This window comes from Oncorhynchus nerka, linkage group LG20 (genome assembly GCF_034236695.1).
Source record: "Oncorhynchus nerka isolate Pitt River linkage group LG20, Oner_Uvic_2.0, whole genome shotgun sequence".
Taxonomy (NCBI): domain Eukaryota; kingdom Metazoa; phylum Chordata; class Actinopteri; order Salmoniformes; family Salmonidae; genus Oncorhynchus; species Oncorhynchus nerka.
This window is the reverse complement of record NC_088415.1, coordinates 21466608-21538696: the sequence shown is the minus strand read 5'-3', so window position 1 is coordinate 21538696 and position 72089 is coordinate 21466608. Positions and strand designations below refer to the sequence as shown.

The 72089-nt window shown below is 42.0% G+C and overlaps 3 protein-coding genes and 1 pseudogene across 5 annotated transcripts; 2 read left to right on the top strand and 2 right to left on the bottom strand.

The window, feature by feature from the left end:
* Positions 1-12904: 12904 nt before the first annotated feature.
* csf1b (colony stimulating factor 1b (macrophage)) lies at positions 12905-20200 on the top strand. Its single transcript, XM_029621571.2, has 9 exons — positions 12905-13198; positions 14467-14577; positions 15047-15109; positions 15653-15823; positions 16003-16198; positions 16431-16585; positions 16729-16778; positions 16876-16919; positions 17005-20200. Exons 1-8 carry the CDS (start codon positions 13157-13159, stop codon positions 16916-16918), a joined length of 831 nt encoding a protein of 276 aa, XP_029477431.1. The 5' UTR covers positions 12905-13156; the 3' UTR covers position 16919; positions 17005-20200.
* A 4272-nt stretch (positions 20201-24472) lies between these two features.
* LOC115101859 (fibromodulin-like) lies at positions 24473-25424 on the bottom strand (annotated as a pseudogene).
* A 4844-nt stretch (positions 25425-30268) lies between these two features.
* On the bottom strand, positions 30269-53738 carry LOC115102048 (MAP kinase-activated protein kinase 2-like). 2 transcript variants are annotated; one of them, XM_029621570.2, is made up of 10 exons: positions 52845-53738; positions 34650-34789; positions 34504-34568; positions 34299-34378; positions 34068-34194; positions 33802-33877; positions 33567-33691; positions 33293-33378; positions 32020-32097; positions 30269-31797 (listed from the first exon to the last, which is right to left on the bottom strand). In XM_029621570.2, the coding sequence occupies exons 1-10, from the start codon at positions 53085-53087 to the stop codon at positions 31654-31656; spliced, it is 1164 nt and encodes a 387-aa protein (XP_029477430.1). In that variant the 5' UTR covers positions 53088-53738; the 3' UTR covers positions 30269-31653. The 2 variants fall into 2 exon arrangements, with proteins under 2 accessions (XP_029477430.1, XP_029477429.1); XM_029621569.2 differs by having other exon boundaries at positions 32020-32100; positions 52845-53737.
* A 2883-nt stretch (positions 53739-56621) lies between these two features.
* Positions 56622-63349, top strand: LOC115101623 (eukaryotic translation initiation factor 2D-like). Of its 2 annotated transcripts, XM_029621081.2 has the most exons (3): positions 56622-57101; positions 61975-62095; positions 62194-63349. In XM_029621081.2, the coding sequence occupies exons 2-3, from the start codon at positions 61988-61990 to the stop codon at positions 62371-62373; spliced, it is 288 nt and encodes a 95-aa protein (XP_029476941.1). In that variant the 5' UTR covers positions 56622-57101; positions 61975-61987; the 3' UTR covers positions 62374-63349. The 2 variants fall into 2 exon arrangements, 1 of the variants encoding a protein (XP_029476941.1); XR_010460138.1 differs by lacking the exons at positions 61975-62095; positions 62194-63349 and adding an exon at positions 61185-61952.
* The last annotated feature ends 8740 nt before the right edge of the window (positions 63350-72089 follow it).

Genomic DNA, 72089 nt, shown 5'->3' with positions numbered 1-72089 from the left:
GTGAAGTAGAGGCGGACCAAAATGCAGCGTGGTTGTTATTCATTGTACTTTAATAACGAAACTGTACACGAATAAACTAACAAAACAACAAACGTGCGAAAACCTAAAACAGTCCTATCTGGTGCAAAACACAGAGACAGGAACAATCACCCACAAACACACAGTGAAACCCAGGCTACCTAAGTATGATTCTCAATCAGAGACAACTAATGACACCTGCCTCTGATTGAGAACAATACTAGGCCGAAACATAGAAATACCCCAAAACATAGAAAAACAAACATAGACTGCCCACCCAACTCACGCCCTGACCATACTAAATAAATACAAAACAAAGGACATAAAGGTCAGAACGTGACAGTGCCCCCCCCCCAAAGGTGCGGACTCCGGCCGCAAAACCTTAAAACTTGTTAGGGCCGTGGTTCCGTGGTGGGAACATAAATCAGCGGAAATGTTCAAGAGCGCCACCTATAGTGGTTGATAAAACTTTCATTCAAATGGACATACAATGTACTGAATTAAAGCTACACTCGTTGTGAATCTATCCACCAAGTCAGATTTGTAAAATGCTTTTCGGCAAAAGCATGAGAAGCTATAGCATGTATCCCCCAAAATACAGCAAAGTCACCTAACGACAGATTTTGCGATAGCCGGGGGCTATTCAAAACGCAGAAATAAAATATAAAACATTCATTACCTTTGACGAGCTTCTTTCTTGGCACTCCTAGATGTCCCATAAACATCATTTTGGGTCTTTTTTCGATTAAATCGGTCCATATATAGCCTAGATATCGATCTATGAATACTGTGTGAACAACGGAAAAAAAATAGCGTTTTCTAACGTAACGTCATTTTTTTAAATTAAAAAAGTCGACGATAAACTTTCACAAAACACTTCGAAATACTTTTGTAATGCAACTTTAGGTATTAGTACACGTTAATAAGCGATAAAATTGATCAGGAGGCGATGTAAATTCTATAGGTGTCCGTCTGGAAATAATGTCCGGAGAAATCTCAACCAAAACATCCTGTCGGAGACCGGAGGAAATCGGCTCCCTTGTTCCGGTTTGACCAAGAAACAAAGCCGAAGCAAATGACAAGACTCTAGACATCGTGTGGAAGCTGTAGGTACTGCAACCTCGACCTCATTTAATCCGGTTCACCTTTAACAATTCCTGGAAGTGGCGCATGGATATTTATTTCCATTTTCAGTGATCAGATTTTCCTGCACTTTTCGATGAAACGCACGTTCTGTTATAGTCACAGCCGTGATTTAACCATTTTTAGAAACGTCTGAGTGTTTTCTATCCACACATACTAATCATATGCATATACTATATTCCTGGCATGAATAGCAGGGCGCTGAAATGTTACGCGATTTTTAACAAAAAGCTGCGAAAATTTGCAGCTTCCCTAAGATTAACCTATAGGGGAGGGTCTGGGTGGGCGTCTGTCCGCGGTGGCGGCTCTGGCGCGGGACGCGGACCCCACTTCACCATTGTCTCAGTCCTCCTTATTGTCTGCTTCCGTGGCCTCCTAACCACGGCGACCCCTCTAAATGACCCCACTGGACTGAGGGGCAGCTCGGGACAGAGGGGCGGAAGCTCTGGACAGAGGGGTGGAAGCTCTGGACAGAGGGGCGGAAGCTCTGGACAGATGGGCGGAAGCTCTGGACAGAGGGGCGGAAGCTCTTGGCTGAGGGGCTCTGGCGGCTCTGGGTTGAGGGGCTCTGGCGGCTCTGGGCTGAGGGGCTCTGGCAGCCCCTGGCTGACTGGCGGCACTGGCGGCCCCTGGCTGACTGGCGGCACTGGCGGCCCCTGGCTGACTGGCGGCACTGGAGGCCCCTGGCTGACTGGCGGCACTGAACGGCCCCTGGCTGACTGGCGGCACTGGCGGCCCCTTGCAGACTGGCGGCACAGGCGGCCCCTTGCAGACTGGCGGCGCTGGCGGCGCTGGGCAGACTGGCGGCGCTGGGCAGATGGGTGGCTCAGGCGGCGCTGGGCAGACGGGTAGCTTAGATGGAGCTGGGCAGACGGGAAGCTCCGGCAACGCTGGGCAGACGGGAAGCTCCGGCAACGCTGGAGAGGAAGGCTCTGACAGCGCTGGACTGAGTAGCTCTGGCGCCTTTGGACTGAGGGGCGGGAGCTCTGGTAGCGCCGAACAGGCGGGAGACTCCGGCTGTGCTGGAGAGGAGGAAGGCTCTGGCAGCGCTGGAGAGGCGGGAGACTCCGACAGCGCTGGAGAGGAGGAAGGCTCCGGCAGCGCTGGACAGGCGGGAGCCCCTGTAAGGATGAGCTGGCGAGACAGCCTGGCGCGGGGGGCTGCCACCGGAGGGCTGGTGCGTGAAGGTGGTGACGGATAGACCGGACCGTGCAGGCGCACTGGAGCTCTTGAGCACCAAGGTGGCCCAACCTTACCCGGTTGAATGGTCCCGGTCGCCCTGCCAGTGCGGCGAGGTGGAATAGCCCGCACTGGGCTATGCAGGCGAACCGGGGACACCGTGCGCAAGGCTGGTGCCATGTAAGCCGGCCCAAGGAGACGCACTGGAGACGAGATGCGTAGAGCCGGCTTCATGGCACTTGGCTCGCGGAGCTGGAATGTACCGCACCGGGCTATGCACCCGCACTGGGGACACCGTGCGCTTCACAGCATAACACGGTGCCTGCCCGGTCTCTCCAGCCCCCCGGTAAGCACAGGAAGTTGGCGCAGGTCTCCTACCTGGCTTCACCACACTTCCTGTGAGCCCCCCCCCTCCCCCCCAAGACATTTTTGGGTCTGACTCTCGGGCTTCCATCCACGCCGCCGTGCTGCCTCCTCATACCAGCGCCTCTCCGCTTTCACCGCCTCCAGTTCTTCTTTGGGGCGGCGATATTCTCCAGGCTGAGCCCAGGGTCCTTCTCCGTCCAATTTGTCCTCCCATGTCCATTCCTCTCGCTGCTCCTGCTGCCGTTTCTCCTGCTGCACCTTGGGGCAGCGACACTCCCCTGGCTTTGCCCAGGGTCCTCTCCCGTCGAGGATTTCTTCCCAAGTCCAGAAGTCCTTATTAAGCTGCTCCTGCTGCTGCCCGTTACCACGCCGCTTGGTCCTGTTGTGGTGGGTGATTCTGTAACGGCTTTCTTTAGGTGAAGTAGAGGCGGACCAAAATGCAGCCAAAAATCACCCACAAACACACAGTGAAACCCAGGCTACCTAAGTATGATTCTCAATCAGAGACAACTAATGACACCTGCCTCTGAGAACCATACTAGGCCGAAACATAGAAATACCCCAAAACATAGAAAAACAAACATAGACTGCCCACCCAACTCACGCCCTGACCATACTAAATAAATACAAAACAAAGGACATAAAGGTCAGAACGTGACAATATTAGCATCTGGGACAGAGTAGGAGGCAGTTCAGTCTGGACACGCTATTCATCCAAACGTGAAAATGCTGCACCCTATCCCAAAAAGGTTAAAGGTCATACTCACATTGGCTACGGTGTGTGTGATCACACAGTCATCTGGAACAGCTGGTGCTCTCATGCATGCTTCAGTTTTGCTTGCCTCGAAGCGCTCAGAGAAGTCGTTTAGCTCGTCTGGTAGGCTTGTGTCACTGGGCAGCTCGCGGCTGGGCTTCCCTTTGTATTCCGTAATAGTTTGCAAGCCTTGACACATCCAACTAGCGTCGGAGCTGGTGTATTAGGATTCAATCTTAGTCTTGTATTTACGCTTTGCCTGTTTGATGGTTCGTCTGAGGGCATATCGGGATTTCTTATAAGCGTCCGGGTTAGAGTCCCGCTTGGAAGCTCTACCCTTTAGCTCAGTGTGGATGTTGCCTGTAATCCATGGCTTCTGGTTGGGGTATGTACGTACGGTCACTGTGGGGACAACGTCATTGATGCACTTATTGATGAAGCCGGTGACTGATGTACTCCTCAATACCATCAGATGAGTCCTGGAAGGTATTCCAGTCTGTGCTAGCAAAACAGCCCTGTAGCTTAGCATCTGCATCGTCTGACCACTTCCGTATTAAGCGAGTCACTGGTACTTCCTGCTTAAGTTTTTGCTTGTAAGCGGGAATCAGGAGGATAGAATTATGGTCAGATTTGTCAAATGGAGTGCGAGGTAGAGCTTTGTACGTGTCTCTGTGTGTGGAGTAAAGGTGGTCTAGAGTTGTTTTCCTCTTGTTGCACATGTAACATGTTGGTATAAATGAGGTAAATCGGATTTAAGTTTCCCTGCATTAAAGTCCCTGGCCACTAAGAGCGCCACCTCTGGGTGAGCATTTTCTTGTTTGCTTATGGCTTTATACAGCTCATTGAGTGCGGTCTAAGTGCCAGCATCGGTTTGTGGTGGTAGATAAACTGTTCTTAAGGGCTGTTCTTATCCACGCAACGCAGAGTGCCTGGACAAAGCCCGTAGCCATATATTGGCCATATATCACAAATCCCAGAGGAGCCTAATTGCTATTATAAACTGGTTACCAATTAAATTAGAGCAGTAAAACTAAACGTTTTGTCATACCCGTGGTATACGGTCTGATATACCATGGCTTTCAGCCAATCAGAATTCAGGGCTCAATCCACACAGCTTATAATGACAAATAGACACACCTTGTCTTACCGGATGCAGCTGTTCTGTATATTATCCATGTCGTCATTCAGCCACAACTCAGTGAAACATAAGATATAACCATTTTTAATGTCCCGTTGGTAGGATAGTCTTGAACGGAGCTCATCCAGTTTATTATTCAATGATTACACGTTGCCTAATAGGACGGATGGTAGAGGCAGGTTACCCACTTTCCGACAAGGAACCTGGACCTGCATCCCTTTTTTCTGTGTTTTCTCTTCATGCGAATGACAGGGATTTGGACCTGGTCGGGTATCTGGAGTAAATCCTTTGCGTCTGACTAGTTAATTACATTTACATTTACATTTAAGTCATTTAGCAGACGCTCTTATCCAGAGCGACTTACAAATTGGTGCATTCACCTTATGACATCCAGTGGAACAGTAGTGCATCTAAATATTTTAAGGGGGGGGGATTACTTTATCCTATCCTAGGTATTCCTTAAAGAGGTGGGGTTTCAGGTGTCTCCGGAAGGTGGTGATTGACTCCGCTGTCCTGGCGTCGTGAGGGAGTTTGTTCCACCATTGGGGGGCCAGAGCAGCGAACAGTTTTGACTGGGCTGAGCGGGAACTGTACTTCCTCAGTGGTAGGGAGGCGAGCAGGCCAGAGGTGGATGAACGCAGTGCCCTTGTTTGGGTGTAGGGCCTGATCAGAGCCTGGAGGTACTGAGGTGCCGTTCCCCTCACAGCTCCGTAGGCAAGCACCATGGTCTTGTAGCAGATGCGAGCTTCAACTGGAAGCCAGTGGAGAGAGCGGAGGAGCGGGGTGACGTGAGAGAACTTGGGAAGGTTGAACACCAGACGGGCTGCGGCATTCTGGATGAGTTGTAGGGGTTTAATGGCACAGGCAGGGAGCCCAGCCAACAGCGAGTTGCAGTAATCCAGACGGGAGATGACAAGTGCCTGGATTAGGACCTGCGCCGCTTCCTGTGTGAGGCAGGGTCGTACTCTGCGGATGTTGTAGAGCATGAACCTACAGGAACGGGCCACCGCCTTGATGTTAGTTGAGAACGACAGGGTGTTGTCCAGGATCACGCCAAGGTTCTTAGCGCTCTGGGAGGAGGACACAATGGAGTTGTCAACCGTGATGGCGAGATCATGGAACGGGCAGTCCTTCCCGGGAGGAAGAGCAGCTCCGTCTTGCCGAGGTTCAGCTTGAGGTGGTGATCCGTCATCCACACTGATATGTCTGCCAGACATGCAGAGATGCGATTCGCCACCTGGTCATCAGAAGGGGGAAAGGAGAAGATTAATTGTGTGTCGTCTGCATAGCAATGATAGGAGAGACCATGTGAGGTTATGACAGAGCCAAGTGACTTGGTGTATAGCGAGAATAGGAGAGGGCCTAGAACAGAGCCCTGGGGGACACCAGTGGTGAGAGCACGTGGTGTGGAGACGGATTCTCGCCACGCCACCTGGTAGGAGCGACCTGTCAGGTAGGACGCAATCCAAGCGTGGGCCGCGCCGGAGATGCCCAACTCTGAGAGGGTGGAGAGGAGGATCTGATGGTTCACAGTATCGAAAGGCAGCCGATAGGTCTAGAAGGATGAGAGCAGAGGAGAGAGAGTTAGCTTTAGCAGTGCGGAGCGCCTCCATGATACAGAGAAGAGCAGTCTCAGTTGAATGACTAGTCTTGAAACCTGACTGATTTGGATCAAGAAGGTCATTCTGAGAGAGATAGCGGGAGAGCTGGCCAAGGACGGCACGTTCAAGAGTTTTGGAGAGAAAAGAAAGAAGGGATACTGGTCTGTAGTTGTTGACATCGGAGGGATCGAGTGTAGGTTTTTTCAGAAGGGGTGCAACTCTCGCTCTCTTGAAGACGGAAGGGACGTAGCCAGCGGTCAGGGATGAGTTGATGAGCGAGGTGAGGTAAGGGAGAAGGTCTCCGGAAATGGTCTGGAGAAGAGAGGAGGGGATAGGGTCAAGCGGGCAGGTTGTTGGGCGGCCGGCCGTCACAAGACGCGAGATTTCATCTGGAGAGAGAGGGGAGAAAGAGGTCAGAGCACAGGGTAGGGCAGTGTGAGCAGAACCAGCGGTGTCGTTTGACTTAGCAAACGAGGATCGGATGTCGTCGACCTTCTTTTCAAAATGGTTGACGAAGTCATCTGCAGAGAGGGAGGAGGGGGGGAGGGGGAGGAGGATTCAGGAGGGAGGAGAAGGTTGCAAAGAGCTTCCTAGGGTTAGAGGCAGATGCTTGGAGAGTGGTAGAAAGTGGCTTTAGCAGCAGAGAGAGAAGAGGAAAATGTAGAGAGGAGGGAGTGAAAGGATGTCAGGTCCGCAGGGAGGCGAGTTTTCCTCCATTTCCGCTTGGCTGCCCGGAGCCCTGTTCTGTGAGCTCGCAATGAGTCGTCGAGCCACGGAGCGGGAGGGGAGGACCGAGCCGGCCTGGAGGATAGGGGACATAGAGAGTCAAAGGATGCAGAAAGGGAGGAGAGGAGGGTTGAGGAGGCAGAATCAGGAGATAGGTTGGAGAAGGTTTGAGCAGAGGGAAGAGATGATAGGATGGAAGAGGAGAGAGTAACGGGGGAGAGAGAGCGAAGGTTGGGACGGCGCGATACCATCCGAGTAGGGGCAGTGTGGGAAGTGTTGGATGAGAGCGAGAGGGAAAAGGATACAAGGTAGTGGTCGGAGACTTGGAGGGGAGTTGCAATGAGGTTAGTGGAAGAACAGCATCTAGTAAAGATGAGGTCGAGCGTATTTCCTGCCTTGTGAGTAGGGGGGAAGGTGAGAGGGTGAGGTCAAAAGAGGAGAGGAGTGGAAAGAAGGAGGCAGAGAGGAATGAGTCAAAGGTAGACGTGGGGAGGTTAAAGTCGCCCAGAACTGTGAGAGGTGAGCCGTCCTCAGGAAAGGAGCTTATCAAGGCATCAAGCTCATTGATGAACTCTCCGAGGGAACCTGGAGGGCGATAAATGATAAGGATGTTAAGCTTGAAAGGGCTGGTAACTGTGACAGCATGGAATTCAAAGGAGGCGATAGACAGATGGGTAAGGGGAGAAAGAGAGAATGACCACTTGGGAGAGATGAGGATCCCGGTGCCACCACCCCGCTGACCAGAAGCTCTCGGGGTGTGCGAGAACACGTAGGCAGACGAAGAGAGAGCAGTAGGAGTAGCAGTGTTGTCTGTGGTGATCCATGTTTCCGTCAGTGCCAAGAAGTCGAGGGACTGGAGGGAGGCATAGGCTGAGATGAACTCTGCCTTGTTGGCCGCAGATCGGCAGTTCCAGAGGCCACCGGAGACCTGGAACTCCACGTGGGTCGTGCGCGCTGGGACCACCAGATTAGGGTGGCCGCGGCCACGCGGTGTGGAGCGTTTGTATGGTCTGTGCAGAGAGGAGAGAACAGGGATAGACAGACACATAGTTGACAGGCTACACAAGAGGCTACGCTAATGCAAAGGAGATTGGAATGACAAGTGGACTACACGTCTCGAGTGTTCAGAAAGTTAACCTTACGTAGCAAGAATCTTATTGACTAAAATGATTAAAATGATACAGTACTGCTGAAGTAGGCTAGCTGGCAGAGGCTGCGTTGTTGACTATGTAGGCTAGCTGGCAGTGTCTGCATTGTTGACACTACACTAATCAAGTCGTTGATACTTCCGGGTTGGAGCGAGCGGTCATTTGTCCAGTTTGAGGTGAGTAATCGCTGTTCTGATATCCAGAAGCTATTTTCGGTCATAAGAGACTGTCGCAGAAACATTATGTACAAAATAAGTTACAAATAACGTGAAAAAAACCACAAAGTAGCATAATTGTTAGGAGCTTGTAAAACGGCAGCCATCTCCTCCAGCGCCATACTGTGAGAATTTAATGGAACTGACAACAGGTTTGTTGTTAGTCCCCACCCCCATATCTCTAGTCCCCCCCCCCCCCACACACACTTTTGTATGCATGTCTTGGGCTTTATAGATTGTTTATTTGTATGTGTTGGGGTTTATTCTTTACGGAATCAAGTATATTTGTCCAGGACTCAATTGTTCCTTGACTAGCACCATTCATTCTCGATGACGATAATTCTAATGTTATAACTTCTAATAGTAGCTGTGTCCACTGGTGAATTGGGAGAGATAATATTTTTGTTTGCGGCAGGGCTGTCCGCCAGTAGTAATCGTCTCTGATTGATTGAGACATTCAAGAAGCTATCATTGTTAAGTAACATAGTAGACGCAACGCATTGAATATTTACATTCATGCACTTCAACATTATTTTTGTAACTTTGTCCCAGAAGAATTTAACTGCAGGGCACTCCGACATCATGTGAAGGAATGTGCCTACCTGATTTATGGGGCACATTGAACAGTTGGGAGTTGGAGCCATTTCCATTTACAGTCTGCGAACAAACATCAAATAAATTGATGGTTCAGATTACGGGATGCCAAGGTCTTATTTTTCCATATTCTATTCCAGTTAAAGGGTTGTTCAGATTCACTTAGATCTGTGGACTATAGTTTTTTAATGGCCAACAGAATATGAATTGTTTATATACTATAGAGATCAGTCCTTTCGGTAGCCCAGATAATTCATTTCTAAATCCCATCACTGGATGGTTAGGTAGTTGGGTTTCCTAAGGGACTCCAAAGGCCAGCATAACCGACCTAAGTTGTAATGTCTTTCAAATCTTGGAATGTTGTCAAACCATTACTGTCCATGATATCAGCAAATGTCCGGATTCCACATTTGGACCACTGGGGGAATGCTGCCCTCCAGATTGCAAGGCAATAGAAATTGTGTGAGGGATAATAGAACCAAAGTGTAGTGTACATTGTTTATGGGATATACTGTATCAGTGAAGACCACCGCTTCCAGGGTTATAGGACACAGCATATTTCTCTCTATACTCAGCCAGGGGGAAGAATAATCATGTCTAAACCAAATTAAGAGGGGACGAAATGCTAGTGCCTGGAAATTATATTTAGTTTGGTATAGATAGTCCTCCCACGTTTTTCCTTCTTTGAAAGTTTGTCTGGGCAAACTTTTAATTTTATCTGGGCTCTCTTACCTTGCCATATAAATGTTGAAACTGCACTATGGATTGTATCCCAGTAGCTAGGAGGAGGAGACGAGGGAAGAGTACCAGAAATTCAGCCGTGGCAATATATTAATTTTGACAATAGATATCCTGCTGGTTAAAGCAACTGGGATATTAGTCCATCTACTGAAGTCGGATTGAATTGATTTGAGCGTTCTGGTAAAGTTTCTGACAAAGGAAGGAAATATATATCTATTCCCAAATATTTAAAATGGGAAACGATTGGAGATGGAGTCCTCCATCGGGGTCTTGAGATGGACAGACTTGGTTTTATTTTATTCCTTGAGATGGAGCTGAATTTGTCTATGATCTTCAAAGCTTTAGGGAGGGATTAACATACATTGTCTAGATAAAGTAAGATATCGTCGGCGTATAATGAGATGACGTGATTCGTAGAATTGATAGATATTAGTGTAATTTCTTTCAATTGTCAAATTGCCTTTTCCATTTAATTAATCTAGCAGACACTCTTACCCAGAGTGATTTACAGGAGCAATTAGGGTTAAGTGCCTTATTCAAGAACACATTGACATATTGTTCACCTGGTCGGTTCGGGAATTTGAACTAGCGACCTTTCAGTTGCTGGCCCAACGACCGACACTCTTAACCGCTAGGTTACCTGATGATTATATTGAAATTAGATTAAAGTAACAACCTGAGAGTTAGATTAAGTCAATGTATTTAAATTGAAGTTTTACACTCATTTCAATGTTTACAATGCTAGTTAAAATTAGATGAAAGAGTACTGGTTGATTACTTTTTTCAAGCCCAATGTATTTTTTATGCTGATTACACGTCACAATACATTGATAAATTAGTTGAAACAACATTGATTAACTCAGTGTGTACCAATGTGGCCTCGGGGGTAGACGTAACATAGTAAAGGTAAATCCAGGACACTCCAAATTGTATGATATGTTACGTTTCGTATGGTATGTATTAATTTGTGGATGTCCATCATCCATTTCATATGACATGTTACGAATTACAATTTGTATGATATGTCCCGATTTGTAATTTGCACAATATGTTACAAATATGTAAAACAAATCATGTGTTACAAATTCAAATTTGTTGTGGCTAACGTTAGCTAGCTGGCTAACATTAGCTGGGCCAGGGTTGGGGTTAAGGTTAAGAATAGGGTTAAGGTAAGAGTTAGGAGTTAAATTAATGGATTAAGGTTAGGGGAAGGGTTAGCTAACATGCTAAGTAGTTGCAAAGTAGCTAAAAAGTAATAAATAGTTGCAAAGTTGCTAAAATTATCTATGATGAGATTCGAACATGGAACCCTTGGGTTGCTAGACGTTTGTGCTATATGCCTACTCATCCACCCGACCAACCAACCAACTTGACATTTTGCCTTAAGTAACCTTCTGTCTTATGTAACCATACCAAATGTAAGATAACATACTAATTTGAGTGTCCCGGATTTATGTTTACTATGTTACATCTTGTCTATGAGACCAGGCTGTGTGTGCCCAGTGGGGTGCAACATCTGTAAGAGCTTATTACCATAAAACATTGCATCGGTGTGTAGAAAAGGTTTTAAAAGGTTATTCTGTGCAGGAAACAAAAACAACATAAAACCTTTGTAGTTATGAACAAAACATACTAGACTGATATTTACAGTGCCTTGGAAAAGTATTTGCGCTCTTATAAATTTTCTCTACTTTTATGTATTTTTGATACTGAATTTGATCAGATCTTCAACCAAAACCTAATATTAGATCAATTGAACCTGAGTCAACAAATAACACAACAATTACATACTTATTTAATTTATTTCCTAAACAAAGTTATGCAACACCCAATGCCCCTGTGTGAAATAAATAAAAAATATAAATGTAACCTTTATTTAACTAGGCAAGTCAGTTAAGAACAAATTCTTATTTAACAATGATTGCCGACCCTGACCAAACCCTCCCCTAACCCCGACGACGCTGGGCCAATTGTGCACCGCCCTATGAGACTCCTGATCACAGCTGGTTGCACTGAGATGCACTGCCTTAGACCGCTGAGCCAACCGGGAGCCCGAAAGGTGTCTGTGAAATGAATAAAAATGTATTGCCCCTTTACACTCAATAACTGGTTGTGCCACCTTCAGCTGCAATGACTGCAACAAAATGCTTCCTGTAGTTGTTGATCAGTCTCTCATGTTGCTGTGGAGGAAATGTGGCCCACTATTGCATGCAGAACTGATTTAACTCAGCGACATTTGTGGGTTTGGTGGTTGGTTTTCACCAGGCATAATGGGAACCATGTCATCCAAAAAGTTATACTTTTGAATAATCTGTCCACAGAACATTCTTCCAAGAGTCTTGATGATCATCTAGGTGCTTCCATGTGCTTTTTGGCAATCTTGAGTCAACTTTTTGGACGACATGGGTCCCATTTTGCCTGGAGAAAACCAAACCCTGCATTCCACAGTAAGAACCTTATACCAACAGTCAAGCATGGTAGTGGGATGGTTTGGGAATACTTTTCTGCTTCAGGACCTGGACGACTTGCTTTAATAGAAGGAACCATGAATTCTGCTCTGTATCAGAGAATTCTACAGGAGACTGTCAGGCCATCCGTCTGTGAGCTGAAGCGCAGCTGGATTATGCAGCAAGACAATGCTCCCCCGAAACACACAATCAAATCTACATGAAAATAACTAAGAAAGCAACACATTTGAAGATTTGGAATGGCCTAGACAAAGTCCAGACCTAATCCCAATTGAGATGTTGTGGCAGGACTTTAAACGAGCAGTTCATGCTTGAAAATCCATAAATGTCGCTGAGTTACAGCAGTTCCGCATTGAAGAGTGGGCCAAAATTCCTCCACAGTGATGTGAGAGACCGATCAACAACTACAGGAAGCGTTTGGTTGCAGTCATTGCAGCTAAAGGTGGCACAATAAGTTATTGAGTGTAAGGGGTAATTACTTTTTCACACAGGGGAATTGGGTGTTGCATAACTTTGTTAATTAAATAAATAAAATAAGTATAATTTTTTTATGTTATTTGTAAACTTAGGTACCCTTTAGCAAATACTAGGTTTAGGTTGAAGATCTGATAACATTCACTATCAAAAATATGCAACAATAGAGGAAATCGGAAAGGGGGCAAATACTAAGATTTTCAAGGCTCTGTATGTCTCAAGTCGAGACCCTCCAGTTGTTATTGGGAATCATGAAAGCTGGGATACGGGGCATTGTTTCCTGTGGACCATATGAGAGAGAGAGCAGGAAGAGGGAGGTCTTAAAATAGTCTCTGAGTTACAGCTCAGGCAGGCAGTCACACTGTGAGCTCCAGACCTTTCGGAGGGAAGTAGAACCACATCAGTCCATGCTGGGGAAACCTGGGCTCCATCCACGCCAGAGGACTGTCAGCTTCTCTTTAATGCATGTCTTGTCTCCAGAGGTTTACTAGAGGGATTGATCAGGGCTAAAAGAGAAGACACACATCATCTATCTTCTCCAATGCTTCTGACAGAGGAGTCTGGTCTTCTCTATTTTCATAGGTGAGCCAGATGACCCTCCTCGTGTCAACCCACATTCAGTGCAAAACCAAGGTAAGAGAAACAGTTACTTCTGCATGACTTTCATTCATTTTGCTATGCTCTTGTGAAGGAAATCTCTTGACCAAACTGCCTTTGACATTACTGTATTCTGTTTGATTAATCTACAGTTGCTGCATTTTTCCCCGCGGTATGACTGATTTGACATTAGAGCGGAACACGTTAAATTACTTATGTCCCTCTTTTGGAAATGTGAATGTCGTATTTTCTTGCAGTAGTTTGGTGTTTCAGACTTCATACTTTCAGGTTTGTCTCTAACAAAGTTTGAAATGAATATATGTAACTACTGTAGGAAAAATGTAAACATTGCATGGACAGTTAATTCACATCATGTGATTATAATGTACTGTACTGTATGAATGTGGGTTATCTTTATGAAAGCTAATTTATGGTTATATTAGATTATTTCTAATGTGTGATAATCATTATTAATGTTATTGACCTAAGCCAGAGGTTAACAATTGAGTGTTCAGAGAATGCTCCAAAACATGTTTATTTTCAGTAGTTTTCTAACATTAGAAATGTAGGTTTCTTTTTAATATAGATAACCAATAGAACAAGTAAAAAAGGAAATGGATGTTATATGTCGTACAGCTCCACCCCATGGGGCTCCGCTCTACTCATATAACTGGAGTTAGAATTCCCAGTATCTATCGTCCCCTCTGCTTGACTCATTCTATTTATCTGGATTTCTGTTTGTAATAAATATTATTCTAATGTAGTGGATTTGTGGCATCAACAATAAATATTACAAATGAAATAGAAAAATCAATAAGACCTGACAGTGTTTGAATGAGGAGAAAGGAGTTACAGAAAGAAAAGAAAAGCAGGAGATGAGAAGATGCAGAAACAAAGAGAAAATGATCTGTGGGGATTCTAAGAACAGTGCAGCAAGAATCCAATGTGCAACAAACCACAAAATATGGTTTCAAAATTGAAGATACATAGGGACAAAGATACATAGGGACAAAGATACATAGGGACAAAGATACATAGGGACAAAGATACATAGGGACAAAGATACATAGGGACACAGATACATCGGGACAAAGATACATAGGGACAAAGTCCATAGAGAAATAGGAAATATTCTGTTTTATATATTCTATGGAACGCTATATTTTATAAATAGTATATATCAAATAAATATATCACCAAATTTCGTACAACTTTATTTTTCTGTTCATGAAGCTGATACGTTTCAACATTGGTTTCAGATCTTCATCAGAGCAACAATAAACCACGATATCCTTCCCTTTCAGGTAAAGTGTCTGTGTGTGATGGTGTTCTTGAGTCTCCCTTTGACCATGGGAGACCCTGGTCCGTGCAGACACTCCATCACCAGAGATCACCTGCTGACCATAAGACACCTGGTGAGTAGTACAGCTTTACTGAACAATGGGAAATATATATATATATATATATATATATATATATTTATTTATTTATTTTACATAAAAAAATGTAAGCGGTATAAAGCTCTTATAATATGACAAAAAAGTATACATAACCAAGAGTGGTTTATGAAATACGTGTTTAATCACAGTGGTTCACAGAGGAGAGCAGGGCCATGCACAAACCTTTGGAGGGGCAGGTGTTCAAAGTGAAGAAAAAAACACCAAGCTGAAAGGGCACTTTTCTCAGGGCAGGTATTCAGGAACTCTTAGACCTCTATCTGTGCACGTGCCTGGTAGAGAGCATATTTTCACAGTTAGACTAGACCATTACACACTGATGATTGGGGTCGTTGAATCCTCTCATGAACACAAGATATGAGAAGTTAATATCTATGTTGTTAACTTAATGACTCCTGATTTTTGCATTTTTTTCTGTTTTACATAGATAGATAACCAGTTGCAGAGTGGATGCTCAATAACCTACACATTTATTGAGCAGAGAAGTTTGGTAAGGTCATTTCTATGCATAAAATGCATGTGCAGTTAAAACTTGGGCGATCACAGGGAAATTCACAAAGAACATTAGGTTAACTATTTTTTATTTTTTACTGTAAGAAATTATACTTTTTTTGATTTTGGTACCATTTATTTGAATTGTTTTTACAAATGATTTGTTATATTTTTAGGAGAGTGGCAGAAAGTATCCACTGCGCACCACATTTATTTCAGCTAAAAAAAGGACTGTAATTTTTTTAATTTTACCTTTATTTAACTAGGCAAGTCAGTTAAGAACAAATTCTTATTTTCAATGACGGCCTAGGAACAATGGGTTAACTGCCTGTTCAGGGGCAGAACGACAGATTTGTACCTTGTCAGCTCGGGGGTTTGAACTTGTAACCTTCCGGTTACTAGTCCAAAGCTCTAACCACTAGGCTACCCTGCATTAACTATAATCATTATGGCTAATCAAGAACAAGGTTGATATCAACCTTGTATACCTTGTATCATAACTGTTATGAATTTGGACTGTTCTTCTTCCATTCCATGGCAGAATAAATGCTGCTATGTAAAAGCTGCCATGCCCTGGATCTTGGAACTCCTGACCGGACACTTCAGATACACTCGGGGATCAGACAATCACAGCTACGTGTTGTCGCTGACCGGTCTCATCCACAACATTTACTCCCAGAGATGTGTACCACAGATCAATGAGGAGCTGGAGGTGAGGGAGGTTTGATGCTCAAGAGCTCTCTCATTAATACATAACAGCATTACTTGGGTGTTTTAAAGAAGATTCAAGGAAGTCAATACTGAGCTCATAAAACTATTGTATAATTGTATAGATAGGACATGCATCCCATATACATTTTACAAACATTATTTTCTGACCCTATTGACTAGGACGACCCAGTGAGTTTTGGAATGTCATTCAGCAGTTCTCCAACTGAGGCCCTGGGGAGGGTCCAGGATGTCCTGTCTGTGTACTGGGAGCTGGTGACCACCATGGACTCACCAGTAGACTGGAGCTGTGAGAGGGAGTACACAGACACTGCAGAGCCTCCCACAGCCCTCCCTACAGCACTCTCTCTGACTACAGGTGGGCAACTTCCTCAAGGTCCAGAGAGGTTCCCTGGCAAAGACATAAAACAGAGAATTACATAATTATCGAATATAATAATCCAGTCCAGGCAATTTAGCAAAGTAGTTTAGAGAATCAGACCCACTGTCCTCTGGTGTTGCATGTATCAACTTGCTGAGCTATCTGGTTATCTTAACCTCACTTGTACATAATATAACCTGGCTGTTTTGACCTGTCTTGTTGTCCCCAGTCAGCACCCTTTGGGACTCAGAGAAAGCCCCTCAGACTAGTCTAGATGGAGACCAAGATAGAGACCTGTACAAGTTTGGTTTCATGGTCATAGCTCCATCAGTCTGTGGAGGACTGCTGTTCATATTCACTCTCTATTGCCTCATCACACACAAGGTAATAATGCATACTAAGAAGTTTGAGTTACTAAACAGCACTAAATACCCCTGATGCCTTTAAATTCAGTATCATAGTAAAATAAAAATGAAGAGAAAATATATATAAAACGCAATTTACAAGTTCCTTTTGTTCCACCACAGATGTCCTACAGTACTGACCATCACACATCACTAGGGTACCAAAATTCAAGGTAAAGTATCACACAGTATCTAGAATAATTGAACCAAACGCAACATGATGACAACCCAAACATATATGTAGGTTCTAATTCAAAGTGTTACTTGTAGTTTGCATACAGATATTCAGGACATAGAGATGCAGGTGGAATAAAGTGAGTATTATTTATCTATCTTCTGTCAGTCTCTCTATGCATTTGCTGTAGCTACATACTGAATACTTCTCCTTTTGCCACAAAGGCCGTAAAAGATTGCTGCAGATGGAGGAGCATATCCAAAGAGGAAGATATACCATCAAGCTCTAATCTCTAATAAACAATGTACAATGGTGGGTTACATATTATATATTTGATTGATATAACATCCCATGGACATTTCCAGTCTTTTTCTGGCCTACAGGCACTATCAATGGATTTGAATGGACCTTATCTTTATGAGAATGCTATTCAAAGATGGGATATTTTGATAATCTGTTGTATATTGTGTGTATGTATGTATATATATAATGTATGTATACATATATATTTATAACTTGACTTAAAATCTATATTTTCTTATACTGTTTATGATGATTGATCTGGTGAATAATGTGCCTTTGTCCACTGTAAAAAACAAGAATTGTTTAGTTTTTTCAAATTGACTGGTAAAAAAGTTTAATTAGAAGAATTCCTATACAATCATCGCCAACATTACTGATAATCATACTTAACTATCCTTACAGAAAAAATACATGATTTCCCATGTGAAATCATGTGAAAATATGTGTTTTTGGAAGACTTCACATGTGATCACATTTTCACATGTGTAGTTTCATGTTATCACATGTTGCTTTACATGTTGTCACATGTTATCACATTCACTTCACATAAGATCACGTGTTTTTGGAACACTTCAAGTGTCCACATGAAAACATGTGTTTTTGGAATGCTTCACGTGTCCATATTAAAACGTCACGTGTCCCAAGAAAACATGTGTTTTTGGAAGACTTTCTCCAATAAGGGCTAATAGGGTTTGAATTGTAGTTTGTACCATTGATGTCTTCCAGTTCTTTGCTTGTGGGGGATTAATGTACATTTATCCAGAATGTTGCAAACTTCCTTCAAAACAGCCAATCAACAAGCTCATTAAAACTTTAAAAGCCATTTCATAGCCAGTATATACAGTTTTTCTCACCACTTCATACATAAACTCAGCAAAAAAAGAAACGTCCTCTCACTGTCAACTGCGTTTACTTTCAGCAAACTTAACATATGTAAATATTTGTATGAACATGACAAGATTCAACAATTGAGACAAACTGAGTTCCACAGACATGTGACTAACATAAATTTAATAATGTGTCCCTGATCAAAGGGGGGTCAAAATCAAAAGTAACAGTTAGTATCTGGTGTGGCCACCAGCTGCATTAAGTACTGCAGTGCATCTCCTCCTCATGGACTACACCACATTTGCCAGTTCTTGCTCTTCCACCAAGGCACCTGCAAGTTCCCGGACATTTCTGGGGGGAATGGCCCTAGCCCTCACCCTCCGATCCAACAGGTCCCAGACGTGCTCAATGGGATTGAGATCCGGGATCTTCGCTGGCCATGGCAGAACACTGACATTCCTGTCTTGCAGGAAATCACGTGCAGGACGAGCAGTATGGCTGGTGGCATTGTCATGCTGGAGGGTCATGTCAGGATGAGCCTGCAGGAAGGATACCACATGAGGGAGGACGATGTCTTCCCTGAAACGCACATCGTTGAGATTGCCTGCAATGACAACAAGCTCATTCCGATGATGCTGTGACACACCGCCCCAGACCATGACAGACGTAACTCGGGCAGTTGTTGTTGCCATCCTGAACCTGTCCCGTAAGTATGATGTTCGGATGCACCGATCCTGTGCAGGTGTTGTTACACGTGGTCTGCCACTGCGAGGACAATCAGCTGTCCGTCCTGTCTCCCTGTAGCGCTGTCTTAGGCGTCTCACAGTACGGACATTGCAATTTATTGCCCTGGCCACATCTGCAGTCCTCAAGCCTCCTTGCAAGCACGCCTAAGGCACGTTCACGCATATGAGCAGGGACGCTGATCATCATTCTTTTGGTGTTTTTCAGAGTCAGTAGAAAGGCCTCTTTAGTGTCCTATGTTTTCATAACTGTGACCTTAATTGCCTACCGCCTGTAAGCTGTTAGTTATTTAACAACCGTTCCACAGGTGCATGTTCATTAATTGATTATGGTTCATTGAACAAGCATGGGGAAACAGTGTTTAAACCCTTTACAAATGAAGATCTGTGAAGCAATTTGGATTTTACAAATTATCTTTGAAAGACAAGGTCCTGAAAAAGGGAGGTTTCTCTTTTTGCTGAGTTTATTTTAAAATGTTTAAGTCTACTTGTAGGCCTACCTACTAATACAGCTATTTACTACACCCTGGGCCTAGAAAATGTATTATGTTGTTACTATACAGTTATCCTAGAATAAATACTGAGTTATTAAAAGAGAGCTCGGATCAGCATTACAGAAGGTATCGAATAACACATGAGCAATCAGCAATAACACTGTAATTCATTTAAATATCTTATCAGATCTTTGGTTGGAGAGAAACATATTAAAACGCCTGGAATGCCTAGATATTATGACCTATTCCCACCCTGCACCTGGATAGCAATGATGGATATTACTCTACAAACTGATACTAATTTGCTTGTCATTACTTTGGGAGGAGTTCAAGTTTGAGCTATTGAACTCAAGTCAATCTGCATTCCTCCAATTGTCAGATTCGTTAAAGCACTCTCAACTCTGGTTTAAAATTAACTGGATCTATAGATAATTGGGAAACTTATTAGGCTAAGGGTTGAGTGTCGAGTGTAATAGCAGTTATGATAACAACAATAATTCCATCATTCCAGATGCATCAGATATCAAAAGCTCTGCCATTCCTCTGCCCTTTTTGATCAGTTAATACTTCTTATAGACAATACACAGGCTAGCAGTGGTGTTGGTCTACTAGCTTTTCCCTGAATACTTTTTAAGGAAGCCTAAATGTGTTTTAATTCTCCATAACCTCCATAACATTTGTATAACATATCCACAGTGTCGGTCATCTGTTAATATACTCTTTTAACCTTATTGCTTAGAATAGTCAATTATATTCCTAACAACCATTTAGTTTGTCTTATTTTTGAAGGCATCAATTTTAAGGTAAAACTAATGCATTCTGGGAAATCAATTATAATGTTTTGTTTTCCTTGATCACTCATTTTAAGAGTTTTTCCTGAAAATCAATTGTTTCAACAATATTTGTTATGCTCGTATATAACAACATGTATAATCTTTTATGTACAAGATATACAGTATATTTGTATAGATTACACCTAATATAGAATATAAGAGGCATTTGAATGTTATTGAATTCTATTTCCTTTCATTAAAATTTGAATTGCAATTCTGTATCCTGTTTAGTACTTCACTTCAAATTCAATTCAAATTCAAGAATTTAATTGGAATTTCTGAAACATTCTCAATTCAATTCTGAATTGAGCCTAACCCTGGTGTGGATGCCATGGTATGTGTCAATAATCTCTCCCTTCCTGCTCCGTTACGAGCAGAGGAAAAGCATTCCCATGACTCGATGGAGCTGCTGTCTGTTAGGGATTAAAGGCAGCTGTTTAAGATGAAAAGAGGAGCCTTTGACAGATGTCCCAATATGATTTACTTCAAATATGTGAAAATTGGCCCCAGAGTAAGATAAGCACTTTCTGGAGGGCCGCCCAGCCTGGAGTGAGCGCTTTAAGGTGAAACAGGAGGGAGAAAGCAAAGGAGGAACGTGGGGCTGGATTTGAGTCCTGCAAACGATGAGCTGGCAAAAAGAAAATGTTTTTTCATTCTATGTGTATCTAGTAAACACTGTTTAATTGCATTATACTGGTTGGTCAGGCTTTAAAATGTGTGTAATTATTTAGATACTTTCAGATCCAAACATGGTCTTTGTCAGTTTCTGATTATCCATCATTACATATTTAGTACTGAGACATATCACATATCTATTGAATCCATTACTTTCACTAACTGCACAAGTAATGGATACAATATACTTACTTGTCTAATGCAACTTTGTTCCACATGAGGGAAGTAAAACACTGAGGGCTGATCCTAGATAAACATGACCGCAAAAAACTCAGGATAAATCTCTCATTGAAACCAACACATGATTTATCAGAACAGAAAGTTATGCACATATTTCTCAAGTTAGGATTCGGCCCTGACAGTAGCACAAAGGGCACGGCAAGTCAAAGGCAGTTAGTTCCAAAAAAGTGGCACTAAAATGTTGGGCGCATTCCTCTGCCAAGGTGTTGCTAACGCATGCCAGATCATATTACGTCTGGATAGGTATTTGTACCCATCAGCTAACCACATCATATGTTATAGCAATCTGTCAGTCGATGACATAGCATGCATGCAATGTCTGAGCAGGGGAATGGAAACATTATCTGTGCACCTTGAGAGCCGCTTAGAGAGAGAATGACTGTACTGCGTGTGTAGCAAAGCACAAAAGCTTCAATCATTTGTGAATTTCACATTATTTATGACAGCTTTAGTGGTAGGCAAAAAGACAGCAAAACAGAAAACAAGGTAAGTAACATATAATAAACATTGACTACTGCATTGAGCATTGTCCAATGGTACTTTGATACAACAACAAAACACATTTTAATACCAATTTACCCCCATACATAATGATATACACTGATTGCACAAAACATTAAGGACTCCTTTCTAATATTGAGTTGCACCTCTCTGAACAGCTTCAATTCGTCGGGTATGGATTGTACAAGGTGTCGAAAGCGTTTCACAAGGATGCTAGCCCATGTTGATTCCAATGTTTCCCACAGTTGTGTAAAGTTGTCTGGATGTCCTTTGGAACATTGTTAATACACACGGGAAACTGTTGAGCGTGAAAAACTAAGCAGTGTTGCAGTTCTTGACATAAACCAGTGCACCTGGCACCTACTACCATACCCAGTTTAAGGGCACTTTGGTGATGTCATTTACAAAATAGCCTCCAACACTCTACTCAGTAAACTGGATGTAGTCTATCACAGTGCCATCTGTTTTATCACCAAAGCCCCATATACTACCCACCACTGTGACCTGTATGTTCTCGTTGGCTGGCCCTCACTACATATCCGTCGCCAAACCCACTTGCTCCAGTTCATCTATAAGACTTTTCTAGGTAAAGCCCCGCCTTATCTCAGCTCACTGGTGTCATGACGTTGGCCTGGGGGGTAGGTTTATGACAGTCATAAATACCTCTTCCCCCTTTTTTCCTCTCTCTACCCTACTGAGGTTACATTTGCAAAACTCTTGGTTAACATAGAGATTCTGGGAACATCAGAAGGGGGTGGGGGGAATTAACTATATTCTGGCAATCCGATCAATTGAACATGTGCAGTGGTACTTAATGAATATGATGTCAGTTCGGTTGTCATCTGAGACATTCTCATCAATGATAAGATGACAAACTCTACAGTGGAAAGTCTACACATCAGAGTTATTGGATTCACATGGAATTGTTGTTCAATTTAAATGTTTGAATATGAAATTATTTGTGATGGGATGAAATGTGATTTTAGCTTCTAAAATGTGAGATTTGGGTTTTCATAAAATAGGGCTCTGCTCAATCAGTGGCCCGCCCCTGTGAAGGGACATGGGCTATAAAACTTTTCAAACGCGCCCTCCTCTCCCTTCCTATATAAGCCCTTGATGACAATATAACCTCCTGTTCCAAAGATGTGAGAACGACGGTCCTATGTCAGAATGGTTCAGATAATAACTACAGAACGAAGCCAAAATCAGTGTGAGCTTTGGTTATAAATGGTATGAACTTTGAACTCTTATTCACTACAGAAGTGATACCTCCTAGCCGTTGAGATAGCAACAGCAGATGCAAACGCAGGTTAGGAAGGAACAGACAGAGTATCCCGTCTACCAACCAACAACGTTACTACAACGTATCCAATTGACAACCAGAGACATTCTTCAAAGGACTCGGTTGGGCCACACGGCCTTCCATCTACCACCAACGTACCGAAGAGTAAATATTTATTGCATTTTCCTTTTCCAAATGGAAAAGCTGTCATATCTGTTCCGCCCGCTAGGGACGTTTTCCTTCATGATGTAATTTGTAATCAAGTTATGATTTAATTATGTGCATGTGTAATTCTGAGTGATTATTTAGGTATTTAGTAAATAAATAATTAAACCCAATTTTGTATTGATGATTCAAATTGTTAGCCAGGGTTCGTGCAGATAATAATAATAATAATAATAATTTACAACTTTCAGATGAGACTGAATTAAGATGACGATTGATATTGACTGCTATTGATGTAAAATATTACTAGGTCTTTAAGAGTTTATTCGGAAGATAACAGCTCTATAAATATTATTTCGTGGTGCCCGACTCTCTAGTTAATTACATTTACATGATTAGCTCAATCAGGTGATATTAATTACGGAGAAATTATTTTATAGAATAGCATGTCATATCACTTAATAATCCGGCATAGCCAAAGACACGACACTGGTCACAATAGAAACACCCACCCGTAGCATGAGCTCCAGCAGGTATATTGCACTGGTCATCCCCAAAGCCAACACTTCCTTTGGCTGGAACGAATAGGCAAAAATCTCTGAAGCTGTAGTCTTACAACTCCCTCTCTAACTTTAAGCATCAGCTGTCAGAGCAATTTACCGATCACTGTACCTTTACACAGCCAATCTGTAAATAGAACACCTCATCCCCATATTATTACTTACCCTCTTTCTCTTTTGCACCCCAGTATCTCTATTTGCAAATCATAACATGCACATCTATCACTCCAGGTTGCAGTTGTAAATGAAAACTTGTTCTCAACTGGCCTACCTGGTTAAAGAAAGGTGAGGCCGCGACTGGGAGGTCCGTGGGGCGACGCACAATTGGCCCAGCGTCGTCCGGGTTAGGGAGGGCTTGGCCGGTAGTGATATCCTTGACTCATCGCGCACCAGCGACTCCTGTGGCGGGCCGGGCGCAGTGCACGCTAACCAAGGTTGCCAGGTGCACGGTGTTTCCTCCGACACATTGGTGCGGCTGGCTTCCGGGTTGGATGCGCGCTGTGTTAAGAAGCAGTGTGACTTGGTTGGGTTGGGTATCGGAGGACGCATGACTTTCAACCTTCGTCTCTCCCGAGCCCGTACGGGAGTTGTAGCGATGAGACAAGATAGTAGCTTCTAAACAATTGGATACTATGAAATTGGGGAGAAAAAGGGGTAAAATTAAAAACAAACAAAAAATTTAAAATACATTTTAAAAAAGGTGGGGAAAAAAAGAAGGAAAAAAAAGGAGCGACCAAGTAGGCTACATACTTCTGGAATTGTAATGCAACCAATAATGATAGAGGGTAGGTAGGGTTACAGAAAATGCCCATGGAGAACTCTGACAGGAGGAGAGGGAGAAGGCACAGTTTATTGACAATTTCCTCGTGAATAATTCCCTAACAGCAATGTTTGGGATTGTTTTTTTGTTTCTCTCTCTCACTTGACATACAAAAGAAAATCTAAAAGTTGAAAACAATAAACAATAGCCATCATTTTGGCCAACTATATAGTGAAATTCGATTTAGTACTTTTTCAAAGGTATAATCTTTTAACCCATTAAACCACGACTACATCATATTTATTCAACTACATTACCATAATCAGACTGTTACAGTACAACACAAACCAGGATCAGATCGACATGTCCACTTTATATGGCATTATACAGAAAGTGAATGCTACACACAGAATATCACGAATGGGAATAACAGACACTTCCTTACCGTTAATCTGAAGGTAGAGGTTCTCTTGCTGATGGTGGGAATCTTCTCCAGTTTGTTGTGGGAAAGGTCCAGCTCCACCAGACTGCTGACATTAAACGTGTTGGGAGGGATCCCTCTGTCAGTCAACTTGTTATGGGCCAGCCTGACAAACTGCAGCTTGGGATACATAGTGAGGAAGTTCACAGGGATCTTGCTATGTCGTTAGACTGCAACAGTTTGTTTTTCCTCATATCCAGTAGTCAGAGACTTGAGTCCCTTGAAAGCCCCCCTGACCTCTTCAACGGTGTTGGCATGGAGATGGAAGTAAGTGAGGTAGGTCATCCCCTCAAACATGGATCTTGGAATTCTTGTTGTGATCCATGCGTAGATCCTTGATGGACTTGTGTAGGTTAATGGGCACGCGGGCCATCTCGTTGTTATCCAAGTACAAGAGAGCTTGCTGAAGACGTTCTTGCCCACCTTGTCAGAGCTGAGCTGGTTCTGGTGCAAGATGACCCAGACGAGGCTAGTGGCTTGTCAAAGAACCCATCCTGGATGCCTGTGATCTAGTTGCACTGCAGGTAGACGTACTTCATGTGGGAGGGGACATACGGGACATGCTGTATATTGCGGCTGTGGCAGTACATGGCTATGGGGAAGCTGGCCAGGCAGTCACACTCTAGGGGGCAGTCATCGTCCAGCCACTCGGCCCACATGGACGAGGGGTGGTAGCGGCTTCTCAGGTAGTTGAGCCACTGGAGGGCACTGGAGTGCTGGGTGAAGCTCAGGTCCACCAGTCCAGCCACGATCAGGAACACCACTGTCCGTCTGCATGGTCACTGCAGGGAGAGGAAGGGGAACAGAACACAGGTGTACACTGTGGTGATTTAAATTATAATTATTGGGTTACATTTTACTTTTCTTTTTGATTGATTTAAATAAAAACACTATTTTCTACTTACCAATTGTGTTGAAATTGAGTCTAGGAATGATTTATTGTACTTGCCCTTCAGGGCTTCCGAGTGGTGCAGCGGTCTAAGGCACTGCATCTCAGTGCTAGAGGCGTCACTACAGACACCCTGGTTCGATTCCAAGGCTGTATCACAAAAGGCTGTCATTGGGAGTCCCATAGGGTGGTGCACAATTGGCCCACGGTCGTCCGGGTTTTGCCGGGGTAGGCCGTCATTGTAAATAAGAATTTGTTCTTAACTTGCCTAGTTAAATAAAGGTTAAAATACAAAGTTAGGTCATTAGTAATTTACAAGTGAATACCACTAAGACAAAACTGTCAAATCAAGGCTCGATAATGCTTGAAGTTTGCCCATTACTCTTTCTCAAAACCTTGTGGTTCAATGAAAACTCTGAGATTTTTTCAAGTGTTATTATCCATAAACAATTGCTTTCATTTAAATACATAATTTCTCAAATTAATGGAAATAAACATACATTAAAGTAAAGTAACCAGACTGTTGTTTAGAGGCAGTTCCTCCTTCCCAGTCTCTGTTGCAGTGTCTCCTTCGATCTGTGCTGGAGAGGGGATTTACCGTTGTGTAAATAGCCGTCTCCCCCTTCTCGTCATCCCCAGCTGCAGCCCAGCCACTCTGTCACTTTACAACACACACATTTTCCACTAGCAAGTAAGACATTATACAATGGGTGGGTCTAATCCTGAATGCTGATTGGTTAAAACCGCATTACAGCCGGTGTCTATTCCACAAGTTACCATCGGCTAAATCTATGATGTTAGACCATCTGGTCTTCAACAACCTTGTTTTCCACCCCTCTCTCTGTTGTGCCTTGTCATTAACTCATCTTTAGCTTAGCAACAAGGGTTATGCCTTGAGGGGTATGCCTTGATGTTTCTACCAGCATCTCTTTCGGGAAAGAGATGCTGGTAAAAAGGTATGAGACCACATACAATCATACAAAACATGCCAAGGTATGACTGCAATCCATCAAATTAGACCTTCACACCAAAACATACTCCACTCTGTCAGAGCGCCTCGGGGAACAAATTCACAGCTTAGAAGCTTAAATGCAAGTTATAGTCTTTAAACTGTGGAGAAAGTTAGCAAACGCCTTGACTGGCACCCATTCAGACAGATGACCACTATTCCCTAAAGAGTGTCCCTTTCCTCTATTACCTGGAAAACAGGAGAGAATTACCTGAATTATGCAAATGATCTCAAGTTCAATTTATCTGCATCCTCTTCAGCTGTTGAAAGAGAAAGTCAAAAACCAAAGTTGTGTTGTTAACACTTGACATGTAATTACCATTGTCTGTTATCACAAACACAATGCCCTTCCATTGAATGGAGTATGAACATGACAAGAGCAATGGATGAATATTGGGTCTACCTGGATATTGCCAGGGCACTGATGGATTTACAGTATCATTGTAAGAAGAACTCTACTAGCGAGGTCAGTAATATGGGCTTACTTGGAAACAACCTCAAACTACAAACAACCTCAGGTCTAAACCCATGACTTAATTCGGTTTTTGTAGATTAAAATGGCCGGTATATGTCCAAGTGTCTGCATCTAAACCTCAACCTCTGTGACAGGGTGCTGGCACCACTGATTGTGCCTGAGGTAGACTTGATAATTGGTCTCTCTGTGTGTAGTGAAGATTGGCTAGGGTTGTGAACAACATGACACCAAGCAGAAAGAATGCAAAGTGTTTCCTGTTTCAGTGCCTTGGCTTGGTCCTTGAAGTTGAACTCACTATGATTTGGCATGAATATAACCAGCAGTAGGAGCCATCTGTGTCATGGTTTAATAGGGCCATACCTACTACCTCAGGTGCTTAGGTTTCAAACAGGTACATGAAAAATAGGCTGTATATAATGCTATGTTCATAACCAAGTGAGAAGGTGGTATTTACCACATATGACTGGGAAAAATCCAGTTGAACGGCCCTCCAACAGGTAATTACTAGTGGGAAACTCGTCTATCATCCCTCAGCTCTGACGTCTCCCACATGCTGAGCTCTGACGTCACCTACTAGGGAAATTACCTCGATAACAGCATTTTAGGCAGTGAAATGCAACAAAACATTATAAAAGGTAATCTATACTAAACAAAAATATAAACACAACATGCACACATTCAAAAATTTGACTCAGTTACAGTTCATAGAAGGAAATCAGTGAATTTAAATACATTCATTAGGCCCTGATCTATGGACTTCACATGACTGGGAATACACATATGCATCTGTTGGTCACAGATACCTTAAAGTTGATCAGGCTGTTGATTGGGACCTGTGGAATGTTGTCCCACTCCTCTTCAATGGCTGTGCGAAGTTGCTGGATATTTGCGGGAACTGGAACACTGTCGTAAAGTCGATCCAGAGCATCCCAAACATGCAGCATGGGTGACACCACCCGGTACAGCAACTGCACCGCCCACAACCGCAAGGCTCTCCAGAGGGTGGTGCGGCCTGTCTGTCCTCCAGGACACCTACAGCACCCAATGTCACAGGAAGGTCAAAAAGATAATCAAGGACATCAACAACCCGAGCCACGGCCTTTTCACCCTGTTATCCAGAAGGCGAGGTCAGTATAGGTGCAACAAAGCTGGGGCCGAGAGACTGAAAAACAGCTTCTATCTCAAGGCCATCAGACAGTTAAATAGCCAGCTACCACCCAGTTACTCAACCCTGCACCTTAGAGGCTGCTGCCCTATATACATAGACATGGAATTACTGGCCACTTTAATAATGGAACACTAGTCACTTTAATAATGTTTACATACTGCTTTACGCATCTCATATGTATATACTGTATTCTATTCTACTGTATTTTAGTTAATGCCATTCCATATAAGAGATCATTGTTTTCCATAAACTTTGCACAGTGAGTAGTGAGATCACCGCGAAAAAGTGAGATCAGAGAGCATGTCAGCCGTCCGGAACCGCCCATTTCGAGCAATCTGTATAAATGATGGGTTAAGAAAAAACGCACATTAGACCAGAAAGACGTGAAGCTGTAGCTGAACATTTAAAGTGATTTGAACTTGAATCTCAACACGAGGTGGAGACGATAAACTCACCTCCCGGACGATCACTGGTAAGGCTGATTAGCGGTCCGAAGAAAGTATCTTTGAAAGCGAATTTAAGTATGTACATCCTGTTACTCTGTTCAAACCATCGATACGGCTGGCTAGCCTATCTTCAAAGATGCTTCTTACAGAGTGAATGGAAGGAAAGTCAACTATGTAATTCTGTTCATAACTACACGACAAGTCACCGGATACCGGAGAACTACAAAGAAGGACAACAATAGAATACTTTTTGGAACCAAATTGGACAATCAGAGCCTTACAAGCGTGCCGCGAAAAGGCCCAACCCCCTTTCCATGGTGGCCCTGTTCACCGAGAGACGCCCGGCATTTCATGTAAATACATTTGTGATTTCTTACTCAAAGCGGGCGGCGGTTCGTGTGCAAGGTATATGGATACTGTATGTGAGAGTCGTTTCTGAATGTACCAATGTTAAGTGTCTCTGTCCCTCTCCCTCACTTCTTTAACAAGCATCAATGTTGTTGGCCACTAGGGACCTGTTTTCAGGTTATTACGTCTCCAGTCAATAATCAGTACAGTGTGTATGTTTATCCTGTGTTCTCACTTAATTAGTTAGTAAATAAATATACCAATTTGTGTAGTACTGAATCATAAGTAAGGCTCGGGTTTTTGCAGATGCAAGGTTATAACTATTCAGAATGATATGATACGAGGTTATGATTGATAAGTTGACTGTTTATAGACGTGATAGGTAAAGAGCTTATAGAGTTTAATTCGGTAGATGGTAACTCATTAAAGAATCACTCTCCTGGTGCCCTAGATCCTAATGAGTTAATTGTTACATGATTAATTTAAATCAGGTAACAATTAAACATTGTTATTTATCTAATTAACTGTCTCCAGATTAATGTTAAAGTCAAGTTACGACAGTGGACATTCCTGCAGTCAGCAATTGCACGCTCCCTCAAAACTTGAGACATTGTGTTGTGTGAAATAAACACATATTTTAGTGTCTTTTTGTCCCCAGCATAAGGTACACCTGTGTAATGATCATACTGTCTAATCAGCTTTTTGATATTACACTTGTCAGGTGGATGGATTATCTTGGCAAAGGAGAAAAGGAGAATTTGTGCACAACATCTGAGAGAAAAAAGCTTTTAGTGCATATGGAACATTTTTGGGATCTTTTATTTCAGCTCATGAAACATCGGACCAACACTTTTACATGTTGCGTCTGTATTTTTGTTCAGTATATTAATGTGGTTTTTGAATACTAATTTGTTTACAAGCATGGCAGCTGTACTTTTAGTTATGGTTGGCCATTATCCAATCAACGTTTCTCAATAGGTTCTGAAAAAGATCTGTGATTGGTCAAAATATCATTTAGTGGTAAAAATATCAGAATTGAGCTGCCCGTGTAAATGTAGCCTTAGAACCCTGCATTAAATCACAAAATCATCCGCTCCAAGTCACGCATATCAGAGGTTGACTGTATGAGGTTGAATGCTTGTCTTTCCATCTCCATGACAGCAGAGGGTGGTAAAGGGCTGTACAAACAGGAGAATGTCTTACATTGCCACAGTATGACATCAAGGCTACTTTAGGATTCTGGCACACCACCAGTCACATACCAATCAACACTTTCGAGAGTACAAGCGACTTTGTACGAGTTTTAATCCACAGTAAAAGACAGCCAGGACATTAGTAGAGCAGTTTGCGACTAGATGTGCTACATTTCATATGTGTACCGCCATACCCCCATGCATTACAATGGTGCCCTTACCCTCAGTGTTCCCCATCGCCTACCACAGCAGAAACCCTGAACAACACTATTGCTGATGTGTGGAAACCGATAGTTAGTGACACTGATGATGTTGAGTTCATTAGTGAGAATTCTCTGATAAGATATTCAAAAGAGTGCAATCAGCATTAATCTGTGACTTTCATCAGAAGTGACGTGGGCTACACCATCTATGGGATTTTGTGAGCTCATTCTATGGGGTGGATATTGGATAACAATGTCCCTGTGCTACTGTCTACCACAAGGTGGCTTGGATATTCCCTCACTGTCATCACATTGGGAAAAATCCAAATTTGAGACTAGTGCACAGACCTTGAATGTGTGTCAATCACGCATAACATCAATGGGAGGTGTGTGAAAAGTTAGGCTATGTGCACAGGTCTCAAGTAAGGATTCGGCCCAATGTCCTCAAGGCACACAGTCTTCCTTTCTAAACAGTCAATCCACTTTTAATGGTAGTGGTTATAGCTCTGGCTACAGGTGTGTTGGCTAAGAAATCAAACCCAACCAACAATGAAAACCCATCAAATTTCAGTTATACAATTCAAAAGTCCAATCTAAAACAAAGCAAAGAGTTCATGGCAAACAAAAAGTCCCACACAACAAATAGAAAATGAATACCGTTGGTGTGAATAAGTATATACAACAAATGACAACTAAAGCAATAAACTAAAATACATACAATTGAACAAACAGAAAACATTGCATCCCCCATTGTGAAGAGTTAACTAATGTGGCCCTTCAGTGCACAGGTAGTGTTTCCAGTGCATAGCAGGAAGAAAAAAAATAGACATAGCCATGTCCTTAAAGCAGGGGTAACCACAGTATAAGTGGATGTTTCCATGGTCTCTAAGCTACTTACCCACGACAGTATCATCATGAGAACCATGTGGCCAATACTGAGGGGAATCAACATTGAAGAACACAGAACAGAACAGAGATGGGTCAGATACTGAATTAGTTACAGTGCTGTCGGCTCGCATATAGTGATCAACAACAAAACCCACTGCCTCACAGATACCATGTGATAAACATCTGATCTCTTTGCAGACAAAAAAAGTTATTTACCTTGAATGGCAAAGTTTTTTTTAAACGATTAAAGGGGGTAAAACGATGAGAATAAAACGGATAAAAATTAAGTTAAAAACTAAAATGGAAACAATTTTTCTTGAGATTCTGACTTTCACCCCTCAACAATCTCTGCTTGTCCTATTAGCTCTCTTTCACCGCATGAGTGTGTTTCACAGGCCCGGTGTTTCAGTGAGTGCTTTGTTTGCCTTCATTCTTCTCTTCATCAGCAGCGGATTGGTCGAGTCCTTGATGGTCTTGATTTTGATTTGCTCATAGTCCACTCTCATGGTTGCTAAGGCACTTGTCATTTCCTCCTAGTAACAAAAATAAAAACACTATTAGCATATCACAGAAACAATTTCAAATCATGTGTAAAGCACAGAGAAAATCCAAAGAAGCAAATACGCAATTGTGTAGAGTGTTTGCTTCTAATATTATTGTGCTCAATCAGCATGGAAGAGCCGTGTGGATCCAAGTCAGAAGCAGAAAGAACGCTATCAAATCACTACAGTGCCAGTGTCTGTGCATGTGTTCACCTTGACCTCCTCCCAGACGTCCTGCTCCTCCTGCAGCACACGGCTGGTGTGGAGAGGGGTTTGAGGGACCTCCATAGACTGCTGCAGGAAGACCAGCATGGGTTAGCATTAGCGCATAGTTTTAGAGAACACATTGTGTCAAACCAAGGCACGTTAATATAGGAGCAAACTGGAAATGTGAAAAGTATTCAGAAACTCTTGGAGGATACTTGATAAGTAGCGCTCCCGAGTGGCACAGCGGTCTAAGGCATTGCATCTCAGTGCTAGAGGCGTCACTACAGACCCTGGTTCGGTTCCAGGCTGTATCACAACCGGCTGTGATTGGAAATCCGATAGGGCGGTGCACAATTGGCCCCGCCGTCACCCGGCCCACCCCGGGTTTACTATTAAGTAAAGATACCTTAATAGAAAATTAATCAAGTAAAAGTCACCCAGTAAAATACTACTTGAGTAAAAGTATTTGGTTTAAAATATACTTAAGTATCAAAAGTAATAAAGTATAAATAATTTCAAATTCCTTATATTAAGAAAACCAGATGGCACTATTCCTGTTTTTTTTATTTATGTAGGGATAGTCAGGGGCACACTCCATCACTCAGACTTAATTTACAAACAAAGTATTTGTGTTTAGTGAGTCCTCCAGATCAGAGGCAGTAGGGATGACCAGGGATGTTCTCTTGATAAGTGTGTGAATTGGACCATTTTCTTGTCCTGCTAAGTAAGCATTCAACATGTAATGAGTACTTTTGGGTGTCAGGGAAAATGTATGGAGTAAAAAGTACATTATTTTCTTTAGGAATGTTGTGAAGTTGTCAAAAAGATCAATTGTAAAGTAAAGATACTGCAAAAAAACTTCAGTATTTTAAAGTATTTTTTACTTAAATACTTTACTCCACTGCAAACCAGGCAGCACCATTTATTTATTTATAGATAACCAAGGGCACACTCCAACGTAATTTACAAGCAAATCATGTGTTTAGTGAGTCCGACAGATCAGAGGCATTGAAATAAAATGTACATTAGTTTATTTAGAAAAATAGTGAAGTAAAAGTTGTCAAATATAAATAGTGAAGTACAGATATCACAAAAAAGAACTTCAGTAGTACTTAAAAATATTTTTCCTCCACAGTGTATTGATTCTGTACATATTCTTAATAATAACCTTGTACTATTACATTGTGATCAAAACCCACTGCAGCAACAGTTGCTCAATGGGTGTACCACCTAGCCCAAAGGGTATATTAGGGGGAACACAGAGGGGTGCTGTGCTTACATTGATCCAGGGGTGGTTCATGAACTCTGTGATGCTCATCCTCTGGGTGGGCTCAGTCTTCAGCAGGTGGCGGATCAGCTGCTTGGCTGGGAGAGAGAAAACACAGGAAATCAGAGTTACAACTATTGTAAGCAATTCATACAGAATTAAAACTGCACCTATCCAGTGTATGTGAAATCAAAATGTATATTGTTTTTATACATAATTCCCATCAATGTCATGATATTCATTTTGAATTTGGCCCATATAAATACCCCTGGCTTCTTTTTATTACCTTCTTCAGACACGTCAGACCACTCTGGGTTTGGGAACTCGTACTGTCCGTTCCTGATGCGTCTTTTCATCCCTGGGGAGATGGCCAGGCCGTGGTTGGAGTAGAAGGGAGGATATCCACACAGCCTGGGGAGAGAGGCGGAGAGGAACATTTACACAAACCAAACCATGCTACGTCCTGTAAATGCTGCTATTGGGAATTGATTCATGCTGTCAAACTATTTTGTATCACTTACAGAATATACATGATGACGCCCAGAGACCACATATCACAGGATTTGTCGTACTTCTCTGGACCAAGAACCTCAGGAGCTGAGATAAAGGAGGGAGAAAAAACAAAAGACTAAATAAATCCAAGCATTATATTTAAAGAACATAGTAAATTAATGGCATTGAGATCTTCATGAATAATTACACCAACAAGATTTAGGGTGTATTATAAACCACAGAGACAATAAGCATGTTGAACAGCAAGCATGCAGACCGAGGGGCATGCCCTTACCAACATAATAGGGGGTGTAGCATGGCGTTGCCAGGGAGTTGAGTGTGGTGATTTCTTTTGCAAACCCAAAATCGGTGAGTTTGAGGAGGGCGTCTGGCCTTTTGGAGGTGTACAACAGATTCTCTGGCTGAGAGATGAGAAAATATCATTACATTTTTTGACTAAACATGTACATAAAATTTGTTCTGCCTGAAGGCATGTACAGTATAATTCTGTTCAGACAGGCTTTACCTTGATGTCTCTGTGAGCAATATCAATGGCATGCAGGTACTGGATGGCTTCACCTATACTCTTCATAATGTCAGAGGCCTCTAGATAGGGGGTGGGAGAGAGGAGAAAGAGTTCAAGGCATAACTGAGCGAGTGAAAAGTTGAATACCAGTGGAGTGAAGGGAGACATTCAAACGATCCAAAAATTTTGAAAAATATGCCTTTACCTCTTTCTGTGAACGCCTGGTTCCCTCGGTCTTGAATATGGCTAAACAGCTCACCGCCATCCATGCTAAAAGATAGAAAAAAACATTGAATAACATAGGCTAAAAGGATGTGTGTGTGTGTGTGTGTGTGTGTGTGTGTGACCTACCACTCCATGACGATGAGCAGGCATTTTCTGCCCTGGTAGAGGTTCTCGTAGACGTCCATGATGCGTACGATGTGAGAGCAGGGCGACGCCCTCCAGTGCAGCTCTACCTCCCGACGAGCCTTCGCACAATCCTGCAGCATCTGAAGAGAGGGAGGAGATGAGAGAAGGGTGAGGATGGAATCAGAGGTTACAACTCATCTTCATGGCTTCTTTCTCATCACCACTGATTATAACAGACCGTAGGCTTTCTACATAAAAGTGAAAGCAATATGACAGACTGTCAGAATTACCGAGCATCAGAAGGGGATTTTTAGGCCTGAACTAATAACCAACAATGACGCAAGCTTATGGTAAACCACACAGAGCCGAGCTGCTGACATCTTTCAAAAAAGGTTACGTAGTCTAGATTTCTCCTCAACCAGTGACTAGTGTACCATTTCCTCAACTACTGAGGATGCATCAGGCCAGGGGTCTCAAACTTTCAGTGTCTAACTTGTCACCTTTGTTTCTAAATGAGAAACAGCGCAGTGGCTTTTCCACAATCAGTCATCAGTTTACTACGAGTTTAGAGAAGACCTCAATGCCGGAACAAAAGCCTTCCAGAGGTAGTCACTTCCCTGATCTGATTCAGATCGGCAGCCTCAGACATCATAACAACATTTCCCTTCTTCCCAGATGCTACTGCTCCGGAGGCAGCCTTACGCAACCTAAATACTTTACTTACAACTTTGGATTGCAAGAACAATACCATATGAAACACCAAGCTGGTGAATAAGGTAAAGGCTTAACCCTCGCTGTGCCTGCTGCGACAGGCTAGTAAACAAAACACACATTGGTAAACACTTTACAGTCAGATGCATTAATCAAAGAGAATCTTGGATTGGCATCAATTCTCCAACGTGTTCTTCCTCCAGATTAAGCTGGCTGTAAACTATATTACTTTAAGTGGATAACGTCCACTAGCCTGTGTCACATCCTGAGACTTGAACAGTGTAGAGGCCAGTTAGTGACGTGTAGCAGAGCAGTTTCATGGTAGGGAAAGACTTTAGGAACACACACAGAGACAGACTGACATTTAAAAGTATAACTGACAGTGTTTAAGCAACATGAAATGTTAATCAAATATTTTCATATACACCCTCAGGGCTTCTAAGCTAACATATGGAATTGTTTTAAGATGGTCATACCTTGGGCTGTGGCATTCACAAAATGTAATCAGCCGGTGATTGTCAAGCAAATAACGGTCGGTCTCACGGTAACTGACTGTTAATGAACATAAACACATTAAGCTTCTACTGGCTTACACACAAGCCACTGATGAAGAGCCTTTGGAACATCTACATTTTAAAAGTCTAATACAGCCATGTTATATAGCCTACACCTACACAATAAATTCATTGCTCATTTTAGACAGGTCTAAAGAAGCAAGTTATGAAGAAAATGTATATTTCAGAAGAACATAATTGCATACTCTGAGTTGTCCTTATGTTAGGTCCTGATCTGGCTACGCCAAATGGCTGTGTGCTGCACAATTTTAGCAGACAAGATTTGCTTAGAATTCAGTTGCATTACATTGAACAAAGCGGAATAAAATATAAAAGGACATTTTCTCCAAACGATTTGAGGATGTGCGCACATGCAGCTATTCTGTGAAATAGGTATTCCTCTTTATGCTTAATTTAGAAAAATTAATGTAACTTTAGTTGTTCTACAAATGTTGGGCTATATGTTGATTTGTTGAAGGCTGTATGATGAGACTATTGACGATTTGAAAAGTCACTTGAAAAGCATGTTTTTTGTGCAGGTTTTACACTATATCAGTCACTCATTCACAATTTCACAAGCACTTGATAATGCCTAGAATCTCACGGCCGCATCCCCTTTGTGTAGCTGTAATGCACCCGAAAAAATAAATAAAACAAATCCATGCCTTTAGGACCAGTGGCCGTTGTGCCCTTCTCCCTGACTGCTTCACATTTCTAACAGGCTACAAGTGAAGGCAGACACATCGGGAACGCAACTACGTGTTCTTATCCAATTCCAAGGTGCATATTGAAGATATTGGGAAAAAAAGAAAAAAAAAGAAGTCCACATTTACTTTGTCAGCGAACAAGATGAGTAGGCCTAACGAATAGCAAAAACATTATCTTAATTCATTCCACTATCCCCCATAGTACAAAGGTCGACCTATTCTATTCTGTCCGAGAAATAAATATTCCAAACATAGTCTGGGACAGTTGCGGAATGCGATAGTTCCCAAATTAATACAACCTCTAACATAACATTTATTTTTTATTTTTTATTAAGCAATGTGGCTAACGCAACAGATCAAAACATTTAGCTTCAAATGTCTTCACATTATACGTTCAGCAATACACACATTGTAGTTGGCCTATAAGCGTGAATGTTCCATTAGCAGAAAACACAATTATCAAAGGTGACCGCAAATGCAATTCGGCATGTAATGCCTTTTATAATGAAAAGGTGCGTTTTTGTGGTGAAAATCTTTCCCAAAATTGAAACTCCCGCGCTGCTTATTTAGGCCAGTTATGCTCTATACCCATGTAAAGTGGATTAATGTACTTAATTTTAAGAAGTTATTTGGCAACTTTGTATCACTAAAGCTTATTAAAACATATAGGCCTATGGGCTTGCTACATGAGGTGTGTGACTATGACTAGAAAAAGTTACAAAAATGCATTGTTTCTTATGCTGGGCATCATTCACAAGTAATATATAAATTAAGGGTGACAATATTAGCCTATTTTAATCTCGTCTTTACATTTGTTTTGATTTAGAATGGACCATTATCATGCACCTCTATCGAAACGGCCAGCGGAAATGTCATTATGCACTTAATAGCGAATGGAGGACACTTTTCCCTGTGGTTTATTTTCATACCAGCCAGGTAGGCTATACTCCCGTTGTAAATGAGAAATTACCTTAACATTAGGAAAGTAAGAGAAATAAATATAGAATGCCTAGTCTATAGAAAGTTGTTCCCCCTCTTTTTAGTAGAGGCCATCCCTCTGTTCTCTCGCACAATTACATAGACTATTGAAATGTTGCGCAACATGAGCCCTCATGAAGTGTTTGATTAGATTTTCGTAACATTTGCATTGATGTCAGGGACAATATGATTAGAGGGACAATAGCAGTAGGGTAAAATACTTAAGTAGTACTTTAAAGTATTTTTACTTAAGTTGTTTGAGGTATCTGCACTTTACCATTTATATTTTTCATAACTTCTACTTCACTACATTCCTAAAGAAAATAAATTTACTTTTTACTCCATACATTTTCCCTGACACCCAAAAGTACTAGCTACATTTTGACAGGAAAATGGTCCAATTCATACACTTATCAAGAGAACATCCCTGGTCATCCCTACGGCATCTGATCTGGCGGACACACTAACCACAAATGAGTCATTTGTAAATTATGTCTGAGTGCTGGAGTGTGACACGGGTTATCCGTAAACAACCATTTAAAATCAAATCACAAATTTGAAATGTCTACTTTTACTATTGATACTTAACTACATTTCATTTGGATGCTTAAGTATATTTAAAACCAAATACTTTTAGACATTTACTCAAGTAGTATTTTACTAGGTGACTTTCAAGAGTCATTTTCAATTAAGTTTACTTTTACTCAAGTATGACAATTGAGTACTTTTTCCACCACTGGACAATAGAGTGCTGAGTACCAGGCAGTTAGTAGCCTACCAAACGTACTAATGACCATCAGCAGCAGCAGAGCTTGGAGAAGCCTAATTACCATGACTAAACCACGGAATTTGACTGCCTTCATGACCGCAGGTGTGGTGGTAATACGGTCACACCAACAGACCTAGTCAAGCTACCATTGTGGGCTAAGGGTTAAACACGGCAATAAATAATTTCTTATCCAAGACCTGAGTCTATGCAGAGCGGTGTGCCATAGCCAATCAGAGATACAGTAGGCCTTTATGCAAATAAGCCATTGCCACACAGGCCTGCCATCAGTCACTTTGAAATGGACTGTGTGTACAGGCAGTAGCAACAGCGCAACTTTAGCTCAAAGGCATTTGTGAAAAGCCACAAAATTCACCCGAATGGATTTCTGCAAATACCACAGGAGTCCCCTTACATTTGGGAACTTTATAGTCCTATTGATCAAACCACCATGAAAAAGGTTGGCTCGCACTCCCTCAGGTACGCACATCAACTAATGCAAGCCAGAGCGAGATGAGTCAAACTAACGAGTGAACATTAGACAAACCCTCTCAATCTTTTCAGCTAGTCAAAATTGCACCGATAAACAATGGCGTAGCCTAATCTTCCTTATGCAGCTTGCCTGCCAATGCATGCTTGTCCCACCAATGCATGCTTGTCCCACCAATGCATGATTGTCCCGCCAATGCCCTTCCCAAACCATGTTTTGACAACAATGTGAACTTGCCTGCTCGCCCATTTGATTGATGCCAAATACATTGGATTGACAACCAAAGTTATTTTTTAAATACATTTCCTCCAGTGTCAGTAGGCTCGGGGATAGAAGAACAGGAATAATGAAGGTCATTTAAATGTAGTTAGGCCGTGACTGGCCTCACACTCCAGTAAAGTAGATGGTGGGGTATGATCCCAGCATTCCTCACAGTGGCAGTCAAGCACCCAAGCTAACTGGCTAAAGTTGGCTAGATACTTCCAGCCAAAGGAGAGAACACCTCACTGACCATTTCTCACCCTAGCAGAGCTGGTTAGCTGCTAACATGTTACTAACTCGCAACACTGGCTGAATGACCAAATGGATAGCAGTCGTTCAAGTGCAGCATAGCGATTCACATTTCTTGCTAGCAAACCAAATGACACCTGCATCTCTAGCTGTAGCCACCGAAAAACAATATGAGTGGAAAAAGTGAGTCACTCATCCAGTCCTCCAATGACATGACATCCTCCCAGCAGCTAGCTAGCTAACGTTAGCAAGCTAAAAACACAGAGCCTAAGTAAATAGCTACAAAAATAGATATGCTAGCCTATTAATCATGTTATCACTGCCCTTGCTAATTTGATTGTATTGACATTCACAGCCTTCTTTACATTCCTGTTTTTCTGACAAACAGTGCATCCCAAATGGGTGGAGGCAGCAAACAATGTACCAGTCCAGCTGTAATTTACAACATGATATAAGCTATTTTTAAAAACCTCTTATAAAAAGTTGGTTTAGCAGCATAAGCTGGGAAGTACTTAAAACGCTGTCAGTTCCATTTTAAGGCTCTTCTGGAATGTAAGACCAACACTATTCTCCTCAATAAAGTATTGTATGAATGTGGGATTATCCAGTACCTTTGACTCCTGATATTGACTTAATGCAACTCGTCCTTTATGCACTAAACCAGAACATGCAGAAATTCGAAGCAACTAAAAAGTAGGAAAATTGATTTTACAAGTGAAGAGCACTTATAGGCTTAAAGAGAGCTCGCACTTAATGCATGTCGGAAGTTCGAGGCCCAAGGTGTCAGTGGTGTTGTGTCCTCCTGGCTGTTTACTGTGCGAAATTGGCTTGGGCGATATACTGTTTATCAGGGTATTTCAAAATACCAACTGAATGATTTTCAATACCGGGGGTGCGTGCTACACCCCTGCTTATAACTAAGTTATTTATAACTATAAGAAATCTAAGATGTTAAAGCTCCAGCTATGCATTTGGTTTGCTAACTTGCTATCTAAGTGGCTATAGATGTCAAGATAAAGCATCTCGGCAAAATTGTTTTGTGCATAAAAAAAGATCCATCCATCCATAGTACCAGTCAAAAGTTTGGACAAACCTACTCATTCAAGGGTTTCTTTATTTTTACTATTTTCTACATTGTAGAATAATAGTGAAGACATCAAAACTATGAAATAACACATGGAATCATGTGGTAACCAAAAAGTGTTAAATCAAAATAGATTTTATATTTGAGTTTCTTCAAAGTAGCCACCCTTTGCTTTGATTGACAGCTTTGCACACTCTTGGCAATATCTCAAGTAGCTTCATGAGGAATGCTTTTCCAACAGTCTTGAAGGAGTTCCCACATATGCTGAGCACTTGTCGGCTTCTTTTCCTTCACTCTGCAGTCCAACTCATCCCAAACCATCTCAATTGGGTTGAAGCCGGGTGATTGTGGAGGCCAGGTCATCTGATGCAGCACTCCATCACTCTCCTTGGTCAAATAGCCCTTACACAGCCTGGAGGTGGGTTGGGTCATTGTCCTGTTGAAAACAAATTATAGTCCCATTAACCCCAAACCAGATGGGATGGTGTATTAATGCAGAATGCTGAGGTAGCCATGCTGGTTAAGTGTGCCTTTAATTCTAAATTATTCACTGACAGTGTCACCATCAAAGCACACCATCACACCTCCTCCTCGATGCTTCATGGTGGGAACCACATATGCAGAGATCATCCATTCACCTACTCTGCGTCTCACAACAACACAGCGGTTGGAACCAAAAACCTAAAATGTGTACTCCAGACCAAAGGACAGATTTCCACCGGTCTAATGTCCATTGCTCGTGTTTCTTGGCCCAAGCAAGTATCTTCTTATTGGTGTCCTTTAGTAGTGGTTTCTTTGCAGCAATTCGACCATGAAGGCCTCATTCATTAAAAGTAATGATGGACTGCCGTTTCTCTTGGCTTATTTGAGCTGTTCTTGACATAATATGGATGTGGTCTTTTACCAAATAGGGCAATTTGGTAAAAGCATTAAGGAAAGAATTTGCACAAATGTACTTTTAACAATGCACACCTGTTAATTGAAATGCATTCCAGTTGACTACCTAATGAAGCTGGTTGAGATAATGCCAAGAGTGTGGAAAGCTGTCATCAAGGCAAAGGGTGGCTACTTTGAAGAATCAAATATATTGAAAATGTTTTGGTTACTACATTATCTCATGTGTTATTTAATAGTTTTGATGTCTTCACTATTATTCTACAATGTAGAAAATAAAGAAAAACCCTGGAATGAGTAGGTGTCTGAATTTGACTGGTACTGTATATAAAATTAAATGTAATGGTGGCCCTTGCGTGCACTTCCAGTAATACCGTATACCCGGTTTGATACAGAAACAGTATGAGTTATGAAAATCTGGATACCGCCAAACCCTAATTTGTAGCCTACCCACTTGCACATCAACAAACAAGAGTCACTCCCTGACGTCATTCAGTATCCCTGGGAGGAGGGGGCTCTGTACAGCTGGCACTGTCATTCCCTCAGCATAACACACACCAACCGCGCGTATGTACCCACACACGTCAGACATGTTTATGGGCCACCTGAGCCTTGCAATGAGAACTACAAAGCGCAGAATAAATATCAGCCCATTGAGAGAAGCAGGAGATTGAAATTCACTCAAGAGTTTTCCCTGTTATTTAACACTATCAATGTTTCCCTTCACAGTGTCAATTGTGATTGAATCAATGCAATATTAGCCACTTTCAACAAAACATACCGAAACAAACTATACAAGAGATGTTGTTGTCGGCAGAAGGCATAGGAGTAGGATTCTATTGCACACAATTCAGCCTGTACTCTACACAGACCCGTGCGGCATAGCCAATCAGAGCTGCAGTAGGCTTACATGCAAATAGACCATTGCCATATATGGATCTGTGCCATTAACCTTTTTTTGTGGCCTGTTTACAGCAGTGGTCCTACAAATTGCACAAAATGTGCTCATTTCTAGACCTCTTTGAAAAGCGAGTCAGGTAAAGATCTGGTTTGTCAGGGGCAATGTTGTATTTTGAGACAGCCTTGAATAAGCTAAGTAGCCAATAGACAGAGGGGTAGCATAATGTGTCTGATTCTGTTTATTATATTTTGTAAAGTGGTTTCATGCAAACCAAACATGTTGAGTCACCTTGTCTGAAGGACAAGCGGATAAACAGGTTAATGTCAAGCCTGCATGTTTTTTTTCTTCAAATGTCTCATGGAATGTTTATTTTACCTTTATTTAACTAGGCAAGTCAGTTAATAAAGAACAAATTCTTATTTTCAATGACGGCCTAGAAACAGTGGGTTAGAACGACAGATTTGTACCTTGTCAGCTCAGGGATTTGAACTTGCAACCTTTCAGTTACTAGTCCAACGCTCTAACCACTAGGCTACATGCCACCCCATGTAGGCCTACAGTAAACACCACACATTGGCTGCTACTGTAGGCTGAATGATAGAACAGCTACTGCCAATGTTAAAATGATATGGGATGCATTTATGGTAGGCCACTCTGGTAGGCCTACACTATGATCAAATAGCCACAGTAGTCTACTTGGCCACTTAAAACTAACTTGAAGCAGGAACAGCCTCAATGTTCACAGTTGCAGAGGATTTTCACAACGTTCAAGTTTAGCTAAAAATGCCAACATCAGTATCGGCCCGAGGTCTAGTTTAATGCCGATGTGCAAAACCAATGTCAAAGCTGAGGTGCATACCAATATAACGTAGGTACATGACGTAATGATGCCACATAAAATGTTGCGCTACACTTGCAAAACAGCATCCCTAACCTAGCCCACAATGTCTGCTGTGTGGATCAAGCAGTCATTTGAAAGAGTAAAAAAAAATTCAGCGAGACAACTCAAAAGGAGAAATCCCTTAAAATCAGCAAGATGATGGAATTCATTGCCCTTGACAATCAACCGTTCTCTGTCGTCGCTGAGGTTGGCTTTCGTGACTGGTCGAGCACCGGTACACACTACCAAGTGCCCTATTTTTCAGATGTTTCCCTACCAGAGTTACACAGTAATAGCGTCACTGCTATTAGCTTCACAACATACTATGGAATGCCATTTGGGTCTAAAAAAGATACACGTGAAATAACACTATTTGATAAGTTAAATAAGCCTTTAACTTGACACATCAAATAACAGTTCTATTATAGAATGTTGTGTGCAGAACTTGCACGTGCAGGCCAGGCGCCACCACTACTATCAGTAGCACTGTCAAAGCTGTACAAAAAAAGTCTGCAAAAAAGCAAAGACCGGCCACGAAGGATGTGTTTACAATACCGCGCTGGTAATAAAGCAATATTTGTTTGACAACAACTTCTGAGGTAGCTAGCTAGCTTTAGCTTGGTACCTAGCTAGCACAAATACAACCAGTCTGAAAACAATGACCAGTAGAAACTCCAGTAATTTTAATTATTCTTAGCAATGATTTAGGAATCCTTGTGAGTAAGTATTAGCTAGGTAGTCACTTGTTGTTCAATTACTGAAATTGAACTTCAGTTCATGAAAATAAATAGCTAGCCAGCTACTTAACCCTGTTGTCCAAAGCTAACGTTATAAGCAGCCAGCTAGCTTCATCTGGCTAGTGAGGCTCGGGCCAGACTGGGTTGTGAAGCTAGCCACAATAAGGATTAGGCACAATAGTGGAATTTGCGATTGCCTTTCAAATAAAAGTCCCTCGTTGAAAGTGCCGCAGAAGGTTACAATTGGTGGAATCATGCCATATTTAGACTAGATAATGTTACACAAGGTTGGAACATGAAGCAATGAAATGGGGTATCAGTCTACTCGGTGACACCTACAGAACACAACTGAAGAGTTTACGCAAATATTAGCATTGTATCTCTTATCGCGGGACTGTGAACATGTGAAATCACCTCCCCAGTCACCATATTTGGGGGGTGTATGGACATTCATATTGCACTGTACAGCTTTACCGAAGGATTGGGGATCAATGAAATGGGTTATCAGTCTACTCAATACCCAATATATTTTTCCCCCCAACATCCTCCCCAGGAGTTATCAGACCCCAAAGTGTTCAACACACATAGGTTGAAAATAAATGTAGCTCAACGCCGTTGATTCAGAGTCCCGCAATAAGAGCTATGATACTAATGTTTTCTGGATGTCACTGAGTAGACTCATACCTATGGATTGTGGATCAATGACATGGTTGGTAAGACTGTGAAATAAGTACACCCCAATGCAATTCTAAAGTATAATACATCTAGTGTGATTTCAACATTGTCAAATTAACAAAATTGTCTTTTGTTGATTTTATATAACATTCCAACCTTATTTAGCATGATCTATTCAATTATGGCAAAACTATACTATGTATTCATTTGCGTCACTGTTAATTACATACTTTTATTTTGAAGGCTAACCGCAAAGTCCACTATTGTGGATAGCTTCATATAGATGGTCCGACCACTATTAATGAAATAAGAACTGTCTTATAAATTAGGGTTATTTTAGATGATACCTAGCTATAGCTACTGAAACAGATGTTTTGCTATGTTTATGGGGAAGAACATTGTTTGCATCCATGAGCTACCTAGCTACTTTTTTTATTTTATTTTAATGACCAGCAGTGTAGTGTAGGTGTGCAAGACAACTTTACCAGCATCATAGCATACGTATCGATGAATCGTTGTGACATATGAACTACGAGTGAGTGTAATCAATGTGTAAAACTACATAAAGAAATGTATGAACACATTAAATTATTATGTGACGTGCAGTCATTCAGGTCCTGATTGGTCAACAAGCTTATTTGACATGTCAAATAGTGTTATTTGTAGAGGTCAACTGATTAAATCGGAATGGACGATTAATTAGAGCCAATTTCATGTTGTTTTCATAACAAATCGGTAATCGGCATTTTTGGACACTGATCATGGCCGATTACATTGCACTCCACGAGAAGTCTGCGTGGCAGGCTGACTACCTGTTATGCGAGTGCAGCAAGGAGCCACGGTAAGGTGCTAGCTAGCATTAAACGTATCTTATTAAAAAACAATCAATCTTAACACAATCACTAGTTAAGTACATATGGTTGATGATATTACTAGTTTATCTAGCTTGTCCTGCGTTGCATATAATCGATCCGGTGCCTGTTAATTTATCATTGAATCAGTCTACGTCACCAAATGGGTGATGATTTAACAAGCTCAATCGCGAAAAAAGCACTGTCGTGCACCAATGTGTACCTAACCATAAACATCAACGCCTTTCTTAAAATCAATATAAGTATATATTTTTAAACCTGCATATTGCCTGCTAACATGAATTTCTTTTAACTAGGGAAATTGTGTCACTTCTCTTGCCTTCTGTGCAACAGAGTCAGGGTATATGCAGCAGTTTGGGCTGCCTGGCTCGTTGAACATGTGTGAAGACCATTTCCTCCTAACAATGACAGCCAACTTCGCCAAACGGGGGATGATTTAACAAAAGCACAATCGTTGCACGTATGTACCTAACCATAAACATCAATGCCTTTCTTAAAATCAATACACAGAAAACCCAGACATATGGCAGCAGATCCACAAGGTCTGCCATGAGAGGTGACTGTATAGTTCCCCTAAGGAAAAGCACCTTTAGTAAATCTGCATTCTCTGTGAGAGCTTCCCATGTCTGGAATACACTGCCATCAGACACACATAACTGCACCACATATCACACTTTCACAAAATGCTTGAAGACATGGCTAAAGGTCAATCAGATTTGTGAACATGGTCCCTAGCTGTGTGTTGCCGCTTTCCATGTTGTCTGTAGCTTGTGAGGTGTGGAAACACTTTGTTGCTTTTATGAATTTTGTCTTGCTGATTTTTGTTCTATGTTGCTCTGTCTGTATGCTACGTCTTGCTTGTCCTATGTTGCTCTGTCTGTATGCTATGTCTTGCTTGTCCTATGTTACTATTGTCTATATTGTAATTGTTTTTAATAACCTGCCCAGGGACTGCGGTTGAAAATTAGCCGGCTGGCTAAAACCGGCACTTTTACTGAAACGTTGATTAATGTGCACTGTCCCTGTAAAAATAAAAAATTAACTCAAACTCAAGTATATTTTTTAAAACCTGCATATATAGTTAAAAGAAATTCATGTTCGCAGGCAATATTAAACTAGGGAAATTGTGTCACTTCTCTTGCGTTCATTGCACGCAGAGTCAGGGTATATGCAACAGTTTGGGCCGTCTGGCTCGTTGCGAACTAATTTGCTAATTCAATGACATAACATTGAAGGTTGTGCAATATAACAGCAATATTTAGACTTATGGATGCCAAATTGAACATGTTTCATTATTTATTTGAGACTAAATTGATTTTATTGATGCATTATATTAAGTTAAAATAAGTGTTCATTATTGTGATTGTCATTATTATACACACACACATTTATATATTTTTTTAAAGTCATTATTATATACACACACACACACACGTATATTTTTTTTTAAATTGTCAGATTACATCGGTATCTGCTTTTTTTTGGTCCTCCAGTAAATCGGTATTGAAAAATCATAAAATCGGTCAACCTCCAGTTATTTGACATGTATAGTTTTTGACATGCAAACGGCGTTCCATAGAAATCCTGGTTGAGAATGAAACGACTGAACAAATGAACAACGAAACAGCACAGCAAGTGAATGAAATAGGTTTTGATTATGTTTTACTGGTAATGGGGATATATGTAAATGCCAACAAAATAACTTTTTGCTCAGTGTGGTGTGAGTAAACTTTATATAACTATGCAAGTCAGTTAAGAACAAATTCTTATTTACAATGACGGCCTACCCCGGCCAAACCCAGATGACGCTGGGCCAATTATGCGCCGCCCTATGGGACTCCAGACCACGCACAGCCTGATGTGATACAGCCTGGATTTGAACCAGGGACTGTAGTGACGCCTCTTGCACTGAGATGCAGTGCCTTAACGCACACACACATGGACGCAGCGGTTTAACTATTTAACTGTACTAGAACGCTTAAAAAGGTCACAAAAATGAGAAATTGGTTATATCGGTATTGGTTTTTTTGGCAAAGAAAATAATCGGACATCGATATCGGCCAAAAATGTCATGTTGGTGCATCACTAGTCACAACATCTATATTTTTTAGATGTTGTGACCAATGTTCCGCCCAAATAATTTTTGGCACCGACCAAATTTCAGGTCTACTGAATATATATTTTTATTTATTTATTTATTAAGAAGTGGAGACCACTACCAGCCCAGTCAGTTTTAATCGTAAGATTCAGTATTCTGCTATACCGGTTAGCTGATAATTCATACAGGCAAAAACAGGAAGGAGTCTCTTCCCTCCTCACAGACAGCCTAGCCATTGGCAGAGATACGGGAAGAATCTTCCCTCCGTATACCGACAGGCATTTGCAGACAGGGAAGAATCTGCTCTGCTTACACAACAGCCCCTGAAAGGACAGTCGGGAAGGGCAATGTTGTTCCATTTCTAGCACAGAATCTCTGACACACATATATATACACACACACAGCAGGCGATTCATACAGTACTATGCTCAAGAGACCACTTGATAATCAGAGGCTAAAGCACGTACAGATCTGAGGCTAGGCTAGTAGGCAAACACCTATCCAAAGAGGGAAAGGCCATCTAAAATGGTGGTTCGTCATTCCAGGGAGGTCTCTCCTCTGGTTTTTCCAGTCTCAGGACACCTGCCCAATAAATGCCGAGTGTCTGCGTGGAGCATGGTGCTGTACGAATCCAGACCGAATAATCCTCCAGTCATCTCTGGACTCTTGCGCCAGGCTACTTTTAGAGCTCAGACACACAGAAAGGACCGTCAAAATGTTTGCAGTACTCTGTACAGAGTGTCAGCAGTCGATGTCTTTTGTGTTCACACAGCAAAGAACTTAAAGTCGTCAGCCAAAGCCCTGTTAAAATACTTAAAACCAGGTGGCAGTAGCATTATTTGGCAATGGATGTCTGTGTTGCTTTAGGGTCTAGTTCCCTCAAACTCAACTCTGGACCTTGAAGCCAGTTCCTCAGCCTTTCTTCATTGTTCTCCTCTAAAATCCAGGACCGATTTAGACCTGGGACAGGTTGATTTAATTATCAGATAGAACAGAAAACCATTAGGATCCAGTCCTCGTAGGGTACGAGTTGAATACCCCTGGTCTAGTCAATGTTTGCTAGCTAGCTGATATATAACAAGCTAGCGAGATCACAAAGAAACAATTATATTCAATATCCATAATCACATACAGCCCATATATACATTTTTGCTAACGTTAGCATGACTCACTAGCTCTTGGCAGCCAGCTACAGGCAGCTACTTCATGGAAACTAATCTATTGTGATTTAATTATGTTACTAGCTACAGTGGCCAGATAGCTAGCTTGGTAAAGCATTGAGTGTTGTGTGCATTGTGCTGCACTTACCACCCCATTCATTTCATAAGTAGTGTGTGTCACTACCGTGCTCAGTTAGCAAGCTAACATTAGCTAGCTAATAAACAAACAAAATGATAAAAAAAACTCCTTAGACATAAAAGATGTAAAGTACTGCTCTAGATTTTTTTGCAACTTTATTGTTTTAGTTAGAACAATGATGTCAGCTCCCCCACGCGGAGATTCACGCCCTCTGATTGGCTCAAAGTCAAGTTATTGGCCACTGCTGAGCATTGTGAATCCACAAGTAAAAACAGCAGGTTCGTCGGTACACAGCAGGTACATCTTTTGTTCTAGCAAAAGAAGGTGTGATGCACCTACCAAGTCTGATTCTCAGGTTGTTTTATGCTTTAGACATTGGCTTTTTCTCCACCAGCTAATAGTATTAGGATGGGCCAAGCAGGGAAAGAAGAGACAGCAGGGATGGGGTTACGAATAGCAAACCTTTCAGCTTCAGATCGTAGAATTACTCGACTTTGAGCGACTAAACGCACCAATTCCGCATGTTCTCTCTGTTGCTCTTTAAAGAAAAACAAGATTTCAATCTGGGGGGGTTCGATGTGGCAGTTAATGGTGTTAGTCCACCCATGAGACATAGGAACAAAGCCAGTATTACTTCCTCAAAATCATCCGAATGAATCTAAGATACCTAAAAAAAATGCATTTTAAAAAGTAATTAATTGACATTTTTCCAGAGGTTTTAGTCACTCAATTTTCCATCAAGTAAGTGCACAATGCTGCTGGGCTGGTCTGTCCTACTGTCTGTGTGTTCTGCGGTAGGATTGTATAGAGCAAAATCACCGCAGCTGTGTATCCTGGTGTTAGTGGGCAAGTGAGCATTGTCAAAATCAAAACCCAACCCTGAAGTAACTCATGACAAAACTAAATGTTGGATGAAACCGACCAAAATGATGCTATTTACTTCGTAGTCAATTTTGACACTAGAATAAATGTTTGTCTAATATCGATGCCACATAGGCTGTTTTTGATCAGAAAAGGCTGTTTTTTGCTTTCAATTGCGCTTTAAGGCAGAGTAAGAACAAAGCAGTGGCCAATTACTCAAATGTTGTAAAGGGAACATGTGCTCTTCTCTCTATCCCCATTAGGCCTAATAGTATTAGCCTGGCCCGGGCAGTGGAGGAAAGGGTGTAGACTAAGCCTAAAAGCAAAGCGCTCATCCTCAAGACTTTGGACGCAGTAGAAAAGGAAGGATTCGAGAGGTCACAAATATTCAGAGGTTCATGATCTTGAGTCTTTATTCAAATATATAAATCTTTAGCTTTATATAGACTATATGGGAAAGGAAGAATGACATCTGTTCTTGTGCAATTCCTTCTAAAGGCAATTTGTAAAATACAACACTGAATGAAGCCCTTCTACAGCATACCAGCTTAAGGGGCCTGACAGTCAAAGCCCTGGTCACAATTAGAGCTGGGGGGGATAAACCGAAAATGAACGGCAACGACCACTTATCGTGAGCATTTTCCTGATATCGTTCATTACAATAAGTAGCCTATACTAGAGAAATGTGAAGTTCGAAATAAACTTGCTAATATGGGTTGTTGTTAATGGGACAATTCATGGCTACAAACTAGTAGTATAAACGTTTTTTTTTAAAGTTAAAAGTATCGTTATTAATTCTGTCAATTTATTGCAATATGGATCTGTCCATATCACCGAGCTATAGTCACAATACAACATTACAAGCTGATCGATAAACCCATATACCAGAGGTGTCAAACTCATTCCACAGAGGGCCGAGAGCAGGTTTTCGCTCCTCCCTTGCACTTGACAGATGAATTAAGATCACTAATTAGTAAGAACTCCCCATACCTGGTTGTCTAGGGCTTAATTATTTTTTACATTTAACTAGGCAAGTCAGTTAAGAACAAATTCTAATTTACAATGACAGCCTATGCTGGGCCAATTGCGTGCTGCCCTATGGGACTGCCAATCACAGCCTGGATGTGATACAAGCTGGATACTAGGCCCTCCATGGAATGAGTTTGACACCGCTGCCATATACACATCTGACACCTCATCCTCATCTCCACTGCAAAGTCAAGCTGTGCTCAGCATCACAATGCCACTAACCCCGGTTGCCCAATCAGAGCAGGAGGAGGGGGATACATGCATCAGGGCTGACCAATAGATCCCAGAGGAGCAGACTGAGGAAATATCTGGGGAAGTTATCAATTTTCAATTATCTCTGCCTGAAGGCTAACACTGGGGCTCAGCAGGCAGAAACACTGCCCTGAGGGGCAATGAAAGAACATAAGACTGTCTGTGAGATGAGGAGTGTGTGAGGTGAATGGAGAGAGGTGGCAGGATGCTGCTATTGTTTAGGGCTTATCTGGGAAACCTAGAAATCAGCATGGGACATCTGTTTGTTTCAAGTCTGTCAATGATCTAGAGATTATTTTAGGGTTGACAAAGAACAATGCACTGAAGTGAACAAATGAGTGGCATATGAGTTTCTGAATTTCAGAAATAACAGTTGTCAAACATTTTTTGAAAAATATCAGCCTTTTTCTGCAAATTTTCCTGGGAACCTGTTATAAAAGCTGATAGCACAAAAGAAACGGACGAGTTTTATTCCGAAACATATTTTCACAAACAATGGATTATTCGTGACTCATTGAATCTGACAGTTGCTGAATATGCCTGTACCTGAAGCCCAGCCTACTAAGTCAATAATGTCAAGGTAAAGACACAGAATTACTATTTAACTGTGTTATATAAATAGGCCGACAGATCAATGATGTGTTAGACACAATGTACTTCTATTTTTCAGAGTATTTAATAAACAATGACAGATTTCTGCTGCACCGTCTCTATGTCATTCACAATTTTTTTTGTACTCCCTTTTCTGTAGAAGTTACTGCTAGTTAATAGGATAAGTCAAATAATGGCAGCAGAAGACCTTTTGTTAGTTTCCGTATCTGCTTCAGGGTAGACAAGAGGCCAGAGCTATTTGGGGACCAGAATGACAGCTGCGGTATGACGATCACGAACACCAGCAAAGAAAAGCCCTGGTTGAAAGCAATGTTGACACTAAACAACAGCACCAACTAGGCCTAAATACAGACATTCAAATAGAATCAGAAAGTTTTCCCATTTTAAAGTGAGAGGAGGCTGACCTTAACGTAAATCAAGAGCAATGATTTGCTCTATCAGCCATCCTGATGGTCGGATATGAATCATAGGATTTGTAGTGTAGAGTCAGGGCCTCAGAGGAAGTGGCACCCACAAGAGATTAACTAGGCCTCGGAGGTATTCTGGTCTGCTTTCTTTTGAGCAGTATAGGAGTAAACAGATTTCTTTCTCACTCAAATGGAATTGAAAACTTGAACACAATAAAATGTAAATGTACTCACACTGAAAACGTCAGTGCAACAGACCTATTACACTTCAAATCTAGGTAAAAAAAAATAATCTAGGTTTAGGCTAGATCACATTGATAAAGAAAAGGAGAGCTGCACACACTAGGAGCTCAGATGCAATAAATGTATAATCAACCTTGACATGGTCGAAATGTTGGTTATAAAATGATTGCATCAGAGCTCCTAGTGTGGAGCTCTCGTTTTCTTTTTCAAATATTATACTCCGCTAGCCAGCGCCGCTGGCTAAACAGGTGTGCGTTTCTCTCGCCTTCAGATAGATCAATCACATTGATTACATTATATGGTAACAAAGTTGCAAGTGACTCTCGTGAACTTATTCAACTGCCACGCTGGAAATGGAATAAGGTGGTGCATTGTGCGCTTTGAAAAGCGTGGGTATGTTGAGGAATTCCTAAGCATTTTTTTATGTCCAAATGAAAGACCTTTTGCAGAATGGCAGTACAATACCATAATTGGTCATTCATAAGTGGGATGGGGGGAAATAATCATACTCGATTGAGTTCTCAAATATGCATGGCTATAAAAGCCCCATTCTTTAAAATGACATTGTTTCACTTGGACGGTTTACGTTTTAGTATACAGTCTCAAAATCACAAGAATGCACAAAACACATTTACCTTCAAAGCGTATTTATCTCCACTTCCTTTTTGGAATATCTCCAATACTTTCCCATTTATGCCCATGCCAAGGACTTGACTTGTAACTTTGTAGTCGTCAGTTATGGCATTCTTTTTTATCTGAAGAGGGTTGTGGGGTTTGACGAAAAACGGAGGAAAGGGGGCAGAGTTCAGATTTGGCGCTTGCTGTTGTTGCTGGTTCGGAAAGGCCGGTTGGTTCTGGTTCTGAGCGTTCGATAACATTGTTCTGATTTGGTTTGAGAGAGCGGGTTCACTTATAACAATTCCAATTTTACCGCAGGGAAATCCTCAGTTAAAAATAGTAGTTTCCTAATGCTAGCTACCTGCTGATATGTGGTCGAACTCGCATGCTAACGTTAGCTAGTTATACAATCACAGTGCCAACTTCCAGTCGAGACTCAAGTGGCCTTAAAATAACTTTAGTTAGATTACTATCTAACACGCTTATTGGTTAAGCTACTTGCTCATGAACCGTCCCTTAATATTCAAAGTTATCTCGCGACAAAGCTAACGCTCCGAAGCTTCTAAATTCATTCGTTTCGACAATCTACCACCTGCATTGAAGTGAAGTCACCACCAGAAATAGGAGGAGCTTTTTTTCGTTAAGCATCCGCTTTCCGTTCTTTGAACATGTGTTTATCTTGTCCGGTATGTTCAGTATTGGTGGCCTTTCTATATTTTCAAGGTAGCTCCCACTGAATAAAATCTTCAGACTTCAGTATCGAACGTCTCAGTCGACACGACTTTCAGGTTGTATCTTGTTTGTTTTTTTCCCCACTCTCGCTACCGTCATGTCAAAATGACCTCACAAGTTTAACTCGCTCGAGACTCGAATCTCCGGAAGATCTCCATTTCTACCCACTTGCGCCTTCTCTTCGCGTAATCCTTCTCAAAACCCATTGGACAAGACAGCCAGAAGTCCCGCCTCTCTGATCGTCTCCTCCAATGGGTTTCGAGAAAGAGAAGAGAGGACGCGAGGATGATGCGATAAATATACATTTGAGATCTTCCCACAGATTGGATATTTTAAAGGCCCAGTGCAGTCAAAATTTTAAAAAAGGACCTTCACGCTTCGGACACACCGACAGCTTATGGCATTTTGGTAGCGCATTAATTTACATTAATTTCCAATGAAACGCTGCGTTTGCCTTGCGACATTGCGTTGCAAGTGCAGTGCATACTTTGGATTTATCGAACGTATGCGTCAAACGGTATGCGTAGACGGTTTGACAGCAATGGTTGCAGAAGGTGAATGTTGAACTTTTGTTGCATACATATCCAGATGCTATCCACCAGATGCATCGAGCTCTTTTTGTTCCACGGAGGTGATTCATTTTCAATGGAGAAGTCCGCAACGCTACTTTGGCGGTGCCGTAACTAGGTTGTGGTGGATTCTCTGTACCGCATGCATTCAATATTTCTCATCCTGCATTGCTTTACCTTGCGGTGGTACAAACAGAAGTACACACAGACTCCAACTAGCTATCTTTTAGCAAGTTGAAAGCGAAGCAAGTGCCTCAAGTACAGAAAATGGGGACTAGACACAGCGAAACATCTGCATCAGATGGATATTGTGCATAAAGGTCCAATGCGGACGTTTTTATCTCAATATCAAATAATTTCTTATGTGTAACAAATTAATTAAATAATTAAAATTGTCAAATTAACAAAAACAGCTTCTTAGCTAAATGTAATTTCTCAAGCAATAATTTTGCTAGGACTGTCTGGGAGTGATCTGAGAGAAGGGCCTAATTGGAGGAGCCTAAAACGAGTTGTTATTAGCAGAGAAGAGGGCAAACAATCTTTTCAAACAGCTCTTTGACAAAAGTGCATTTTCATAATTTCCCAGTGTTATTTCAACTTCATAGTCGGGATATATATAAAGCACAGTAATATCACGTGTTTGACTGCACTGGGCCTTTAAGGTATCTCATAGGACCCAATTTACGGCAATTGGCAGAATCCTTCCGGACGTAGTTTGTGATGCACCAAAATAGCTGCTGTCCATTTTCGTGCTGAATGTTTTTTTTAAGAACTTGCGAAGTGTGGGTTTAAACTTAGCTAGTAAATATAATCGAATACATTTTAGGAGTAAGAACTTGAGTTGACGACGGTGTCGTTTTCAGTATGTTTGCGAAGTCCAAAACAGTGATTAAACGCTCCGATAGGCGAGGAGTCACTCGTTCCACATTAAACTCAACGATTTACAATGGAGTTGAGCGACGACGAGGTGTGTTGTGTGCGTTTTAATGAAAAAAAAAACCCGACACATTTCAGCACCCAAAGAATAGGCAGCAATTACACACGATATTTTCTATTCGCCGCTCAACTCAACAGTCATCCAGCCTCTTTGGTAGCTAGAAAGGTACCCAGACAGTCAGAGTGAGAGGAGTCTGGAAAAGACATGCAATTTCATATATGCTAGATTGTGACTGAGACCTGTAGGACGTTCCATTTAATTTCAATCACTTTTTGACCGCACCCCTTTTTAATTTGAACAAAACCTCCCATACATATTTGCTCATGGTAGAAGTGGTCAGAAAGGGACTCTTCGGACCTGAATGCCAACACATTCAGTAGAGGAGGTGCCTAAAGTTGGCAATTTTTGCATACTCCACCATACCATGAGACATCCATATCTTCATCAGTGGAAAAGATTAACGGTCGAGTTTGATATAATTTAAAAGCTTACAAGAGTTTTTTCAAACTATTTGATAATTTCTATAACTTTAAATTGTTTTTGTATCTTTAACTTAAATTATCAAAAAATGCATAAACTCAGATTATTTTCAATTTTCGCCTATGTTGTAGTTTATGTGGTGTTAAAACAACTGGGGACTCTGAACATTACCAGTTCAAATCATGACATCAGTGATCTTCAGGTCAGAAAGTAGGAGCTCTAGAAAGAGGCCCGAATTCCGAGTTGGATGACTGTTCAAATCAAATTTTTCCCCAGTCGGATCTCTCTTTTCTTCGAGGTCCCAGTTGTTTTTAATGCACTTAAATCAGAGAGTTCCGAGCCCCCAGTTGTTTTGAACACAGCATTAGACCCTATTTTATATCATCCGAAGTGTTTGAGGTTTGGCCGCCATCGGTTGAAACCATAGAGATAGATAAGAGGACTCGGCTTTGTGTCTGTGACAGCATGGGCATTGGCTATCCATTTGACGTAGTCCATTTTCATGACATGGTCACCAGGAGAGATCAGCCAATGAAGTTGGAAGTCATACCTGTTGACTACATTAAAATGGCTGAAGCTCTCAATGACGCCTCCCATGCTAATAAGGCTTTTTGGTCACTATAATTCATTATGATTGAGACAGCATGCTCTTAACACAAGGTGGGTGTTAAATGTACTAAAATGGGAATCAAATGGTACACAAAGATGGTTGGATGTCTACACATCAGCTAATATTGACTTGAATGGGAATATCAGTTCTTTTAAAGTACACTGTCAATCTTCCATAGGAAACCTATTGAAATCATAGAAATATTGATAATAGAATAGACATTCCCATTTAAGTTGACATGTGACGATGGGTGGACCAACGGCCATCTTTGTGGTAGTAATTAAATTACAATTTCTAAATTGCAGTGGTCTGAAGGATAGGTTCATTCTATTAATTATATTTCTATGATTGAAATGACACCCACCCTGATATCAAACTCAACCGTTCGTATTTTCCAGTGATGAAGACATGTATGTCTTCATGGTGTGGTATGCAAAATTTGTAAACTTTCGGCACAAATCTCCTGAATGTTTTTGCATTCAGGTCCAAAAAGTCACTTTCTGACCACTTCTAACATTGGCAAATATGTATGGAAAGTTCCGTTCAAATGTCAAGGGTGAGGTCAAAAAGTGATTGAAATCAAATGGAATAACCCCTGTTCCATTTTCTAGACTCACACTCACAAACAACTAAAGATGTACATGGTGCTTATAATTCACTTAGGATTTTTGTGGAATGAAGCATCACAACATTTCCTGAAAACCTTTTCACATAGATTACAACAATATTTCATATTGACCCTCTACCCACCTTAGGAGGAAGTTGAAAGCTGACATATCCACAGCCTTTCCCTCTCTGTCTGTGGAGGAACTGTCCGAGTTGGTCCCAAACAAAGAGGAGCTGAATGTAGTGAAGATCTATGCCCACAAGGGACATGCAGTCACCCTCTACGTGCTTCATAAGAACCCAGTGTTCTTTGAGCTGGAGAAACGTGTCTATCTCAACGGTAGGGTTAAAGTCTACATGTCTATCTCACAGGAAGGGTTAAAGTCTACATGTCTATCCCACAGGAAGGGTTACAGTCAACATGTCTATCCCACAGGAAGGGTTACAGTCAACATGTCTATCTCACAGGTAGGGTTAAAGTCTACATGTCTATCCCACAGGAAGGGTTCAAGTCAACATGTCTATCCCACAGGAAGGGTTAAAGTCTACATGTCTATCCCACAGGTAGGGTTACAGTCAACATGTATATCCCACAGGTAGGGTTAAAGTCTGCATGTATATCCCACAGGAAGGGTTACAGTCAACATGTCTATCCCACAGGAAGGGTTACAGTCAACATGTCTATCCCACAGGAAGGGTTACAGTCAACATGTCTATCCCACAGGAAGGGTTACAGTCAACATGTCTATCCCACAGGAAGGGTTAAAGTCAACATGTCTATCCCACAGGAAGGATTACAGTCAACATGTATATCCCACAGGAAGGGTTAAAGTCAACATGTCTATCCCACAGGAAGGATTACAGTCAACATGTATATCCCACAGGAAGGGTTACAGTCAACATGTCTGTCCCACAGGAAGGGTTACAGTCAACATGTCTGTCCCACAGGAAGGGTTACAGTCAACATGTCTATCCCACAGGAAGGGTTACAGTCAACATGTCTATCCCACAGGTAGGGTTACAGTCAACATGTCTATCCCACAGGAAGGGTTACAGTCAACATGTCTGTCCCACAGGAAGGGTTACAGTCAACATGTCTATCCCACAGGAAGGGTTACAGTCAACAAGTCAACATGTCTATCCCACAGGAAGGGTTAGGTCAACATGTCTATCCCACAGGAAGGGTTACAGTCTACATGTCTATCCCACAGGAAGGGTTACAGTCAACATGTCTATCCCACAGGAAGGGTTACAGTCAACATGTCTATCCCACAGGAAGGGTTAGGTCAACATGTCTATCCCACAGGAAGGGTTACAGTCTACATGTCTATCCCACAGGAAGGGTTACAGTCTACATGTCTATCCCACAGGAAGGGTTAAAGTCAATATGTCTATCCCACAGGAAGGGTTACAGTCAACATGTCTATCCCACAGGAAGGGTTACAGTCAACATGTATATCCCACAGGAAGGGTTACAGTCAACATGTCTATCCCACAGGAAGGGTTACAGTCAACATGTCTATCCCACAGGAAGGGTTACAGTCAACATGTCTATCCCACAGGAAGGGTTAAAGTCAATATGTCTATCCCACAGGAAGGGTTACAGTCAACATGTCTATCCCACAGGTAGGGTTAAAGTCTACAGGTCTGTCCCACAGGAAGGGTTAAAGTCTACATGTCTATCCCACAGGAAGGGTTAAAGTCAATATGTCTATCCCGCAGGAAGGATTAAAGTCAATATGTCTATCCCACAGGAAGGGTTAAAGTCAATATGTCTATCCCACAGGAAGGGTTACAGTCAACATGTCTATCCCACAGGAAGGGTTACAGTCAACATGTCTATCCCACAGGAAGGGTTACAGTCAACATGTCTATCCCACAGTGTTGGACTAGTAACCGGAAGGTTGCAAGTTCAAACCCCCGAGCTGACAAGGTACAAATCTGTCATTCTGCCCCTGAACAGGCAGTTAACCCACTCTTCCTAGGCCGTCATTGAAAATAAGAATTTGTTCTTAACTGACTTGCCTAGTTAAATAAAAGTTCAATTACATTTTTTTTTAAAGGGTTGCAATCCAAATGTCTCAAGTGGCAGAGATGCACTGACCATACAACTCAGGAAAAAAATAGAAATCTTGACTACTATGGTGCTGATAAAGATAGCACCTCTACAGACGGTATCTAACTGCACATTTGCATTCTCTCAAGATGCTGAAATAAATAAATCATATTTCTCCACTCTTTTTCCCCAAGTCAAATGTAGCCTACATTTGAAGCAGTTCATATTAAGGCTATGTGAGAGGTTATAGACATACAGTCAGTGTCCAAATTTCAGTTTTCATTTAACCCATCTGAACAGTAGGCTACAGTTCCCTTGACAGGCCATTACCTATTAAGTCCCCCTCTTGTGACTGTCGATTTGTAGGCTATATCGCCTCACAATCATCACACATAGCATAGCCGGGACTGCTATAATCCTCTTTTACCACTTCACCAAATATTACTTTTTTGGCCCTCCCTTCTCTTTATTTTCAACTCTCCAATTCACGGGGCGCTTCTCTTATTGAATTAAACTCAGACATTGTCCATTTTGTTTCCGTGGATTGACGTTTACTTTTTCTGCCCGTTCCCAAAAGCATTTGGCATGTAAGCTATTTGCCACGTGTGCAGTTAATCCCTAAAAGTTTAGGGTAATGCACAACTACCATATAGCCTAAAATAATAAAAGAAAAACCTCAATGTAGCCTATATATATATATATATACACACACAGTGGGGCAAAAAAGTATTTAGTCGGCCACCAATTGTGCAAGTTCTCCCACTTAAAAAGATGAGAGAGTCCTGTAATTTTCGTCATAGCTACACTTCAACTATGACAGACAAAATGAGAAAAAAAATCCAGAAAATCACATTGTAGGATTTTTAATGAATGTATTTGCAAATTATGTTGGAAAATAAGTATTTGGTCAATAACAAAAGTTTATCTCAATACTTTGTTATACACCCTTTGTTGGCAATGACTGAGGTCCAACGTTTTCTCTAAGTTTTCACAAGGTTTTCACACATTGTTGCTGGTATTTTGGCCCATTCCTCCATGCAGATCTCTAGAGCAGTGATGTTTTGGTGCTGTTGCTGGGCAACACGGACATTCAACTAACTCCAAAGATTTTCAATGGGGTTGAGATCTAGGGACTGGCTAGGCCACTCCAGGACCTTGAAATGCTTCTTACGAAGCCACTCCTTCGTTGCCCGGGCGGTGTGTTTGGGATCATTGTCATGCTGAAAGACCCAGCCACGTTTCATCTTCAATGCCCTTGCTGATGGAAGGAGGTTTTCACTCAAAATCTCACGATACATGGCCCCATTCATTCTTTCCTTTACACGGATCAGTCGTCCTGGTCCCTTTGCAGAAAAACAGCCCCAAAGCATGATGTTTCCACCCCCATGCTTCACAGTAGGTATGAGAGTGTCTGCTAAATGACTTAAATGTAAATGTAATGTAAATGTGTTCTTTGGATGCAACTCAGCATTCTTTGTCCTCCAAACACGACGAGTTGAGTTTTTACCAAAAAGTTATATTTTGGTTTCATCTGACCATTTGACATTCTCCCAATCTTCTTCTGGATAATCCAAATGCTCTCTAGCAAACTTCAGACGGGCCTGGACATGTACTGGCTTAAGCAGGGGGACACATCTGGCACTGCAGGATTTGAGTCCCTGGCGGCGTAGTGTGTTACTGATGGTAGGCTTTGTTACTTTGGTCCCAGCTCTCTGCAGATCATTCATTAGGTCCCCCCGTGTGGTTCTGGGATTTTTGCTCACCGTTCTCGTGATCATTTTGACCCCACGGGGTGAGATCTTGCGTGGAGCCCCAGATCGAGGGAGATTATCAGTGGTCTTGTATGTCTTCCATTTCCTAATAATTGCTCCCACAGTTGATTTCTTCAAACCAAGCTGCTTACCTATTGCAGATTCAGTCTTCCCAGCCTGGTGCAGGTCTACAATTTTGTTTCTGGTGTCCTTTGACAGCTCTTTGATCTTGGACATAGTGGAGTTTGGAGTGTGGCTGTTTGAGGTTGTGGACAGGTGTCTTTTATACTGACAACAAGTTCAAACAGGTGCCATTAATACAGGTAACGAGTGGAGGACAGAGGAGCCTCTTAAAGAAGTTGTTACAGGTCTGTGAGAGCCAGAAATCTTGCTTGTTTGTAGGTGACCATATACTTATTTTCCACCATAATTAGCAAATAAATTCATAAAAAATCCTACAATGTGATTTTCTGGATTTTTTTTCTAATTTTGTCTGTCATAGTTGAAGTGTACCTATGATGAAAATTACAGGCCTCTGATCTTTTTAAGTGGGAGAACTTGCACAATTGGTGGCTGACTAAATACTTTTTTGCCCCACTTTTTTGCCCCACTCCAGACTAGCCAGGATCAAGGGAAAGATGAATGGAGCAAAGTACAGAGAGATCCTTGATGAAAACCTGCCCAGGACCTCAGACTGGGGTGAAGGTTCACATTCAAACAGGACAACGACCCTAAGCGCACAGTCAAGACAACACAGGAGTGGCTTTGGGACTAGTCTCTGAATGTCCTTGAGTGGCCCAGCCAGAGCCCGGACTTGATCAAACATCTTTGGAGAGACCTGAAAATAGCTGTGCAGCAACGCTCCTTATCCAACCTGACAGAGCTTGAGAGGATCTGCAGAGAAGAATGGGAGAAACTCCGCCAATACAGGTGTGCCAAGGTTGTAGCATCATACCCAAGAATACTCAAGGCTGTAATCGCTGCCAAAGTGTTTCAACAAGTACTGAGTAAAGGGTCTGAATACTTATGTAAATGTGATATTTGTATTTTTTAAATAAATTTGCAATAATTTCTAAAAAACTGTTTTTGCTTTGTCATTACGGGGTATTGTTTGTTGATTGAGGGGGTAAAAACATTTGTTTAGAATAAGGCTGTAACGTAACAAAATGTGGAAAAAGTCAAGGGGTCTGAATGCTTTCTGAATGCACTGTAACTGCCAAATTAAAGGGAACACCAACATAAAGTGTCTTAATAGGGCGTTCGGCCACCACGAGCCAGAACAGCTTCAATGTGACCAGTGCGAAAAAGCACTAAAAATGTATGCACTCACTACTGGATAAGAGCTAAATGACTAAAATGTATAATGTAAAGTCATGATGCATCACAGCGTCATCTTGTGTCCACAGGACGCTAGACAAAATGCAGCACTGCCACCAGCTGGTCTTCCCTGGCCAGCCACCCGTAGTAAAGAAGGGCCACATTGAGCCCATAGACATCTCTGTGGCCTTCAGGAACTCCAACAAGACGGTACAGCCATGACAACATCTTTACAATCTTTCTTGTTTTAAATCAGCACTCCTCAATATTTGTGATTAATAAAATATCCGTTCCTCCCTACTCTGTAGGTGACTATGATAAAGAACCTGGAGGTGTATGGTGTGGACCCCATGGCCGTATCGTTAGCCCTGCAGCACAGAGTCCACGCCAGCTCAGCCCTGAACTCCGTCCCTGGCTCAAAGGACCGTGTCCTGGTCCAGATACAAGGAAACCGGGTCCAGCAAGTCGGCCAACTGCTGCTACCGTAGGTTCGCAAACATTTCCTATTGGTAACCACATGACAAGACTGTCTTAATACCAACTCTTGATTTAACAGGTGTTTATGTGCATCATTTCTAAGGCTTTCCCCCACTTTATTTTTCCGATAAGTACCAAATTCCCCGCAAGTACATCCAGGGTCTAGACAAAGTTCAGAAGCCTGAAAAGAAGAAATAATAGAACCTCAACATTTCATCAACAAGTATGTATAGCTGTGTAAACAAATTGTTTACAAATTGTCTATCATGAAATAAAGTTTACTCCAGGATTAGCTAAATTTATGTTGTCATTAATGTTACATTGTGCTAGCCTAGATGCCAGCCTGAGATGTCTGTTCAGTTAGAATATGCCACTCAATTAGAATATGACCTGTCCAATCATCATCCTCTGAGTCTATGAGTGGAGTTAGCAATGCCTGACATTGACCATGGTTACTGATGAAAAGGTGACCCAATCAATAAAATAGGCTGTGTTCCGTAGAAACAGCACTCATTAATGAAACAATGCCAAACAGTTTCTATACCAGAGTTACCAGGCTGAGAAAGTCTGTCTTGCATCCAGGCTAACATTGTTCTCTCTGTAGCCTCAAAATCAGGGAAACTTTACAAACATGCACACACAGTGTCTGTATTTAGCCATTGTTAATCATTACTCAGACGATATTTGAGGCACACACAAGCTTATTAGCTGGACTACAGAGGTTGGCCACTTCGAAATTCAACTCACCTTGTGTGCATCTAAAGAAATGTCTTCCAGTCCACTCACCTATCTACTTTTATTATCTCATGCTGATGTGGTTGTTGTTTTGATGTGGTAAACATGTACTTTGACATCCAGCACATACTCAAAGCCATTGGATCTGTGTATCTCTTCTCATTCAAAATACACTGAACAAAAATATAAGCGCAACATGTAAGTGTTTGCTCCCATGTTTCATGAGCTGAAATAAAAGATTCCAGAAATGTTCTATACGTTCAAAAAGCGTATTGCTCGAAAATGTTGTGCACAAATTTGTTTTCATCCCTGTTATTGAGCATTTCTCCTTTGCCAAGATAATCCATCCACCTGACAAGTGTAGCATATCAAGAAGCTGATTAATAAGGATCGGTGTCCCTCTAGCGGGACAACTTTCAGTGAAACTGGAGGACGCGCAATTCAAATAAATTCTAATAAATATTATGGATTTTAAACATTTAGGTATATAAGTGTCTTATATCGGCTGAAAGCTTAAATTCTTAATCTAACTTCACTGTCCGATTTACAGTAGCTATTACAGCGAAAACATTCCATGTGATTGTTTGAGGACCGCGCCCCACATCAAAATATTTTTCCACCGGCACAGGTTTCAGACATTCACATATAAAGATGAAATATTCTCTCTTTGAAAATCTTCCTCTGATTTGTCATCCAAAGGGTCCCAGCTGTAACATGTAGTGTCGTTTTGTTAGATGAAATCCTTCTTTATATCCCAAAAAGTAAGTTTAGTTGGCACCATCGATTGAGTAATGCACTCGTTCAACTTGCAGAGAAAGGAATCTGAAAATCTACCCCTAAACTTTGTTTCAACAAGTCAAAATATGTTTCTATTTACTCCTGAGATAGCCTCAAATGTAATCAAACTACAATATTTATTTCAGAAAGAAGTATGTTCAATATGAAACCGATTTTAGCAGGTGCGTAATTTCTTCATGGTGTGCGCAAACACGGATTTCCAAGACTGTCCTACTAAAACTCTTATTTCTTATTCGTTGTTGAAGTTACAAGCCTGTAACCTTGGACATAGACTGCTGTCACCATGTGGAAGCCGTGGGAATTGCATCAAGGGAGCTAATTTACAATATGACCTTTCTCTTGCATTTCTAAGAGGATGGTCTCTCTCTCAAAAAAATAATTCTGGTTGGTTTTTCTTTGGATTTTCTCCTATCATATCTTTTGTGTTATATTCTCCTTCATTATTTTAACATTTCTACAAACTTCAAAGTGTTTTCTTTCCAATGTTACCAATTATATGCATATCCTGCATGATCATAACACAGGGGCATAGGGGCACCTTGTGCTGGGGGACAATAAAATGCCACTCTAAAATGTGCAGTTTCGCCACAGATGTTTCAAGTGTTGAGGGAATATGCAATTGGCATGCTGATTGCAGGAATGTCCACCGGAGCTGTTGCCAGATAATTTAATGTTCATTTCTCTACGATAAGTCGCCTCCAGCGTTGTTTTAGATAATTTGGCAGTACGCCCAACTGGCCTCACAGCCCCAGACCGCGTGTAACCACGCCAGCCCAGGACCTCCCACATCCAGCTTCTTCACCTGCAGAATCGTCTGAGACCAGCCACCGGGACAGCTGATGGAACTATGGGTTTGCACAAACTGTCAGAAATCATCACAAGTAAGCTCATTTGTGTGCTCGTCATCCTCATCTGGGTCTTGACCTGACTGCAGTTTGGCGTTGTAACCGACATCAGTGGGCAAATGCTCACCTTCAATGGCCACTGGCTCGCTGGAGAAGTGTGCTCTTCACAGATTAACTCTAGTTTCAACTGTACCAGGCAGATGGCACACAGCGTGTATGGCGTTGTGTGGCAGAGCGCTTTGCTGATGTCAACGTTGTGAACAGAGTGCCCCAAGGTAGAGTTGGGGTTATGGTATGGGCAGGCAGGCATAAGCTACGGACAAAGAACACAATTGCATTTGTCGATGGAAATTTGAATGCACAGTGATTCCGTGACGAGATCCTGAGGCCCATTGTCGTTCTATTCATCCGCGGCTATCACCTCATGTTTCAGCATGATAACGCACGGCCCCATGTCGCAAGGATCTGTACACAATTCCTGGAAGCTGAAAATGTACCACTTCTTCCATGGCCTATATTCTCACCAGACATGTTTGGGATGCTCTGGCTCGACGTGTACGACAGCGTGTTCCAGTTCCTGACAATATCCAGCAACTTCGCACAGCAAGTGAAGAGGAATGGGACAACATTCTACAGGCCACAATCAACAGCCTGATCAACTCTATGTGAAGAAGATGTGTCGCGCTGCATGAAGCAAATGGTGGGCACACCACATACTGACTGGTTTTCTGATCCATGCCCCCAACTTTTTTTAAGGTATCTGTGACCACCAGATGCTTATATGAACTGTAACTCAGTAAAATCTTTGAAATTGATGCATGTTGTGTTTATATTTTTGTTCCGTGTATAATGGGCCATTACATTGGCCAGTCAGAATGTAAGCATTTCTGACTGGAAAGATCAGGGGCTGGATAGATCAGGCTATAGCACTCCATTACTGCAGTTGTCTGTTCCTCCTCTAAGGAGTTTATATTTCTGAAGTTGACAACCAAGGGAATGCTTGTCGAAATATCACTTAGTGTCTGCATTCTCTTGCCCAGTCCCTTTTGAAGTGATACTGTGAAGAAAATCATGCAGGTTGTGACTGGAATATGGCTAGAACATGAATGAAATGGATGAGATAATTTTTTACGGTCTCTCAGTCCCATTGTGAGTTGCTTCAGACTAGAATATGCAGACTCACCCTTTTTCTCTCCTCTCATGACTGACTGAGTGGTGGAGAGGACATCCAGACTCACCCTTTCTCTCTCCTCTCATGACTGACTGAGTGGTGGAGAGGACATCCAGACTCACCCTTTTTCACTCCTCTCATGACTGACTGAGTGGAGGGAGAGGACATCCAGACTCACACTTTTTCTCTCCTCTCATAGCTGACTGAGTGGTGGAGAGGACATCCAGACTCACCCTTTCTCTCTCCTCTCATAGCTGACTGAGTGGTGGAGAGGACATCCAGACTCACCCTTTTTCTCTCCTCTCATGACTGACTGAGTGGTGGAGAGGACATCCAGACTCACCCTTTTTCTCTCCTCTCATGACTGACTGAGTGGTGGAGAGGACATCCAGACTCACCCTTTCTCTCTCCTCTCATGACTGACTGAGTGGTGGAGAGGACATCCAGACTCACCCTTTCTCTCTCCTCTCATGACTGACTGAGTGGGGGGAGAGGACATCTATCTGTGTATGTGTCTAGTGGTACAGTATAAAACACAGTTAGCCAGGCAGCATAGAAGCGAGTCCCTAGATGATGCACTCCTAGGCTGGTCCCCATCCACCTGCCACTGCCACAACCTGTAGTGTGTGATGTCAAAAGTAGTGCATTTAAGGAGTAGGGTTACATAACCAAATTTAATGCTAAACATTTATCCTATGAATTGGTGACACAAATTCTTCCTGCTCCGATCTAATCTCATCAGATGATGCATACATTTTATTAAGGAGTTTAGTATACTGCTGAAGCCAGCCAACAGATGGCACTGTGTAGATATTTATGGTAAAAGGTTCCTTTCCAACGGTTTTATCTTCTTTTAAGCTCACATTTTCAACTCCACAAGCAAGGAATCTGGTCTGCACCACATTGCACAATATTGTACAATCTTACATGGCAATTAGCTGGCCTAAAGACATCTCTGTGCAAATGTTCAACACTGAAAATCATTTACTGTTGTCCCCATGCAATGACTGGCCCCAGGAAGTGAGTGATGGCATTTGGGGCACCGACGGGGAACACAATGACAGTAATGACAATAATCATGGCTTCAGGCCTCTATTTAGTAGATAATAGGCTCCAGCAATGTGATTTTCCAACTTAACCTCAATTACTTCTTTGTCCTGGGGTGTTTGCCTGCTTGACATTTTACAGAACGGCACGCCAAACCAGCTGATTAGAGGTGGATAGAAAGGGATTTCTGCTGCTCATAAAACATGTTCAAAGCAGAGGGGAATGCCTTGGAGGAAGAGTGAACATCTCCAATAGATTATAACCGCAGACTTCATCTGTCAGTTCCCACCTCATCTCTCAGGCCCCTCTCAGTAGTTACAAACGTCACTTCCAGGCCTGAGACAGGAAGGAAGCAGAAGCTTTTTTTCTGTTTACCACAGAGAGGATAGCGTCCAAACGACTAACAACACACTTTGGGCCAAAACTAAAACACAATGAACATATGAACGGTGCACAGTGTCCTTCGCCCCTGCCTGCCAAGCACTGTTTTCCCTCAATTCTGTTAACGTTACATCTGCTATCCAAAGCATCAACAGATTACACATCAATTTTAAGCTAAAACATTGCACATTAGTTCAACTAAAATGATGGCATAGCCCATTGTGCTTTTATTTCCCTTTTGACCCATATTTTAATTGCATAGACAATCAGGGGAATTCCAGAATATCACGTGTCACTTAAACATAAGCAGGAGATGAGGGCCCTGAGAGATGAGGGGCCTGAGCGATGAGAGGGAGGGGCCTGATATATTAGGGGAAGGGACCTGCTATGTGAGGGGGAGGATCCTGGGAGATGAGGGTGAGGGACCTGAGAGATGAGGGGGAGAGGTCTGAGAGATGAGGTCTATAGCTGGACCCCTCTCAACAACACAGGCATGTAACCGTTTGAAAAGACAGGAGTAAAGTAGGGGTGGTTGGAATTAGAAGAAGAAGTAAAAACTACTTCTGACACGTGCGCTGGTTGCTATATTAGAGGAGGCCTTGTTGCCAGGGAAACCAGGGTTCCGCAATCAGTATTCTGAGCGCTGAATAGGAATAGCTGAGGAGAATTTCGATGCCTCGGCTCACATCTAGGGTCATCTCGTACTTCAAACATCCCCGGGCTGTCCACTAAATCTGCCTTCCACCCCCACCATACGGGATCCACCATACGTCACCACCACCCCCTGCTTAATCGTAGTCTCTCACAAGGTGAATTATAGCTATATGTCGCCATTGATCAAGTATTTGTGTTCCAAAGACACATATAGTACAGTAGTCTTGACCAGTAGAGCACCATTTGAGCCAGAGCCAGTGTGCCTCTATCCTCATACTGAACATAAACATGAGCGTGATCACTCAGCGCCTGAGGATGTTATGTAACCCTGTAAGCTGTAAGCTGGTCATTAGGAAATATGTTTTTAAACATTTCTGATAGTATTTGGCGTGTGTTCAATCCCATTCAGTAGATAGGGATGGTGGTAGGTAAAGTGTATCATTCTGGTTCAACTGTTGAGGATGGTTTTATCTTCCACAGTTCCATTACCTCTGGCCCAAATTCAATCAAACTCGGGTTGCCAGGCAGGGGTTTGTAACCAAGACATGGTGTAAACATTTCTGTGGCGCGTTCGATAATAGTCCAGCCTACAGGATGTTCTATCTGCTCATTGAAACATTGTACAATTACAGCCATACATACACCTGTTCTTCAGTATAGTTCAACGTTTTTATTTTTTTTCTAGATCACATACAGTAAATCTTTGCGATCTATCCATTATTTCTGGAGAAAAGCCAAACAAACATGTGATGAAGTGCTGTAAGATAGATCTGTAGACATAGCTATGCTCATTGCTCACCAACTGTGTCTCCCTCCTGTGTAGCTGTGCGATCATTAACACATGACTGCCTGTAAAACTATCAACTAAGGGGAAAACCAAGAAAAAGGAAAACATTTTCTGTGATGTTTCACAGATTTTCTCTACAGACAAAAAGGTTTCTTATCTTTTTGTCCTGCTACGCATGATTAGATTGTTGATTTATTTGACTTGGATTTGATTGTGATGGTCCCCAGAAAAGATGGGGATTCAAGTTTAGGGCTGTTTTGTGATCATTCAGGCTAAAACCCACGGGGCAAAAAAACGGTTGAATCAATGTTGTTTCCCCGTCATTTCAACCATAAAATGTAATGAAATGACACTGAAGCAACGTGGAAAACTGATTGTCATCAACGTAAGGAATCTCGTCTTTTTTTCACACAACTTTTAACATAAATCCAATGACATGGTGAAATGTTTTGTTGATTACACGTTGAATTCACGTTAGTTAACAACTTAACCAAATGTAAATAAAAATGGATGTTGAACCGACTGACGTCTGTGCTCAGTAGCAACCTAAAAGAGTAGAAGGAGAGACGTTACAGGTGCTATTCTTTGTTGGTTTTGTTGTACAAGAAAACCGCAGACACCAGTTGAGCTGCTCCTTCATAACAATATGAACTGAGTGGATCTCATCAAATGTCTCTCTTGCCTTGGACAGGTCTGGGACAGGTCTTCACTGGATGTCAAGATAACGCCTTGTCTGGATGGAAGTAAGGTTGGGTTGGGAGTACTATATCCATTACAGATAGCATCAACTGCCTTCGTCAGCTCACATTCCCACTACACTGATAAAAAGGTCCCACGGGACCCATGGTAGCAAGACTAACACCTGTTAATAACTGTGACATGTCACACTGTCATTGACTTCAGCACCAGTCCATTACCTTGACCTTCTTCTGGTTTCTCATGAGGTTATGTGGTTCCTGGCGCCACAATCAGATAGGTTGGCCATTACAGCTTGGAACAGAAAAGAATTTTGATGCTTTAGGTCAGGACTTCACTTAGCACTAGAGAGCTGATTCAAATAACCAAGCTTTATGATGAGTTGGTTATTTGAATCAGCTGTGTAGTGCAAGGGCAAAAAACCAAATAGTTCCCCCAGGGAGGGCCCTAGAACCGAGTTAGGGAAAACCTGCTCTAGATGACATTGGAACCTAGGGCATCACCTCCACAACAACCTTAAACCAGTGTCAGTAAAACCCAATCACCCATTTTTCTGAGTGGGTTGCTCAGTGGCATCAACATGTCATCCTTAATGTGTGATTCTGGTTGTGCCAAACTATTAATAGACAGATCATCTGTGAATCAGACCAAAGACGTCTCACTCACTACTAAGCTTATGAACAAGGAGATCTCAGGGATGCAGTCATTGCTTTGAGCTACTACCTGGCTCTAAAGAGCTACACCTCCGCAATGGCACGCAATACACTCTTAAAAGGGGAATTTCACCCTGGGGAAATCTGTCCCTGTTTTCATCATGTCCGAGGTATTTCTAGGACAGTGAGATGTGTTTCACATATAATTGCCCAGGAGGAAGGCAGGTCTGGGCTTTGTGCGCTGAATGATACACCCTTAGACGGCTGACCCTTAAACTGATATTTGAAAATTAAAGAAACCTTAACCTGACAACAAATGAGATATTGGAAAAACAAACTAACATTTAAAACTAAGTAAATATAAATAAACAAATCTAGTAATGGCACATTGATGGGGGAGCGAGATCTAAAAAGAAATGTAGTCATACATAGATAATAAACAGTGAGTAGCAGCAGTGTAAAAACAATGTGGAGGAGGGGTCAATGTAAATAACCGATCGCTGCCCGCACCCGTTCGCCTGTCGAGCATCACTACTCTGGACGGTTCTGACTTAGAATATGTGGACAACTACAAATACCTAGGTGTCTGGTTAGACTGTAAACTCTCCTTCCAGACTCACATTAAGCATCTCCCATCCCAAATTAAATGTAGAATCGGCTTCCTATTACGCAACAAAGCATCCTTCACTCATGCTGCCAAACATACCCTCGTAAAACTGACTATCCTACCGATCCTTGACTTCGACTATGTCATTTACAAAATAGCCTCCAACACTCTACTCAGCTAATTGTATGTAGTCTATCACAGTGCCATCCATTTTGTCCCCAAAGCCCCATATACTACCCACCACTGTGACCTGTATGCTCTCATTGGCTGGCCCTCGCTTCATATTCGTCGTCAAACCCACTAGCTCCAGGTCATCTATAAGTCTTTGATATCTGGAGTATTTCTCCTGTCTTATCTGGTGTCCTGTGTGAATTTAAGTATGCTCTCTCTAATTCTCTCTTTCTCTCTTTCTTTCTCTCTCTCGGAGGACCTGAGCCCTAGGACCATGCCTCAGGACTACCTGGCATGATGACTCCTTGCTGTTCCCAGTCCACCTGGCCGTGCTGCTGCTCCAGTTTCAACTGTTCTCCCTGTGGCTATGGAACCCTGACCTGTTCACCGGACGTGCTACCTGTCCCAGACCTGCTGTTTTCAACTCTCTAGAGACAGCAGGAGCGGTAGAGATACTCTCAATGATTGGCTATGAAAAGCCAACTGACATTTACTCCTGAGGTGCTGACTTGTTGCACCCTCAACAACTACTGTGGTTATTATTATTTGACCATGCTGGTCATTTATGAACATTTGAACATCTTGGCCATGTTCTGTTATAATCTCCACCCGGCACAGCCAGAAGAGGACTGGCCACCCCTCATAGCCTGGTTCCTCTCTAGGTTTCTTCCTAGGTTTTGGCCTTTCTAGGGAGGTTTTTCCTAGCCACCGTGCGTCTACACCTGCATTGCTTGCTGTTTGGGGTTTTAGGCTGGGTTTCTGTACAGCACTTTGATATATCAGCTGATGTAAGAAGGGCTATATAAATACATTTCACCATAGCAGCACCCACCCGTAGCACACGCTCCAGCAGGTATATTGCACTGGTCATCCCCAAATCCAACTCCTCCTTTGGCACCCTTTCCTTCCAGTTCTCTGCTACCAATGACTGGAACGAATTGCAAACATCACTGTAGCTGGAGTCTTATATCTCCCTCACTAACTTTAAGTATCAGCTGTCAGAGCAGCTTACCGATCATTGCACCTCTATATAGCCCATCTGTAAATAGCCCACCCAACTACCTCATCCCCATATTGTTTTTTTTTTTTTTTTGCTCCTTTGCACCCAAGTATCTCTACTTGCATATTCATCTTCTGCACATCTATTACTCCAGTGTTTAATTGCTAAATTGTAATTATTTT

What these genes read in the sequence shown, in the direction of transcription:
- csf1b (XM_029621571.2), top strand. Translation starts at nt 13,157, where the DNA reads ATGACCCTCCTCGTGTCAACCCACATTCAGTGCAAAACCAAG. An exon ending in AGATCAATGAGGAGCTGGAG is followed by an intron (nt 15,824 to 16,002) that starts GTGAGGGAGGTT and finishes CCTATTGACTAG; the next exon opens with GACGACCCAGTGAGTTTTGG. An exon ending in CTAGGGTACCAAAATTCAAG is followed by an intron (nt 16,779 to 16,875) that starts GTAAAGTATCAC and finishes TGTTACTTGTAG; the next exon opens with TTTGCATACAGATATTCAGG.
- LOC115102048 (XM_029621569.2), bottom strand. Translation starts at nt 53,087, where the DNA reads ATGTTATCGAACGCTCAGAACCAGAACCAACCGGCCTTTCCGAACCAG. An exon ending in GGCGTCATCATGTATATTCT is followed by an intron (nt 33,692 to 33,801) that starts GTAAGTGATACA and finishes CTCTCTCCCCAG; the next exon opens with GCTGTGTGGATATCCTCCCT. An exon ending in ACGTCTGGGAGGAGGTCAAG is followed by an intron (nt 31,798 to 32,019) that starts GTGAACACATGC and finishes TTTTGTTACTAG; the next exon opens with GAGGAAATGACAAGTGCCTT.
- LOC115101623 (XM_029621081.2), top strand. Translation starts at nt 61,988, where the DNA reads ATGCAGCACTGCCACCAGCTGGTCTTCCCTGGCCAGCCACCCGTAGTA. An exon ending in TCAGGAACTCCAACAAGACG is followed by an intron (nt 62,096 to 62,193) that starts GTACAGCCATGA and finishes CCTACTCTGTAG; the next exon opens with GTGACTATGATAAAGAACCT.